At 40.0% G+C, this 72089-nt stretch overlaps 3 protein-coding genes across 4 annotated transcripts; 2 read left to right on the top strand and 1 right to left on the bottom strand.

Moving 5' to 3' along the window:
• Positions 1-29330: 29330 nt before the first annotated feature.
• On the bottom strand, positions 29331-45092 carry SPATA18 (spermatogenesis associated 18). The gene is made up of 11 exons (XM_062574634.1): positions 45006-45092; positions 41628-41733; positions 41401-41516; positions 39768-39886; positions 37697-37792; positions 34676-34810; positions 33767-34004; positions 32757-32915; positions 32022-32197; positions 29983-30106; positions 29331-29630 (listed from the first exon to the last, which is right to left on the bottom strand). The coding sequence occupies exons 1-11, from the start codon at positions 45090-45092 to the stop codon at positions 29541-29543; spliced, it is 1446 nt and encodes a 481-aa protein (XP_062430618.1). The 3' UTR covers positions 29331-29540.
• Positions 45093-47876: 2784 nt separating this feature from the next.
• SGCB (sarcoglycan beta) lies at positions 47877-56637 on the top strand. 2 transcript variants are annotated; one of them, XM_062575550.1, is made up of 7 exons: positions 47903-47926; positions 48920-49343; positions 49935-50144; positions 51045-51230; positions 51342-51533; positions 52814-52945; positions 53795-56637. In XM_062575550.1, exons 2-7 carry the CDS (start codon positions 49317-49319, stop codon positions 53996-53998), a joined length of 951 nt encoding a protein of 316 aa, XP_062431534.1. In that variant the 5' UTR covers positions 47903-47926; positions 48920-49316; the 3' UTR covers positions 53999-56637. The 2 variants fall into 2 exon arrangements, with proteins under 2 accessions (XP_062431535.1, XP_062431534.1); XM_062575551.1 differs by lacking the exon at positions 48920-49343 and having other exon boundaries at positions 47877-47926.
• Positions 56638-57093: 456 nt separating this feature from the next.
• On the top strand, positions 57094-66835 carry LRRC66 (leucine rich repeat containing 66). Its single transcript, XM_062574665.1, has 5 exons — positions 57094-57638; positions 60013-60182; positions 62293-62623; positions 64058-64801; positions 65021-66835. The coding sequence occupies exons 1-5, from the start codon at positions 57140-57142 to the stop codon at positions 66775-66777; spliced, it is 3501 nt and encodes a 1166-aa protein (XP_062430649.1). The 5' UTR covers positions 57094-57139; the 3' UTR covers positions 66778-66835.
• The last annotated feature ends 5254 nt before the right edge of the window (positions 66836-72089 follow it).

Here is a 72089-nt window from a genome sequence, read left to right as displayed (position 1 = left end):
GAGATGAAGTCTCTGCATGTATTAATACAACACAGTACACATTTTTCTATAGCTCAAATGCAAAATTTAAGTTAAAAAAAAAAAAAAAAAAACAGTGAAAGTCTTGAAATAAGCATTGCTATCTTCCTTTTGGCCAGAAGACGAGTTGGCATATGTGATTCAGAAGGAACATGTTTTAGGAAAGGAAACATATGTGCCTAGAAAGAAGAAAAAAGTGTGGACTAAAAACTTCATGATCTCATTTGGATCAGCTTATCTGAGTTACTGCCCTGGAAAGCAGAAAGTCTCTGCTACTGGATGTAAGAAAAAAAAAAGTCTACACATTCAAACAGAATTTGCCAAAAAAATTTGAAAGATTAAATAAAAGTCCTTAAGTTAAAAGTACTCAGATGCTAAGAATTTGTATCCATTGCCTATTTTGGCAATAATTATGTTGTTGACTACAGCTTATCCAAAGACTGCAGAAAACACAGAATATTCCTTTAAATGCTTCTTTTATTAAAAAAAGGGGGGATCTGTTCCTATTTGGATCCTCAAAGAGGCATCTGCCATTGTTTAACAAACATCTACTCAGTTCCTTTTGGGCAGCTAGGAATATTCAAGGTATTTATGTTAGATAATATTTGTCAAAGTTTGTCTTTGAAATATCTTTCCTCTCCACATGCCTATTCATGAGAACTTTGCTTAGATGCAATTTGCTTAAATGCCCTCCATATTTTCTCATGGGACTAAATTCTCTCTAAAATCTCTATTCTCTCTCTCTAGATAGTAGTTTGGTTTTATGCTCCCAGAATCCAATCTCTGTACTAAGATGCCGGAGATCCTGTCCAGATTGCTCCAGAGCATGCAGAGAAAACTCTATAGACTCTAGTCCTAGGGAGCACTAGATGTAAGAATTCCACTCAAATCCAGCAAAGGAAACATCAAAGATGACAGCAGCCCTAGATGTGCACCAGAGGAACGAGGGCCCATCTCATGTGACGGGAACTACATCCTAATTTTTCTGAAGCTGATTTTAACCAAATCAAATACAAATACAAGAATTTCCTCCTCTCAACTTCAGCCATTCTACAGAGAAACTGGCTCTCATATTTTAGTTGTTACGTTTTAGCTATATGCCTTTAACCTGACCCCAATTCATATCACAGCTTGAGTCTTTTCAGGAAGATACTTTACTAACAAGTCTTTTGAAAGAGAGAAAAAAAGGGAAAAAAAAAGGATAAATTCCAGATAGGAAAATGCTTTTTTCTCACTTAATTTCAGGTTGTAAGATTGATGGGGCAGAGATTTTCTTACTGTTTTGAATGCTATGATGACCTTTCAAAATAATCAATTAATTAAACAAGCAATGAAGAGTCATCAGAATAACATACAGTGGGAATTGCTCTTGCTTTGGGAGTCATTATTATATCACAGTGTTTTGGTTAAATATCCTTTTCTCCATACCATATGTGTCATGAGCATGTCAGATATTAGCCACATGAAAATTTTAAATGGTAAAGAACCATCTGGTCAGTATTTCCCATGTGGTGTCATATCGTATAGCCAAAATGAAATCTGAGCCACAGCTTGCTAGAGTTTTTACTTTTACGGGTAAAGATTTCCCCATTTCTTCTCTTTTCTCATCACAAAGGTCATTTCTGTCTTCCTGGTGTCTATTAAGCAAAACTGGGAAATAATTATCACCTATCCAACCAAAGCATTTTCTTCGTATGTTGTAAATGGAGATTCGCTGGGGCTGCCCGCAAGCTGTCATGCCTTTGCTCACAGCAGAGCCTCTTCTGAAGGCTGCAGGGCATTTCTGACCATGCTCCCACCTCCTCAAGCTCTTTCAGCATGGCATATTTCTGTGAAGATGCTCCCTCCTCCCTGCAGCTGCAGACCTATGTCTTGTTTTTAAATGTTCATCCTTCCAGTCAAAGATGAAAATCTACAGATAGAGCCCTCACCAGCAGAAATAATACACATTCCTTCACTTCCTTGCCAGCCAGGCCTAGCAGAGCTGATCTCCGCTGCCAACTTCCAGATCAGGGACTTGATTAAACCGAGGCGCCCTGCCAAATGCATTGGCTATCACGTACAGCCCCAGCAGGACTGCAGGCGCTTGTCACTCCATTCCTGCCTGTTATTACCCTGCGTTCGTGCCTCAAGATCAGCAGCATTTCCTTCATCTCCCCTCTTGCTGTCTGCTTTTGATCACGTCCTTCCCAAGTTTCAAAGACGAGGCCTGTATCTCTTGGCCATAGGGCACACGCCGCTCCGTCCCCTGGGCTGCGCGGCACTTCTGCAGTCCCAGAGTGGCCAAACCCACCAACCTCCACAAACGCTGACAACCCTATCTGCTTCCCTTGGCTTCTCATGGTGGGGACCAGGGTTCAGCCTGGGGCCTCAAGGCTAGTGAGATATTTTTGCGCTACAGCATTCCTGGCAATTCATTTTGGCTCAAGGGCTGCGACAGCGATAAACTGCTGTGTTTCATTTATTCTCCTTATAGTTTGTACTGAGATTTCAAAGGGATTTTGTCCTATCCAAGGAACTGATAGCCCTATTTCTCAGAGACAGTGACCTTTCATGGAACTTCTGCTGCTCAGTGCCACAGAAGATTTAACTGATGAAATCTCTGATAAGTTCTCTTTACTATGTTTTTTTTTCATTCTAAAAGTACAAATAAAAATTACATCTCAGCCCCTCTAACATCCATGAGGCCATGAACAGCATCTTGTGCCTGGAACATGTGAAAATCTGATTTCAAAAGAAGTTACTATTTACACACACATTAGATTGCCGGTAACTGCCTGGCCGAAGAATCGTTTTCAGCTCACACTTCAGCTAAAAATAGAGAACATCTGGAGTGTTTTTCCCTTCCTCTTGCTGTAGATTACTAAGCAGATCAGCTGAGGAGCTAAGCTTCTCCCTACAGCATCCACCAGAGCCCAGACGGACTATATCTCCAAGCCTGCAGAATGACACTGAAGGCTTAAATGGCATATTCTTCTTAATTATGAGAGCTATAGTACTTCTGAAGGCCCAGTGCCACCTAACTTCATCACTCCTTCCTCTTCTGGGACACCTTGTTTTGGCTGGGATAGACTCAGAGCCCTTGGGTGTTAAGTATAGATATAATCCATACAGAATAAGAAGATCAGTCAGTAAACTTCTGAATGTGAAGTTTACTTATCCTTATCAAAAATGTGTCATGTAAATGAGGTCCATGCCCAGAGTTGTGTCTCAATTCATAGCAAGCACTCAAGAAAGGATATGTGCAGCTAATGGAAAACAAATGTCTATTTTGGCAGGGCATGCAGCTAGTGTCAGTTATTTTTTTCCCTTTGCTAAAGAAATAAAGAAATTGTCAAAATGAAACAGCTTGACTGCAATATTATGTTTTTCTCTTAACCATTTGAGTGCTTCTTTGATATATAACATATGCGACAGACCTTATCTTAGTGGTTCATGAAGAGAAACTGCTGAAGAAATCATGTTCTTTTTCATTAAAATATATAATGTCCTCAGGAAGGAAGTTCAGAGTTGAAAACACAGATATGCTTCATAGCTTGATTGTTCTCAGTAAAGATTGTTTTAATTAGAATGTAGCTTCTAGACTTTATTTTGCTGGAGTCTGGCCAAAAACTGAATAAGAGTACCAAGCAATCTTTAAACTGTTTTTTTTTTTAAATAAAACAAAGCCAGGGGAGTGCAGAATTATTAGCTGCAGCCTAATATCTCAAAGCAAATTAATATACAATATAATTACTGTTTATTTCTCAGGAAAGAGCAATATCATCAACGCTAGCATTGAAACTACCAGAAGCAAATTCATCATCAGAATTATGGTCACTGTCTGCTATAAACCATGTCAAACTGGACTTACTGTCTTTAATGCAGAACACAACTAGGAGTCTGACTTTAACTCAGTCCCTGCCCTGCAAAGAAAGGCTGCGAGAGCTGGGCCTCTTCAGCCTGGGGAAGAGAAGACTGAGGGGGGATCTTATCAATGTGTACAAGTACCTGAAGGGAGGGTGTCAAGGGGACGGGGACAAACTCTTTTCCAGTTGTCCCATGTGACAGGACAAGAGGCGATGGGCAGAAACTGAACCACAGGAAGTTTCACCTGATTATGAGGGGGAATTTCTTCACTGTGAGAGTGACGGAGCACTGGACCAGGTTGCCCAGAGAGGCTGTGGAGTCTCCTTCTCTGGAGATAATCAAGGCCTGCCTGGATGCAACCCTGTCTAACATGCTCTAGGTGACCCTGCTTGAGCAGGGGGGGTTGGATTAGATGATTTCCAGAGGTGCCTTCCAACCTTACTGATTCTATCATTCTATGAATGATGTAAATTCAGGGTCATCGGAGCAGCCTGCTGGATGTCAGCTCATGCCACAGCAGAAATCCTGCAGCAGGCAGAGCTCTCATGGAGTTTTGTCATCCTTGGGACGGAAGGATCTGGATCCCCAAAGCCTCTTTTCACTGGGACAGTTTAATTTGCTGATCACCAACTGATCTCAGAAACCGTGCAGTTGTGCAGAGCAAGACTCACTCATGTTTCATGTGTTCTTTCCTTCGGCACCTTCCTGAATCACAGCAAGATGGAAGGTGACTGCATTGATCCTTGGTTTCCTCTGGTGTAGCAGCTATGCTCTTCCACTCTCCTCAGACACTTAACTCAGGATACTGACATAATCATAAAAACCCTCAGTCAGGCAGAGTGATAGATGCTTCTGAGTAACACTGTGTTCACTTATCTTCTTATCTTGACAGTCTTATCATGAAGTTGAAGACCGTTATAGCCTCTAGTCATTAGGACAGAAAGCACTGCTTCTTCTTCTGGAAACAAGTCAACAACAGAGGCCAGTTGAAACCGTGGCAGGGGTTCTCCAGCCAACATAAGGACACAGGAGGGGCTACTCCAAAATTTGGTATGTGGATGTAGGGGCTCAGCCTTAACTGTGTGTTGTATCAGCAAAAGTGGGAGAGACACCATACAGAGAGAGAAGGGGGTGAGCCAGCAACAGGCATAGGCGCAGAACTACTGGTGTATGACCCTGGGAGAAAGCCACAAGAGAGTTTTCCGGGATAGGTGCTTGAAAAAGATGATTTGGGACTGCAGGCAAAGAAATAACTATCTGATGTTGGAGTGCTTCTGTGTTTAAGACAATGAGTTTCTAACTTCAACCATTCTGTGAGTTCTGCCATTTTTTAAAAAATAAGGAAATTTCACCAAAAAAATGGCTCCATCATCAGTTTTACCTGTTAATTAAGCAATCTACATTTTGGCTATTCTTCAGAACAAAAGAAAAGTAGGAACTAATTTCCAAGCAGAGAAACTATGGCTATAGCAGGATCTAGACAGGCTAACAGTGGAATTGTTTGGTAAGAAAAATTAGCCCAAAGGAAGTAATACAAGATCTAAAACAAGAGCCAGAGAAGCAGCAAAAGGTACAAAAGCTATTCTAGAAAGCTCTCCAACTTCATGTTTGAACAGCAGTAAAGTAGGCAAGGGTTTTATAGCTGAGCCTTCCAAACTCATGTAGCCATACGTATCACTGGGGTAACCATCAACTATCTATTGAGGAACTGATTTACCAAGAAATAGAAGAGGCTAGAAGCTTTTGTATCAATATTACAGTTGCTATCACGAGTCTTGCTGGAGTGACTGATTTCTCAGGCAGCCATTCCTCCACAAGGAGAGGTGCTCTGTAGAACAGCAGCTCACAGACAGTAATGACCAAATGAGTCTTCTCCAGAGTTTTTTGTCTGCCCAAAGCCTGGGTCTTTGCTTTATCTTCCCTCTTTGTGCTTCAGCCCAAATGTCTTTGTGCTTCAGACTTGCCTGACCACACTCACTCGCTTTATTTAGCCTTTTCTCTTGTTCCCCCTTGTCACTGTGACCACTACACGTGAGCTGTCTAATACTCAGCCTCATTTCTCAGAGTGCCTTCGTTCTGCCCCTTGAGCTCATACCTCTCTTGCTTTTCTGAGTATTGGTTTCTGTCTTCATCACAAATTCAACCCCAGCCTATCTGCCTGATTTCTCTGCACATATCCTAGGCCTGTTGAGGAGATAAGCCACAGAACAATTGCAGGAGCTAAGTGGCAGTAGCTTCACCAAGAAACTAAAGGTCAAAGAACTCAGTCAAAAGTCACACCTGGGTAATGAATTAGACACTCCAGACAACTTCCCTAGGACAGGAATTTTGCAATCATTTGCACAATCTACAGAGATCCAAAAAGTAGAAATCAGACTGTCTCAGCTCAAATAAGGAAAACATATGTTAGTTTAAGAAGAGCATTTGCTGAGAGGCTTATTTCTCTCAGTTTATTATCCAGCTCAAGAAAATTGCTGGGAAGGCGAATGGAAAGGAGTTTCCATCTTCAAGATCTCAACTCTGAAAGACACTAAAAAAGAACAAAGAGTGTTCCAGGGCAGAAATATGAGTTCCCAGAGTTTAGATTCAATTTGGCTTCCTAGAGTTTAGATCCTATTTGGTTCAGTATAGTGTGGGACAGATTTTAAATGACTGCCTTTAGCATGATTTGAGGAGACTTTTTATTTAGGAATCTATCTTAGATATGATCAGCTGAACAGCATCAATCCAGTCGTGACACAGACTGATACAGAATGAAGAGACTCATTAAGTAATTGCCTCATCCTTTAGCAATTGCTAAGGAGAAAGTAGTCTTACAGGCCATCAAAAAACTGTTCTAAGAGTCTTTGGCCATCACTTGGCTAAGAACAAAGACATCTGAGACCATCTAGCATTGGCTATAGAAAAATATATTAAGTCACTGTGGAAGAACCTCATGCTGTACCACACATGGGTACTAACTTTGGTGCTGTAGTAGACTTGCTTGTTTGTCCATGCTAGGTCTTAAAAGCAAGTAATTACAACCAGATCTAAAAAAACAGGGGAAAGCCTGAGCCAAGCCTACAGCATAGGACCTGAGCCAATACGAAAGCTTGTGGCCATAGCAGCTTGTAGGACACAGTGATTACCTTGGAATAGCTAAAAGACTGTTACTGCATGACTGGCCACTCTAATCATCTTTGTTATATCTAAATGATATCTTGCTGCATGCTTTTAAAAAAATCAGCCCAGGATAACCAATGAGGAGGGAATTTCCACCAATAAAAACAAAACAAGAATGTGCAGAACTGGCCAGATTTACAACCTTGTGGATGTGCAGAGTTTTGTAGTGCTCTGCCGCAACAGAAGGTTCATTTAGAGTTTTACAGGAGTCTAGAAAAGCTACATAGACTCTGGGTAAACAGAGAAAGCATTTGTCTGATCACCGCAATGTGATGAAACATTTTTGGAATTTGAAAAATCTCTCATGACTGCTCCTGTCTTGACTTTCTTGTGTCTCAAAACTTCTAATACTGGACACAGATGCTAAAGTATATGGTTTGGAGGCAGTATTATGAAACACGAATACAAACACCTTAAGAGAATGGTGGACTGCTGCAATAAAATCTAAGACCCTGCAGATAAATTATGCCACCCGTAGGAAGCATCTGAGTATAGGCTGCTGTTTGCATAGCTTGCCTGGGGAAGTCTGATGATCAGGACAGGCTCTCTTTCCCTGAAAAGGTTCTTTAATTTCAGGAGTACAATTTGGGACAATCTGCCACATGTTTGGAAAAGCCAGAGCACTGTGATTTCAGTCACACGCAGAACCTGGCACAAGGAGAAACAGCCAGACTGGTAAGAGCTGAAGGTATTTTTGTCGGAGAAAAGGAACACAAAGGAACAGGTGTGCTTGAGAAGAAATGGTCCTTTCTTCCCTGGACACCATGTGTAAAACTAGAAATTGTTCCTGGGTGCCCCCACCAGAGTGGAGATGTGGAGCTGCTAGGATATACTCAAAACCACTAGAAGCTTCCCAAAGAGAGGTACAATTAGCGGATGATTAGAAAGTCAGTTGGCAAGTACATCTTCTGCAGATAGTATACCTTCTTAGAAGATCAAAAAAGCTTCCTAGTCTCAGCAGCAAAGACAGAACATAGAAGTGAAACACTGGAGAAGATGCTGTAGGCACTGGTGTTGCTGTTGCCATGTGTAGAGCTTTGGTGTTTTCTGGCAGCCATGGGCTACCTTAGAAAATAGCCTCAAATCCAGCAGCTAGGAAACAGACAGTAGCAGAAATTCTCATGAACTAATGTTCTACCTGTCTCAGGATCTTTCATGTACTCTCCCATGATCTGTGTGTATACTTTGCATTTTAATAAGCTTGTACAAACCGAGGGATTCAGAAAAATCACAGACTGCTTTTGCTTTAAATGTTTTGCCTGTGAAGCCTGTGTCCCTCTAACCAAATGGAAGTCATTGGAATTCAAATCTGAACTGTAATTTTCCTCACTAGCATTTCTCAGCAATTTAGCTCTTCCACTAACTCCTCTGCACAGCTATCTTGCACTGAGTTTTCAAACCAGAAGCTTTTCTGGTTCAGCAAAGGCCAAAAGCTGATCACCTGAACGGCTTTTATTTCCCAGGACCAGGTAGAACTTCCCAGGAAACAACAAGAATTTGTGCTCACCATCATCATTTTTCCTAGTCCTCCTGAAATACCTGGCAAGTCACTGCTTCCAGAAGGTGTTTTGTAAACTGCAGGGCTCTGCGCAATGTAACCCCACCAAGAAGTAGGTACCAGCATGAATACAAGGCAAAACTGCATCCAGCTGCCACTGCAGCTGTTGAGCCTTCGCCTCATTGGTACTTCTGTCTACACCAGGTCTCCTGTTCTATTGACAATAGATGAGGTTTTCAGCATCAACACAGCTTTGGTGGTATCACTACCTTTGGGCCTGTGTCTCTGCTTCAGTGTTCAAGTGCTAGATAGGGGAGGGACGTAACTTCTGCTCAGAGAAGAATAGATTTTTTAATAACCTGACTCATCAGGTTTTAACAACTCTGCTCATGTCCAAGATGAGACAGGGGAACGTTTTTCATGGGGAAAAGCAGATGAATAAAAAGGCACACCTCTTCACTTTTATAATTGCAAAGTTTTATGGAAAAGACAATCATTTTTTCATGTTGCTGAAACCAAAAAATCTTTGTTCTTTCACTCCCCTAACCAAAGATTGAACAAAATATATCAAAAGATCTTTCCACATTGTCTTCCGTCTCATGCATCTCCATTTGCCTGTCTGTCCGCAGCCATGTGGAATTCTGCTAATCCACCCTGCTGCATGAAGGTGAAAAGATCATTCATAACAGTGCACTTAAAGCAACCCTCTAAGAACTTTTCCAGAAAAGCATTCACAGTAGTCCTCTGAAAAAAAGGTATGAATAATCTCTTCATGTTAGTATTACATTATTTATGCTTCATTCCAGTTATCTCCTTGTTTCCTGTAGACAACACACTGATTTATTCATGCTGTCTGACAGCCTCCTCAGACTGTGTTCCCAGTAAAAAAACTGAAAGGGAGATTTAGCCGCCTACTCCCCAGATGTGCAGTGGCTCCAGCTCTATGGCATCTATGTAAACATCAGCCATAAACTTCTGACTTTGAGATTAAATATAGTGAGGCAAAATTCCTTTTACCCTATTTTCAGGCGCCTTGCATCAAAATATTTTTTAGGAATCTATGGCATTTTTTGTTACGAAAGCATTTTGCACCTTATTCATCAAGGAAGTATGTCCCTGTAAGCCAGCCACCATCAGGAGAAGTTGGCCCATAGAGACACCCCCACTGGAGGTCAAGGCTGTGACCTTCCTGCCAAGGAATAGCCGAGGAATAGTATGGTTCTTAGATGTGAAGTGTTAAACAGGGCTGCAGATACCTGGCTCTGCTGTGCATTTGCTGTGTGATCTTGTGGTAGACATTTAATTTCACAGAGCCTATATGGGGAGGGTCATCATTATCTCATAAAAGAAAATGCTGTAGGAAGGGTTATCCTGTGATATTAAGTATTGCTAAGTTAAGAATGCTATTAAAGTAAGAGTAATTACTTGAATGTGAGGAAAAAAATATTGTCAATTTGGTGCCTTTCAGCCATTAATGACTGATTAATCCCCTCAGATCAATGATCTGTTTTGAGCACCTTATAGGAGTCAAAGCAATGCTTCCGTTTAATGGTATTTTCTAAAAATGGCCCAGAGGAAGGGCACCAGTGGAGCGTAGCTGCCTTTGGTGAGAAGTGCATCATCTGGAAAGTTCATTTTCACAAGACAGGTTCAGCTCATTATCCTAATGCAAGTTTTTGCTCTACTCACTCAGCAGGTACTAATCTTGTTACTGTATTCAGGCCCTCAACTTGCAGAGGGGCCGGAGCAGGGATGTAAGGACAAAAGCAATCACTGCTTTTATGGGACAGCCAGAGGGTCTGAGTGCTGTTAGAACACTTCATTCAAACTGAACTAGACTTTTTCTTTCTTTGAGCTTACTGCAGAGTTGGTAGGTAGAAACTAAGACTGTCAGACTCTCACCATAACATAATCTTGTTTTCAGCTAAAACCTTGACAAATTTCAATGGCCTGAGCTAATATTCTGCATTGAATATTTTCTTCAGCTAAGAGTTGCCTTTTAACTGTCTTCTCTCCACTCTTAATTTATGGAAAAAAAGAGGAACAGTTTTTCAAAGGAAGATGAGGAAGAAGTATCTGTTTTCCCTTCATGAGAAATTCTGTTTTGTTGAGAGGCCACAGATCTCCATGTCTCCCATGTATCTCCCTCCCACTCAGTTGAGTTATAGGTTATAAGTTGCAGAAAAAGGGGAAACACTGGATTTCCTAATTCTTGAGTGCTTTACTTCTCAAACACAACAATACATTAATGCAGGAAGAAGTTTATGTCATGCGATGGGTATGCCCTGGGGGTGCCTGTACCAGAAATACACTGGAAGAAAAGCATATTTCTGTTTTGCCTTTACCAGACCAGGATCTTGGCAAATGTAAAATCTTGCCTACAGGAAGACAGACCAGCAGATACAGAGCTTGATCTGCTAAACCACTGCCTTTTGCCTAATTCAACAATTCCACTAATATTACATACATCATTTGCTGTGCTTTATCTGATTCAGGGCATAATTCTGTTTTAAGTGCATCACAACTCTGCTTGCATTTTTAATGTCAATAGGCCTTACTGCTCATATTTCTTGCATGCTTAGGTCTCTCCATACTTAGCAACCTGGTGTTTGCTCCTCCTTTTTCTGTCTGACTGCCCCTAAACAACTCCAGAGGAGCTGGAGCAGTTTCTCATTAAAAGCCACTAAAATTGCCCCTTTTCAATAATGAGTTTAATCCTTGGATTATTAATATCTACCAATGAAAGCCAGGAGATTGATGTTATTTCCCTGAATTGGTAATGTTGCTGGAAGAAGAAAGTGCTACATTAACTGACAACAGATAGACCCAACGGCTGCAGGCTTAGCTTGGGTGGTTGGTTTTCCAGTTCATTAACATCTGATTTCAATCACTTCTAAACAAACTTCTGGAGTATTTTGTACAACCAGCTAATGTTACTATAAATATCTTCTGTTTAGCTATGGACAAATTATCTCCCAGCTTAAAACACTAACCAGGGACAAATAATTATCAATAAGGGACAAAATGTTGCTTTGGAGCTCATCCAGCTGAAGTCCACCATGTGGGTTGAGTAAATATACAGTCCAAAAATGGCACAGTCCCATATAGCTTGGGTAGGACGCAGTGGGTATGCTACAGAAAACAGACAGTGCTAGGACTTACGGGCTGATGCTGGGCAAAGCTTCAGCCCAGCTCCATGGGAAACAGCTGTGGCCCCAGGCCTGTCCCCATTAGTGGCCTGAAACCTGCTGCTTGTACCTTTCCCCAAAAAGGTGTCCTGCTGTGAGCAGGGAGCTGAAGCAATCAATGTCTGCAACATCCCTGGAGACCCCTCTATGCTCCCCCTGGCTTCCTCCCTGCTCCTGCAGCCCCAGGCAAAACAGCAGGTTGGACTGTCCCGCTCAGGCATGACTTCCCTGAGATCTTTTCCTACAAGCAGGACTTCTCAAGCTATTTTCATAAAAGATGATTTGGCTGTCAGGGTTTTTACATGTTTAACTTGAGTGAAAGCCCTGTCTTTTGCCTAATAACTTCTGGTAAACATAAGCATCCTTATAAATGCTGATGAGAACTACTGTAAGGAGCCTAGTGCACTTCACATACCAGCCTAGGCAGGGAGAGCCTCACTAATCACATGCCTGACCAAATGGCCTGAATCAGAGTTTTCTTTCCCTGGGGAATCTTGGCTACGCTGCAGAACGTGGCTCCCGACAGAGGAATTCATCATTAAAGAAGCCAACTGTTTGAGCTGCAATCTCAGATGAAATGGAAGCACTTAAATTTCTGTCTTTCCTAAATTCAAAATATATGGTGTCCTGAAAGTGCCGTATCCAAATATAAAGGAGCTGTTGAAACCTCGATTTATGCTATAGCTAAACCCAGCTTTGGAACATCTGCCTGGCAATTGCCACATCATTATGAGCAGATGTTGCATTCAAAAATTTAGACAAAGTAGGAGGAGAAGACATTTTTCTTACTTTCCCTCTCTGCCCCTTTCCCTCAAATATACACATACATATATATAAATATGCACACACATAAATGGTGATCAAGAGCAGTCGCATTTGCCGTAAAAATATGCAGCTATGCCACAACACCTTGGCATAATGAACATTTAAATGTAATATACACATATATAAATCCATTGTGCAAGGGCACTGTGGCGTAGGTTCATACCTTTATCATAGTGCCATTCCCCTAGATTACCCTGACAGTCCTCATAAGTTTCAAAGAATTAGGCCTTCACTATACCCTGCAGCTGAAAAGGTTTGGCAAGCAGAAACTCAGTAGAAGACCTCAGTTTTCCCCTACGTATACTTTCTTTAAAAGAAGGGAAGCGAAGCGAAGTGAAGTGAAGGGAAAGGAAGGGAAGGGAAAACTCTGGCACAGTATCCAGGCTTTTACCCAAAAAAAAAAAAAAAAAAAAAAAAAAAAGCATAGCAATAATGAAACCTAAATCTTACTGTTAAGTGCTTGCAATCAAAACGAAGTAGCATAGTCTGTGTATGTATGACTTTGTGGTTTCTTCCTTTTGAAGAGGTGTGAGTTAAGACAGCCCTCCTAGTAAGACTATGAACAAAGAACATTCCTGAATCTTCTTCTTTTCAAGCAGGAAATTGTCATTACTTGAAACCTGCTGTGCATCATCAGTAAATAGGGTTTTTTCTAATGTTATCATTAATTATCACAGTGTTATCTGAAGAATGCAGTGACTGCCAAGCAGCAAGGAACACATCTGAGATATGTCTAGATAGAACTAGATTCTGAAAAATTCATACCTGGATGCTTTATGCCCAGAAGTAGACCTACTTAATGTTACCATTCACTAGCTAATTCTTTCTGAAAGTCCCAGTTACACAGTTCAATCATTAGGTCATCGTAAGGCTGCGATTCGCAGTGAGACATAGCACCCTAACGGCATTTACATTGCTGCAAGTAATCAGCAGCACGGAAAATGACTGCCAGCATCATCTGCGCAAAAATCTGTGTTTGCATTTGGATATTCTGATTCACATTCAGTAGTATGGGACCAGAAAAGACTACTTATTGTCATAACAAGGAAAAAGTCTACCTCAGACAGGATCTCAAAACCCCTTTCAAAAGACACTCAGCAAATGCTTGTGCATGCTATGCCATTTGTGCTCCATCCCTGGGGCTACACTGTCCTCTGTAGGCTCAGGAGCACTAAGGGTGAGTAACCAAGCAAAGGAATCGCTAAATCCAGTCCATGAGACTGCTGGGTTTAGCAATTTGATTTTGTGAATTATTATGCTTTTTGTCTTTACTAACGTTCCTGCTATGTCCAATCCATGCAAATCTGATTTTTTTCAATGATGTAATCTGTTTTAATATTATTACTGCATGTTCTCCCATGCCACCATTAGCCAAGGGCTTCATGCCACTTCCTCAGTTGTCCACAGAATTTAAACAGTCACCATTAACACAAGTGCCCAGGCAAAGTTAGTTATCTTCCATTGCAAAAGCTATGTAAAGATATATTTGATCATTTTCTCTATGAAAATACGTACTGTGAGCCTTTTTTTTCCTCTCACAAAAAGAAAGGGCAAAAGTCAGTAGGGTCCCGTGTACAGCCAGGTACACATGTAAGTGGAATATCCTCCTGGGCACCCATTTTATGAACATGCCTTCCAGCCAACTTTTTGAAAATGAAACCATTGCTCTGATGAGTGCCACTCTTTTGGGATGCTTCAAAAAAAGTTTTTCTTTGGTTAAAAAGGTTTTTTGTTGTCACTGAGCCAGCATGATCCAAAGTCCAACGTACAGCTGCAAAAATGTTTTACCGCTCTCTCTGCTGCCCAGGGTGTTCAAGTAGGTAGGAGTCACTCGGAGTCAGGCTGTGAATCAGGTCTTGATGAGACCCTTCAAATGTTGATCAAAGTTATGCAAACTGGGCACTCAAATTGTAATTATCATTTTTAGAAGAGCATTTGCTTTTTATTCTGATCCAGTGCAACAACTACCATTAAAACTCCTAAAAGCTTATGCAACAAAAGAACAACATGATTGCCTGTTTAAGTCTTTTTTCCCTACCAAAGCAAAAAGCAGTCCTGTTAAAAAGTCTCACCGAGGTTTCTAATTATTTCATTTTCTATACTGAGAGGGAAAAACACTGAAGTCTGATGTTTTTCAGTCAGCTATTACAATCACTTTGTCTGTTTGTAACAGGAACAAAAAGAAATAGAAATTCCTGTTTCCGAAAGCCACTATGATACCTAGAAAACTGGACAGACTGAAAGAAATGAAAGCCTGAAAAATGATGCAATATAAATGGTCCATCCAAAAAGGCTTTAAAAGTGGTTTGAGAAAATGTCAACACATTCATATTTTTAAAAAGGATGAAAAGCTGAAGTATCTAAAAGCATTTGATTTATACTGCATTGGTGTTCGTGTGCCAAAACTGGATATTACTCATAAAAATAAGAATAAAAGATGCTTGTATACTTTTAAATCAAGATAATGTTTTATCTGTAGTCATTCGCCCTTCCAAATGCATGTTATCATATTGTAGTGCATTGTGCTAAGGGACACGAAGCCTGGAGAATGTATCAAGTGGATAAAACGTGTAGAAAAATAACTTTGGCAATAATGTTCTCCTGGGAGCAGTAAAAAATAATCACATCAGATAAAATACCTGGCACAGGCAGCTGATTTATGCTGGCTTTGTACGAAGTGAAGAGCACAAACAAGCAAAAAACAAAGAAATAGAAACAAATAAAAAAACCTCCCTCCATTAACAGAGCATAAATCAAACTGCAGATCTGAGCAGCCTGAAAGACAGGAGTCCGGGGAAAAAAAGTCCCACTCTAGTCTACGCAGATGAAGCTGATCTTCACCCTCCGTTCAGTGCAAGTCAATACAGAGAACAACCTGTCTTACACCCACCCAAAGCAGCCCACGGAGACCACGCCGGAGACGGCGCAGCTCCACCCATTGCAGCTCTCGGCGGGAGACGTTCTCCTGCATCCCCCCGCCGCTGCTGCCAAAGCCCCACAGCCCAGCCCAGCGTGTCCCGCGTGGCGGCGCTGGACAGGCACCCAGCACAAGGAGATACAGGAGACGACTGCGCTGCCAGAGCCCACGCTGGTTTTGAAAGGGTCGGATAAGACCCGCTCTTCTCTAGGAATAAAGTTTTTGTTCCTATTCATGGGGGGGACTGCAGAGAGGGAGCTCAACGCCCCACGCTGATAGGCACCCTTCGGAGAAACGTGGTGTTTCGAGGAATCTCAGGCCAAGAGTTGGCACATAGGCACACCATTGCACTGTTACCGGAAAAGAAAATGTTACTGAAATTTCTCCTCTAGAGAAATTGCAACAGGTAATTGCAAATAATATGTTTTCTCAAACAAAAGAGCAACAGTCATCAAGCCTAAAATCACTAAGGCGATACAGCAAGTGGTAAACCGGCTTCAGCCTGGAATAGCTGCTCTTTACTGAAAGGCAACTGTCTAAAGGAGTCCGGCGGACCATGCTGCGAAGGTCGTGGTCTGCGCGCTCTGCCTCCCACCTCGCAGCAGCTTCGGTCATGCACAAGTTCAACGCAGGAACTGGTGACGCTGAACTCTGACTCAGCCAGACAAACAGCCACACAGCCCAAAGCCGCCTGAAGTCCCTCCAGCCTTACCCGGCCTAACGCCGCCGCTGGCAGGCGGAGGGAGGCTACGCGACCCCATGGGGCCGGTCGCTGCCGCGCCGCCACAGGCATCCTTGCCTTTCCTCCTTATTTTCGGCAAAACGCCCTCCCGTCTGTAGCACCTCACCGCCTGGTCCAGCCCAAAGGTACCTCGCTGCTTTATCAGTCCAGCAGCTCTTTCCACATTTCACTGGAAAAGGCACACGGCTCGATAAGGAGAAATTTCTTCCAGATGTTGGGGGCTGAGAGCGAACAGATCCTTGCAGGGAGAGGGGCGAAACCCTGCGAAAGGAGCACTGTGGATAATCAGAAAGAGAAGGGAAGACTTCTTCTCGAGGTCACTGTTTAAATCTTTTTAAAGATGTTTTAAGCATCCCGCGGCGTCCCCCACGCTGGCTACCTCCCCCACGATTTGTCTAAATGACGGAGGAACGGGGACACGGTCCTGGGGAACAACGGGCCGTCAAGGCGAACCGCCCTTGGGCCCGGCCGGATGCTGGGGCCAGCGCTGCCCATCCGGGGGGAGCCCGCACGCCCCCAGGCTGCGCCGCAAGCACTCGGGGGGCCGCTCCCACCCTGGGGGGGACACGAACGTGGTGGGCCGAGCGCCCCCGAGGCGGCTCTTCCCGGGCTGCCCTCGGGCGGCGGGCACGGAGCGGACGCAGCCACTGCCGCGCGGTGCGGGCAGGCCCGACGGGCGGCGTGGGGCCGACGGGCGGCGTGGGGCTGAGGGGCAGCGTGGGGCCGAGGGGCGGCGCGGGGCCGAGGGGCGGCGCGGGGCCCACAGCCTGGCTCTCCGCAGCTGCGTGCGGACGCGTGGGGCTGCTTCGCGTGCGAGCGAAGCCTGGGTTTGATTAGGTTGGTAGAGAGCTGTCAGAAAGTCCAGCAAATAAGCCCCTGTAGGTTCACTTGGAAAAGCCCGTAAAATGTCTGCTGCTCATTTAAATTAGGCTCAGAAAGAAACACAAACCTGAAAGCAGCCAGTGTTTATATATTTATTAAGATTTTTTTCTTTTTCCTGGGGGGCAGGGGAGGCTGGGAGAGGAGCTGTTCTGGGAACGAGCCCGGGCAGGGAGAGGCCGGCGGCCCCGGCCCCCCGCCCCGGCCACCCGCCCCGCTCTCCCTCGGCTGCTCCCGGGCACCTTCCCGCAGGTGGGGAAGGAGGCAGCTCTCAAGCTCAGAGCTTCACAACGTGTTCGCAGCTGTGACTTTCAATGTTTGGTCACTGAAAAATGCAGCAGACAGGTACCGAGCACAGGCCCGAAGGGACCTCGCTGTTACTCACACGAGTGCTCGCGCCACGGCCTGGCGTCTCCCCAGCTTTGCATCAGTCCCTCCACTTCCTTCATGCTCTGCTGTCTCCAAGGGACATTTGCTTTTCCAAAAGGTGATCTCATTTTCACAGTTTGGGGAGTCTTAACTCTCTATGGATTACTAATAGCAATAATTCAAGCAAGAAGGTGGTAAAGAACTGGACTTTCCAGGAGGCGAGTGTCAGGTGTTGTCCTAATTTTAATCCAAAACTTCATACCCTACCAGGGTCAGGCTTCTTTTGGCTGAACACAGCTTTGCTAATTTTAGCAACCAGTTAATAGGAACCAAGAATTATCTGTATCTTATCTAGCGCTGCCATTTTATTAATTGTTCCTGAGGGCTGAGGCTTTTCAGACTTTGGTTTTAATTAGAAGGAACAGTTGCCAAAAGCAATTTCTCTCAGGCAACTTTCCCCATTCATTGAAGTCTTCATTTATTTCATATTATGTCAAGGCCAGTTAAAAAAAAAAGGTGGGGGGGCTTACAAGAACGGCCCATCTACTCAGGCGCTGGACGGTCTGTTAGCAGCTGGGGGGGAAGGGCTGTCTTGCGAACATCCCGTCATTGATTGCCTCGGTCGTGTCTCCAAAGAGCTTCATTCGCTAACCGCGCCGTGTGCTTCGGTGGGACTAAAGGGCGCTACCTTTCAGCCTATTCAAAAAAATAAAGGAAAAGCATATGATTATCTGCAGGAATGCTTAAAGGCCCCTTTGCGTCTCATGGGCGATGCAGCGAAGCTGTCTCTCTGTGTAGAGGCGGTCTGCCTTTTGATCATATTCCCTGTAATCCTCCTTCCCTGCAGGAGTACGAAACAGTCCCTGCCTGGAAGATTTTAATCTGCAAGAGGCAACAGGTTGTGCAGTAAGCAAGTGGGGGACAATAATAGGATCCTGTGGGCACCTGGAGACCTAAATTTAGAGGATTTGTTGGTGGCAAGAGCAGCCCCGTACGTGTTGCCTGCTTAGCTGTTATTGGTTGCATAGTTCATACATGAACTGGTGGAATCAAAGCACCTAGCTGGGCAAAAGCCCGTCCGACCAAGGGAGCGCAGCCCTCAAGGCTCTGCGTGGCCTGGGGCTTACAGGGAAACACCACAAATCTGTGAACATTGCAGAAAATACTTTCACGAGGTATTTTGCTTGTGACAGCAAAGTAATGTACACACATTGCGGAGCCAGCTAGGATGTGTCTTGGTGGATTTAAGAGATATGACTGAGAAAAAAGCACTCAAATCACAGAAACCCTCCTGTCAAGAAATGAGTGCCGTGCCATGAGTTATTCAAGAGGCAAGGAGTTAGATTTATTTTAAAATATTTCAAATTGATTTTTAGCTCTTGCTGTAAAGCAATCAGATACATAAATTACATTATTTTCATGTGGAATTTCTAGTATTTTATGCTGTTAACACTGACATGCACATACTTTCTGCCCGTTGAATGGTGCTTCATATTTCAAAAAGTTTATAGTGACAGTCTTAGCAATTATTTCTTCTCCTGGAAATGTGGATGTAATTTTTTTCTAAATAAAATATTTTCCTTTGTAACATCAAGCACCAGGCAGTTATCTCTTACTGCTACTAAACCCTGTAAGGTTGATTGTTAAACTCCATTCAGCCAAGTTAATGCAAGGGGCATCGCCTTGTGGCAGTTGTTACTAATACAAGAGCAAATCAGCATGCGTTAGGGCATCCCTGGCCATCACTGTCATGTTATGTGTGCAAATGGATGTCCTGCACTTGGAGGTGGTTTATTTTAGTTATGTACCAACTAAACGCTGGAAGAAAGAAGTTCAGAAGCTCAGCAGAGATATCTCTGCTGTCCGTGTCAAAGGCAGTTAGAGAGAGAAAAACAAAAAACCCATTAAAAAAGTGTGTCAATGAACTGAAGACTGATCAGTTTGAAATGACTAAGTATAATAAAGCTTATTAATTGGCCATGGATATCGAGCATCAATGTGGTGGAAAAGGTTAGTGTCGTCCTTGAGCAGTACGATCCTATGGGACACTTCCTGCAGAGATGCTGCCATTGTACTGTGAAATTGGGAAACTCATGGTACAAACCTCTTGTTAGACCTGTCCTGAATACTGTGCACCATTTCTAGTCATCTGGGCCCAGTAAAGATGGATTCAAAGACAAATATACTCAGGGCAAGCCAAGCAGGATAATCAAAGGAATTAAGAATTTCTCTTTGGCTTTTTTAGCCTGGAGAAACAAAAACTAACAGAAGAGATGACTGCTCTCCAAAAACACATTAGTAGGGCAACTAGCAGAGGAAGATTTCTGTAGATAAAGAATGACATTGGCAGAAGAACAAAAAGATATAGGTTGGAAGTTAATTTAGGCTGGAAATCAAAAGAAAATTAGAAAGGAGTGAGATTCTGGAACAACATTGCAATAAGAGTTAGAGGATAGCACAAAAGAAACTTGTTCTTAAAACAGTAACTGGTAAGGTTATGAACATGATTATTCAAAGCAGTTGCTATGATGCCAGGGCTCAATAAATAGCGTTGTTCTTTCCAGTTTTACATTGATCGGTCAGCTGATGTGACTGACCCTGCCTTTGATTAGAAAATCAACAGAAGGTGCAGCTAATGGCAGGGAGTAGGTTTCTGATTCAAAACCTTTGCAGAATTTGTTAGGAAAAATATCTTTTTCAATGAGAGGCAAAAGGAAAAATAGACAAAATTTCCAGCTCACTGTCTATCATAACTGAACTGGTATATCTCTAGATATACCAGTTTTGCAAGTTGACATTTTCCTGAGCTAGGTAAGAACTAGAAATAATCAAAAATGAATACATGTACAATGTATTCCATTTTTCAATGGGGTTCTTTTTTCAGGTAAAATTTGTCTGAAAAGATCAGTCAGAATATTACACCTACCAGGTACATACCATTTACTTTAGAGAGCCACACTCATTTTAAAAAGTTGACCCCACAAAAGCCCTAAACCAAAACCAGCTTTGCTGAACAAGGGATTGATAATGATGCTCATTTCATCAGCTGTAAGTCAGGATTTTTCACATTCTTTTTCAGGCAGCAACCTTTAACACATCAAAGAGGAAACCAATTCTCTGACATCTGTTGATATTTCTCCGATTTGTAACATTTATACATTTATTTGCAAACCTCTTTTGGCAACCAGCTTTTAAATTTGCAATTGAAGCTAGGAAAGTGCTTTTTCTGTGTGTGAGGCAATAGTGCCATCTCGTGGGAAACACTCCGCTTTGTGCCTTACAGTGGGCAAACGAGCACTACTAGGAGAAACTGAGAGCTTGGATCATTTCTTCTCACATACCTCTCCTCAAGAAAATATAGATACATGTTTTTTTAAAGCTGTCTCCCTCAAGTTAGCACGTGAATGTTCATCTAAAATGCCCACTAGTATTTGCCGGGTGCTGTGGTATGGTTTTGCAAGGCTTTCGCTCTGCTCCAAGCTGCTCTTCTCCAGACACATGCTGCTGCAGTGCTCTGTTCAGGTATGGATCATGGGAGCCAAGGTCCTGCTGTCCTGCTACGAAGGGCCCCGTGGAGAGCACCTGATCCCAGCTCTGCCTTCTGTCCACGTGCAGAGTGATGCTACTTTACATCACCCAGCAAGACCAGCCTCACTGGGCAAGCATGAGCAATGAGTGCCCAGGGTCCCTGGCACATGTGCTGAATCCTAGGTACAGAAGTGACATGCCAAGGCAACGCACACAGTCATCATACGATTCTGACCTGCTCAAGACCTCATGCCATCACATCTGGCTTTGGAGAACAAAGTCATTTACATATGTACACACACACAAATTGCCAGTCTTATCTCATCCCTGCTTCTCTTCTCCACATTTTCAGTTCTTTTCATCTGATTTTGTGCCTCTTTGTTTGTTCAATGTCTTTTTTCTTCACTCTCTGCAGAGTTAAGAAAATATAAATAGCACTTCACATACTGCTGAAACCCTTTCTCTATTTAAAATGTCTGCTGTCTTACAGAGGGAAAATCACTAGGATTCATTTGTTTCTTTCATTATTCTCTCTGGAACCAGCATTGAAAGAAGTGTGCCAGGAACAAGGTCTTTTTTTCCAGCTAGCGACATGTGTACAGCCCCTTGGTTAAGAAGGGAGCTGATCAACCTGAATCAACTTCTCTTTACACAGAGGTGTTAAACAGAAACCAGGTGCCCATTTCATACTCCTGCCTTTTGTGCAAGGCTTCTCATCCCACTGCCACACCAGTCCAGGGAGACTCATCAAAGATTTTAAGTGCTCCCTGGCCAAAATTACAGCAGGCTATAACCAACTGGGCTCCAGCCAACCAACTTCTTTGTAATCACATTAAGGTAACTCATAGTACTTTTTTTTTTTTTTAAGCTCCCTTAAAAAATGTGGTGTTTTGGAACCATCAAATAGGTATTAACCAGAAACAGGCATTAAATAGGATCCCGTGCTCCTAGAAGCTTCCTTCTGCAGCCTGCATTTACTGGTACCAGCCAAGCTCAAGAATGAATCTGATGCTGGTATTTCTATGCTTTTGTTGGTTCAGCGTTACCAGCGAAGCTAAGTGTCATGAGAAAATGTAAAACAGGAGCTTTGTTTATCATTTGTATGCTCTTGCATATATCCCAGTGTTGTAAAATGAGAAAAAAATGTCACAATCATACATTCTGGCTTCCTCCCCGAGGCTCTAGATTTTTTTGGGATTGTTATACATGAAATATAAGACAAACACCCACTCCCAAGTTTAAACTGATGAACAGTGAGTGATAAACAACCCATCACAATTCTTTGATAAATTGTGCTAGCCTCTTTCCAGTTGTGCCAAGAAAAAAAGACCATTAAGTTCACACAGAAAAGATGTCTACCTTGAGCTTTGGCATGCAATGTTCATTTGCAGTAACAGCAATTGAGATCTGGTTTAGTTTGTTTAAATCTAAATGCACTCTTATTTTACAAAGTGGAATTCAGAGAAGGTCAGGTGCTGTTAGTGTAAGATACAAAGACAGCTTAGTCTTAGTATTTTATTAATTCTCTAAAAAATAACCCATTTTCAACACAATTTTGAGGTACTAGTTTAAAGTATGGTCCAAGAATTCTTGATGTTTATGCAGACTAATTGAAAAGGACAGGTTATTTAGACTGTAGTCAGTCATCCCTGAAATTCCAGTCTAGGGGAGAAAAACATACGGTACTAAGTGGTATTAATCAGTGAAAATGGTTAAATTCAGATTTTCATATGCATTTCATTGATATAATAACTGAAACAGTTATTATAGCCAGTACCTCATTTAAACCACAAACTCTTCAGGTCAAGCAATATACCACACACTGACTGGAAAGTAAAATACAGTTGTATTCATACAAGAAAGGACCGGCACAGCTCTATCTGTATCTGCTTTTAGTTAAATAGATTTCTGCCCGAGTTACAGCTGCACGTAGAAGTAATTAAGTTTCATTTTCTGAGCAAAGGTGTGATGTTCAGGTAAAGTCAAAGGCAGTCATAATGTGCCTTGGGGACAACTTTGCACTGAACCAGCTAATACTTCATATTCCCTCACCTAAGCTACTTGCCTCCCAGCCTGAATACCAATCATTCACTTGTTTGCACTTTGTAAAGTGCTTTTGAAGAATACCCAATTTCTGATTGACACATAAAACCAAGTAAATGTATGTATAAAGCATTGGTAAAAAAAGTCTGTCTACACAGTACTCACTAAATGTAGTATTATGACAAGAGTAAGTCACCTTGAGAATAGTTATAAAGCCCAGCCCTAAAAAACAGAGAGAAATTTGATAAAATAGCCCTTAAATTTTACCTTTGTGCTACATCTGACTATGATAAATCTTTGTTGTGAGCTGCTTACTGTGAAACCCGTATAACTGTAATACATTTTAAAGCTGGTTTAATATTTAGTCATTTTTTACAGTAAATCTTATTATTTTCCAAAACTGCAACATTTTGCCTGATTTTTTCACTCAGAATTATACTTTACCTCACTTTTCAAAGACACCTATCATATAACTAAAAAATACTTGCAACTTTTTTTAAAAGCCCCAAGTATTTTATTAACTAAAATGAGAATCAGTCAGTCATGATGCACAAATTACATGAATGATCATTAGATGAAATGGTTGATGCTTCCAAATAATAAATGCTCATCTTGTCCATGCTGTTTTGTGTGTGCATTTATCACATGGGTTTTCACTGAAGGTCCTGAAGGCAATTTACAAACATAAATAAGTGTTGCATCTGCTGTATGTAATAGATTATATTCCTCTCATGTAAAAGGCAGAATGCTGGCTATTGTGAAAAGAAAGAATTAGCTTAAAATGCTCTCTTACTTGGGCTGAAACTGTTTAAGAAAAGCAATTTCACAGGAAGTGGTACTAACAGTGTTAAACAGCATCTTCATGCTGACAATTTTACTTTCAAACAGCTAATATTTCATCAAGAGCTCTATTACCTGTTTCTGTAAGGCAGGAATGTTGCAAAGCCATGAGAAAATTTAAAAAATACCATCCACTTCTGGTTTATGAATTTTATTTTTGTTCATACTTTTGCCTTTTAGAAGCACAATGACATGTGCTCTAAGTTATTGCTCTGCTTATTGAGTCAACAGTATACCTTCCACATAAGCAACACACATGTCCATCATTAAGATCTTGACATACTCCTTTGCATGTGTTTTAAACTACCAGAAAACCTGTTTCCAACTTTTCAGTCATAAAATGAAATACATACACTTTTGTTTAGTATAACTGATTTGTATGGTGTATGACTAAAAGAAATAGAGCTGTCCTGAAACTTAAAAGTTTAAATCTGAACACAACACACTCATATAGCTGCAAGCCATGACAAAGTTTTCCATTTCTTCAGTGCAAAGCTAGACTATTTAAAGCTACAGTAAGAAAATTGTCTAATTAATCATAAATAGCTTACAAATGTTACAGAAAGCTGAAGAACAATATTTAATTCTGATGGCACTTTTATAGCATAATAAACTTTTGCAGTACATATATGCAGTATGAAAGTAAACTTCAAAGGCACAAATCCCAGGGGATGTATGGATATGTGTTTTCCAGGGAGCACTTCAATAATTTTTTTTTTTGCCTTCCCATTTGCTTTCTCTCAGCTGTAGAGTATTTTTGCATTAACTTACCACAAACGTGTTCATCTCCAGAGCCTCCTGCAACACTAACTCAACAATACAGTTCATGGCTACCCAGAGCAAATGGGAGGGCTCCACCAGCCTCCTTCCCCTAACTTTCTCTTTCCTAGTAATATTTTGGGATAATCTAACATGATAGTTTCTGAATTCAAATATTCATTCTGCAGTAGGAATTTTAGCAGATACCAACAGCAAATTGCTGAGCTAACTGCACATGACAGTCTGTACTTTATAATATTCAGTTGCAAACATTGAAGAAGGAAGACTGAAGATATTTTGATGCCACCTAGTTTCCCAAAAATGGGTAATAAAACATCCACAAGTTTAAACTGACTCAGGGATAACCTTTGGGTTGAGCCACACATAATCAGACTTCAGAGAGATGATGTGCAGATGAAATTCTTCAGCAGTCACAAAAGCCCTTGCAAACGTGTGCTGCCCTACATGAATACTTGGCCCAGTGGTGGTGCTTTTTTACATCATGTGCAGTCTCGCTTCCATCAATGCATCTCTGAAGATTTTAAATTAGTTCAAAACATAGCCTTCTTTTCCCTAGTATGATCACTTTGATCATGAGTAATACTGTCCTACAGTTTTCTTGTATATATAAAACCTGCTGATTTTGTTTTGGTCACTTCTAAGAGTCCACCCTTATGGTACTGACTTTACTTTGTTGTATTGTACTGATTCTACTTTGCTGTATTTAAAAGTGTAGCATTATTCAGGCTTGTGGTTTAGGGCAGGGGAGAGAAACAATTGATCTCACTTAACATATTTAAAAGTCTTACTAAAGTATCAAATCATCAATTTCACATTCATGTTCCATTCACTGAATCCAGCAAGCAGTTACAGGAATCCCTTTTTATAAAACTCTTTTATATTTTACAGTTAATTCCATACAATTGTATAGACTGATCTTTATTGGTTTGTACACTCTACACTGGTGTCATGTAGATGAAAAGAAGCACAGCAGCTACTAACGTCTGACTTGACATTAAAAGCAATCCTCTGTCTGGCCTATGGATTTAATTGGCTATAAATAAGCTGTGCAGGTAACTAGTGTAAAACATTTATATTCCTATAAAAAGACTACAGGCCGCAGAATACAACTGAGTAAAGGGTAAGAATTGTTTAACGAATGAATTAAGACAGTTGAGGACTGTCTCCTTATTTTGCTGAAAATGGTCAGTTCTGAAACATTAATGCAAGAAATTCCACTATTTTCTCACTGCAAAAACAAGTCATTGTCTGACAGTCCACTAGCTTCCTCTTCTGCTTTGAGACTACTAGATAACCTGCTGCTGAACATGGTGAGATGGTCCCCAAGCACAGTTAATCTGTCTTGCACTGCATTTTTAGATTTTGGGGAACACTAGTTCCTAATGGCACTATAGGTGTATGAATCTGGGTCTACCCAGTATCTCATGCTTTTCAAGAAAAACATACTTTCTTGATCTAGTTTTCTTACAGTTGGTATGGAAACTGATTTCACCTCAAGATAATTAAAAAAAAACAGACATGTATTGGTAAATACATGTAGAAGTCAAAATATCTAATAAAAAAATGCATCTCTTCAGCCCTTGGTAATTATGAGATTCTGAGAAAGTCTTCATTTTGCTGCTCAAACTCATACTCAAGACATCTAATTACCCTTGGTTGCAGTACAGGCTGCAGATGCTCAGTTTCTCCAAAATTGTGGTGCTTTGGTCATGAGATCAACATAGATACATGCAAGCTTATCACAAACACAGATCCATAGCTGTGACAAACTATGAGGTTCTCAAGAAAGGAAACAGACTGCTTTGCATTTCCTTAGACTTTCTTAGACAAGAAGAAATCATACCACATACACGCGTGCTCCTTTCATTTGTGTCCCCTTAGTTCATTCATAGTAGCCCTGTGAATGATGCTCCATGTACAGGACCTCATTTTGCTCTGGTGACTAACAGGCCTAAAGCCAACAAAAATACACCTGTTGAACTAGTTTCTCTGTTGTTCCATGGCTCTTGGACTAAAGTCTGCCTGAAATCTGATCCTGATCTTTGTAGAGCCTTGTGCCAAAGCCTTAAACCATACAAGAAGCAAAGAGAAAGAGAATGGATATGTAAATTCATATTCAGCTCAAGATCCCTGGAAAGGGATCACAGATTTTGTTCAAGTAACTTAGTTTTAAGAGGTAATAATTTCAGAACTAATAAAATATGTATTTGTTCATTTTGTTAAAGCAATAGTAATGAAACATCATGTTCCAAGACACAGGAGGCAGAAAGGAATTTTTCCTCTCTCTGATTGTTTATATTCCAGAATTGCAGAGATGAATTTGGGGAAATTTCCACATTCCTTTGAAGCATCACGAATTGACTGGAACGAGACAGTGGACTTGGTGAATTAAAGGTCAGATCCATTGTGACAAATCCCTATGTAAAAGCGCAAGACCTCAAACAGTCACTTGTGTGGCTTGTATTTAAGGCTGGCCCTACAGATGAGGTTCAAAGAGAAAGACAGTGTCAGTTCTCTTAGAATCAGAAATGCTGATATTAAAATCAACTTTTAAAAGTGAAACAAAAAAATATTTAAAATATCAGAAAACCTTTTCAGCTCTTCCATTTTTATATTTACGGTGTGATAAATACCCACAATAAATGATAAGGGCCAGGGTTTTGTGTCTGCATTCACAAGAATTACTAATCTAATAGTCTGGTGTGAAGTCCATTAAAAATGATACTGAATAATTAGGTCACCTTAAGTTAGGCTTAGATATTTCAGGCCTGCAAATAGTCAGTGACACACTTTCAAAACATTTTAAGGTCCAAATTACATATCTTTGTGATATTCATTTCTTGAGTAACAATGAATTTAACAAGGACTGTTACTGCTTTGTTAAAAGCAAACAGCTGGCAGTCCGCTGTCATAAAAGACACGAATAAAGTCCTAAGGTTTGATAAAATACTGGTAATTTATGACTGCTCTGTGTGACCTCTGCATCGTAGTTAGAAAATTCAGATTATTGCAAGGAGATACTTAAATGATTCTGTGTGAGAGTCACACATCCTGAGATTAGTACTGTTTCCTAAAATTGTAAATAAGCACCATTTAATGAAATTGTTTTCAAGTAATAGCTAATCTTAACATCTGTAATGCTCACAGTTTTAGTTATATTAAACATCCTATCAAGATGAGCTGCATCATTTGGTATCTGGGGAAAACATTCTAGATGCAATTGCTCTATCTATAGCTACAACGTTACAGCATGCGTTCCTCAGAGCTCTGTAAACTTTGCCAAATGAGTATGATCCTGTATTACATGCACCTTATTGTTTTAGTTTTTTTTATCAAAAGAGTTGAATTAATTTTTAAAAATTATAAATAAACCTTCTATAATTATAAAAACACACTAAGCAAAAACAACATATAACCCTCCATTTGGAGCGACAAACAACTGCCATTCACATTATTGTGAGATCTGAGGTACTCATGGAAGAGGAGAAGGCACCATTGAAGTTGACTGATCCAGATGTAATGAATCACAAACATCCAGTTAACCTAAAGCCCTATTGGAAAAAAATACACATTTCAGTAAAACTTTTTTTTTCCTGAACTTGTAAATTGATGTAGCTTCAAGATGGGCACACCCTCCTACTGTTTAAAAACCCTACTTCACCCTCACCATCTCTTTAGCTCTCTCTTTGGATTTTGAAAAGTATGGAGCCAGTAGGCATGCAGCTAGCTGGCTCTCCTGTGGGAAAGACAGTAAGTTTTACTTGCCATAGAACTGGTCATGGTATAAAAGCAACCACCAGCAACAGAACATGTGACAGTGGTCTGAATAGGGAAGAGAGCTTCCTTTTCACCATGTGAGAAATCTCAGCCCTTTTCCATACAGAGAAAAGGAAAGGGCTACGCAATTTAAAAACAGAACTTGGACAAGCATGTTAGAGACAAAGACCTTCAGCATGTTATTTCATCTCTGCTCAGTCTCTCAAGGACTTACTGTGAAAACCTTGAGTCATTATGAACTGAGCATGCCCACTTACTTGGGCTTCCGGTCCTTAATGGTGAAGAACTGCGGCTTCGAGTTAACTGCAAGACGAACAGAAATGGGAATTTAGTTTCACTGAAGAACTGCACTCAAAAAAGGCACCATGGGCAAATCAATATTCAGAAAATTTGCACGTTACTGTATCAGTGAAACTCCACTGTTAGAAAGTCAAATTCAAAAAGTTTTGTTCACCTCTTTTACACCCTGTGTTTTACCAAGAGCATCTCACATTTTCAATAATATTCACATTTTAAATTGAGGTTACTTATTTCAAATTAATAATATGAGTAAACAATCAGAAAAATATATCAGAAAAATTGCTGAGAGAATTTAAAATACTGTGTAGCTATATGCAGAACTCTGCTGAGGTTTCACATTTTATCTTACTTGTATCACTTTAGTTCTTCCTCTCCTGCCCACCCCACACTGATTTCCTGTTCCTTTGAGGCAGCGCAGAGTAAACTTAGATTACTAATTCAAGGAGGCAAGGCCCATGTGCTATTTATATGTACTGCAAGATGCCTAAAACACTTCCAGATGGTTCAATTCATTATTTAGAAGAGTATTGAAGCCACAGGGAGTAGGCAGCTATACAGAAAGACAGAGTAGACTTCAAATGGGAAAGTATTGTGAGATCCACAATTAACTGGCACTTCTGTGAGTTTAATGACGATCTGTTTCTCATACAATTTCTCTACTGACAATTACACCATGCAATCTGCCAGGTCAGCTTCACCTCATTCCAAATAAAGCCATCTATTTCCAATATTAAAATATGCAGGTATTTGTAGCAGGTCAGTATTATTAAAGGATTGCCCATGTTCTGAGTTTAAAATTCTAGATGCTGTTTATACTACCGGCTTTCAGCTGGGGCTTACACAATGAGATCGAAGAGGACTCGTGCTACGGCTGCGGCTGTGGCTTCTGCTTCTACTTCTGCTTCTGTGAGACCACTACGAGAGAAAAGATTAGCAAACCTCTTTTGAGAGAGACTATTAAAGACAGACTCTGTAAGCAGCCTTGCTGTGCTGGAGACAAGGCTTGAAGACAAAAAGGGTTGACTTTCTGCCTAATAAAGGCTCTGCCAACAATCACACATCTTTACTGCATGATGAAGACAGGAAGGCAAATGGGACTATACATCTGTGTAAAACTAAATGCAGGATAAGGATCTGAAATCTGATGTTTGATATGCACAACTCCAGCCAGGCTGGGAGCAATCACGAATGTATCATTTTAAATTTGTAAATAGAAAGTTTAAATCTGATGACTTCGCTTAACACGTTCCTTAACAAAAGTACCTACCAGAGCTCCTCTTTTTGTAACTGCCTCTCCCTTCACAATTACAACATCATTTTCAATCAGAGCAGGCCACACATGATAGGCCACCAAGGGAGCTGTGAAATCAGAGTCAAAGCTACGACGGTACCTGTTCAAAGACATGACATGTCCACAAGTAAATGCCAAAAGATAAACACAATGCTTCAAGTCACCAAGGCTGCCAAAAGCAGAATATTAGTTACAGCTCACATACAGCTTTCTTGACAATATTTCCATATCACTAAAATAAGTTTTCTTTAAGAATACATATCAAAGGAACACATTGTTAAGACAAACTCTTAGCACAGCATACTGTCCACTTATACTCAGAGACACCTTGATATAACCATCTCACGCTTCAGATGACTACTAGGCTATGATCCTGTATAGCCTACATACAAGTCAGGATCCTTGGGTCTACTGAGACCAAAACTCCTTATCAGTGTTTTAGCAATCAGTCTTCCTATCTTCATGAAATATCTTGCCAAAACAAGATCACTATAAAGGATATTACAGAAACATTCAATTTTGACTATGAAGTTGCATCCTGGTATCTTATGACCCATGAGACAGTTGTATTAGCAAGCTTCTGAGATACAGGTAATAAAATAGTGACTTTTAAGCTGAGAAAAAAATATTCTAAAGAACTTTATTAATATAGCAGATATATATTACCTTCCTAAGTCTGCAAAATTGGCTGAATATTACATGTCTGGTTTTACAGATACCTGGTATTCAAAATAAATACCAAATAACTGATATAAAAAAAATGTATAGATTATAAAACAATCTTGTAAACAAATAGCCATATAACTCTGCATGGAGGAAGACAGAAGATGCAGTAACGTTTGGTCAGCCCTTTTATAGAATGGTGCCCCATATAGTCAACAGCCATTTAAATTTCTACAGATTTTGCTCCATATTCCTGTAGCACATATAGCACACATATTTATACCACACGTATACATATCTATGAAACATATAAACATATATTTCCCACGGCAATACGTACATACATTTTTTGAAGGTCACACACATCAAGTAGACCAAGTATCCTAAGGTCATACTGCAGCATTTCTGCCTTTTTAATTCAGCCAATAGCTTTGGATGTCAAATAGCTAACTGTCCAGTACTAGGACAGGACCATTAACTAGTCATGTATGACTCTGCACTCTCCTGTTGAAGGACTACTTCTGCCTTTCTATTTCTCTCCTTGCTGTCTCAAGCTCTTCCTTCATCTGGTTCATTTTATTTTAAATTATTATTATAAACCTCTTTATTGCTGTGGCTTTTCCTACTTTTGAGAGCAAGTTTCTTTGGAGCTATCACTCCCATTAGCTTTCCTGAAGATTTGTGAAGTACCCTGCAGTTCTCTACCAGCTCACACAGCAGCCAGCCCTGAGCCTAGAAAAATAGAACTATGCTATGGTGTGCATTTTTTCTTATTAAAAAAAAATCCATTTCTAAGAGGCATTCTGCATTTTGCTCAACTCCAAATCAGAAGAGACAGTGGTGTATTAAGATCCATATGTCGTACGGCAGTCACAGCCTGAAGGTCAGAGCACACATGTTGAGGATCCTAATATCAGGCACCAACTGCCAGATCTCCATAAACATGACTTCTATCAAATGGGCAAGAACACAGTAACAAAGATGAAGGCATTTTATAAACACTGGAGGCAGAGAGACTAAGCAGAGAAAGGAAAAACGATGTTATTTTACCTATTAAAGGATAAATTAAATATGTAGAAGAGCCTGATTTATACAGAAAATTGCTCCCCTGCTGATTAAAAAAAAAAAAAAAAAAGCTACTAACACTGGACTACATCCTGGCAATTATACAGTATCATAAACCTTAAAGACATACTGAATTCATTACAGACCAGGAATTTTTGCCCTACATTAAAGTTTACCATCAATCTTAAACCTTTACAGTAATTAGGAAAGAAGTGGGCTATGCAACTTGATGGATTTTTTCCATCTCTGATTTTTTACAATAAGAGTCCACAGAAAGGAATTCTTACTTGGTCTCATTGAAAAGTTCTCCATCTGTACCAAAAGCAATATCAAGAGGAGGAATCAGCGTCTGCATTGAAAACGCCACACGGCACAACTCTCGAATCAAACTGCTGATCACAATGAAATCAATTTCTGGTGGGAATGAAATCTTTGGGTTGATGTTCATGGAACGAATTACTTCCTGAAAATAAATACAATATGTGAGAAATTTGAGCTTACTAACACTTTTACTCATGGGCAAGTATTGAAATTCCTCCAAATTATGCCTCTCAGCTTTCTACATTTAAAAAAATCATTATAATAAAAGGCTTCCAGAAACATTGTAGTTAGGCTATTTCAGAAAATATTAGCTCCAGAGGGAACATGGTGTTATGTTCAGAAGTGAAGCATCAGCCATGTCACTGGCATCACTCTTAGGAGGAGAATGCAATTTTTCAGTAGAGTACAGATTTAAGAAAAATAATACAATTTAGCATAAATTTTTTTGCTTAACTATAGTTAGCCTGTATCTTGCCAACAGAGTCAGAGCAGAGAGACACATCATTGTCACAGACAAATAAAACACAATAACTAGGCCATACTGCAATATTATTTTGGAAAACAACTGCCACAGGACAAAAACCCATGTCATAAACTTCTCTTCCCGCTTCAAGTCACAGAGAATTTCTAGTTCATACACTCTGAATTCATTAGATGTTGAAATAGATCAACACATCACTCCCCCACAGCCCTTGACTTACATTGACGCTGGCTTGAACATCATACAGATCCTCATGGCGAACTATATAATCCAGGACAGTGTCTTCAAGTGACTCAGGCCCTGAGTGACCTAGAGACAGAGTTTTTCTTACACGCATTTTGAAATGCCTGTAGGCCATCTTTGCTGCATGAAAAGATTCCTGCAAATAAAAAAAAAATCAGTTAAATCCAGAAGACTGAGATTAGATTTCTATCAAAGATCTGAAAGGATGAATGTAACTCCTTGTAATTGTTGTAAGGAAGAAGACAGAATACTGCTGTAGAATAGAAAGTTAAAAATAGACAGGATTTCTCAGATTAAGCCAAGTGTGATTTATTTTAAGACAGAATTAAAATGCTTCCCACCTGACCTTCTGTTTTTCTGTAAGATACCATCACACACGCAGAGAAGCAACAGAACCACATTCAAAGACACCAAGGAAAGAGTTTAATAATGAGTATTTTATGTCACAGCCTAACTTATCTGACAGTAGTACCTCTTTTCTGTTGGCAAGAAAATTGTACTTAGAGGATGTAAATTGACTGACAATTGTGGAAATGCTGTGACTGGGATCACATACACTAAGAGATATGCTGCCTCTCTGACACAGGTACGTACTACATCAATTTTACAGGAAAAATTAAGCACAGAAAAATGAACACAATTTTTGCAGACTGAGCTTATGGTAAATGTGAGGTATCTAGGTATTTTCAAGGTACCCAAGAAAACTGGAAAACATATCTACAGGTAATGGTGAAGCATGATATTGAAAGACTTTTACGACTTTTACCTTTCTAAAATACAATCTTTCCAAAAGCATTTAAGTGAAGCAGTGTTGTCTAGTGCAGAAACCATCTACCTTTTAAGGCCATTCAAAATCTTCCTATGTGCCCCTGTTAGCACCAGTACTGCAGATTAGTGACCTTGTTCTAGTGTTTGGACAAGAGTATCATGCTTCAGAAAAAAATGTGAAAAGGACATTAAACTGAGAGTCTAGTCTAATTTTCATACCACAGCTGCAATGTATATTATCCTCTGCACCATCTCCATATCGCTGATGTATGTCCTCAGAAGGGTCTCTGCATCCAAGCGTTCTTGAGCATAAATGTCACCGAAGCGAGCCACCAGGTAGGCATGACGCGAAGCATTTGTAAGCCTGGCTCGGCCAGGTGAGCAGCTCCTCAGGGGAAGTGGACTAGGTGACCTACTCTGACTGTGTCGTGGGGAAGGAGAGCGGCTCCGTGCAAGTCTACAAGAGACATGCAAAGAAGCATGAAGTCACTTTGCTATCCTCAGATGCCTTGGCCTGTTGCACAGAGTTTTGTGCCAACTTTATTATCACCAGAGTTGGCTGAGATATTGAGTCAATCTAATTAAAGAAGTAAAGTTGCAGCCACAATAGTGGTTAGCTTATTATGAAAGCATTTGTGTCATTACATTTTATGGACTAAATGCTGAAGCATAAAATTAAAATAATTTGTGCAGCTAAGCACTGTGTTTCAGTGAAGCATACTTTTAACTAGTAAAACTTTAGAGATTTGTTCCTCCTCCAGTACCAGTGCAGAGTTTTAAAGTCAAACAAATCAGAATGTAAAAACAAGTTCTGCCCTGTAACAGTACAATGTTCAAAGGGAGCTTATAAACAAAAACTAACCATCTGGTTTTATTCTGTATTGTTGCTCTCTGTGTATTTTGTAAAGCTGTTCTCTTTGCTATTTTGCCAGAAACTCAACATAACAGCCTAACATGGTGACATGAACACATTTGGGCACTATATTAAAGAGTTTATGTTCCTTAATAAATAACAAAGTGCAAATGCTTAGTTTTGTTTACCCTTCAACTTAAAATGAGGAGGGAGTTCACGCTGCCTAACTTCAGTTATTTCTTCGATTCAGTAACTTCTCTGATTTACACCCCTACCTGCTTTGCAGAACAGATTTTTGAGCATCCAGGATAGAAATCTCATCCCTCAGTATTTGAATCTGTTGCTCATAGTCATTCAGACGATTTAAATTCCTCAGAGCATTCTCCTCCTGAGCATGGGAAGCCTTCAGACTTAACCACACAGAATAAAGTTAGTCACAAGGTGTCTTTCTACCAATGCAAACCATCTATCAAGTTAATCCTTATCACCAAAAAAAAGCAACAGAAGAAATATTGAGCAAGTCAGACTCCTTATGCTGAAATGTAGGGAAATCTTTCATTATTCATCCGAAATTCTATAGTAATTCACAAACTTAAGAAAATTTACCATTAAAAATGCATATTTTTTTCCTTCTAATAAAAATAAGAGGAAAAAACAATTTTGAGACAGAAACACTTACAAATTACTGTCTGATTAAATGTCTTACACCAAACAGTTCCTTAGGAGAAAATACAACAGCTTTCAGAATGAGCATCAACTACCTGCTTAATGCTGCTTGGAAAAATAACCCAACTACTATCTCCAGTTAAAAATAATTTGCTAGGAATAAAGCCCCTCACAGTTCCCCCATTCCTCAGACTAGACCTGACTTGTTCAGTCAGATTACACTGAAATTCAAGGCAAGCACAACTCCACCTACATCATTCTCACCAGATGCCTATTTAATCTATTCTTAAGAGCCTCCTGTGACAGAGACACTCGAGTCTCCTCACATAACTGATTCAAGCTACCACACTGGCTGGCATTAATGCAATCATGTTTATCAAAATGTCTTTCTGCCAATCTGTGTATGAGGTCCTCCTTACTGAAGTCCAAGAAAAAAAAAAGTTCTCATGACATAACTTTCTTCAAAGTGAGTTGTCCAGCTTTGCTTAGTTTGACCACTTTTAGGAAGAGTCTAAACACTCTAGAAGTAAACTTCCATTTATAAGAGTACTAATAAGATGAATCGTTTCTTTAGGCGACTTATAAGAATATGTTTTTTTTTCTGTATTTAGTACACTATTTTTCATCATTTTCCTCTTAAAAATTTCCCATTACTGTTTAAATGTTGATCAGTGTTCATTAAAATATTCTATATTGATGTACAACCCAGAGGGGGCACTCCATAATTCTGCAGCAAATAGCTAAATCCTCTTACAATGAATACCTTAATATAATGAAAACTTGTGCTGCTTATGGGAGTTAATTATACTGAGGCTAGACTACTTTAGCTCTAGCAGCCCAGGAGACTGAGATGGCTTGCAAAACATTGGTTGAAGTGTGCAAGACAGACTATAGACATGAGGAACATCATCAGCTATTCTAAAAATCTCAGGAACCAAGCTGACAGACAAAAATGCAAAGGATATTCCTGGCAAATTGTTCTTTAGGTAAAAATATCCCGCCTGAAGTGTGACAAAGATCAGTCCTGACCTCAACTTCTCTATTTTTAGAAGGGCTCTGGTTTCAACAGGTAGGAAAAGACAAGGCAAATCTGATCCTACTCAGCTAAAAGGCTTCAATCTTAGGTAAAAAGATTCACAGAACAGGAACAATAGCACCTTCGCTTCAATCAAAAGTAAAAGACTCAAATAGAAGGTACAAAGGTATCATGCCAACTAAACTGAGGGTGAACATGAAACATATGTATGTGGGGGTTACAGAATTCCTGCATTCATGGGAAGACAGGAATGTTTTCTTCTTTGTCTTTAGTACACATATGGTAGCATAAATTTCTGCACCACTTGCCTGAGACCTATGTATGGGAAACATGAGAGGCTATTCCCAACTAACTGTTCTTAACTGGAAGACAAAAGTCAGGTTATTTATATAAGAACCAAGGAGTTGCATGAGGTACTTTTCACCCAACAAATTGAAGGAGCCCATCTTACATAGACATGCATTTATGATCTAGGAATCCATCTAAAAAGCTAAAGTTCAAAGTGATCAGTACTATCCTAGAAGCGACAATAAACATCCAACAAGTGATATTTAACTTGGTAGAGGTAGCTGAAGCTCTACTGGCTTGTGCAGGTTTTGTTTGCTCATTTTTATCAGGAGTAGTCCATCCACTTAACTGCCCTGAAAGAAAACAAACTCATGGACAGTCACAGCCTTTCCTATAGTGTAAGTAGGAAAGTTCGGTGTCCTTCATTTTCAAGAAGCACAGCAGCTTTATTTAACTAAAAAGCTGCATTTTAAAAAAATAAAATAAAAAAACAAGCCTGACTATATTTCTTTTGTTGAAACGTCAGTTATCACAAGAATCTACATGCTATTGGAAGGAATTCTGGCTACCTTCATACTCTTTTTCTGACAAAATAATAAAAAGACGACCTGGGCTACATTTTGTAACAGTGAAGAATTAGTACTGCCTCTTGAATATTTCTAGGTCCATTCACAAAGAATTATTTTTAAGGACCGTTGTATTGAAATGGAAAGGAAGGTCCCTCAGCTGCACTATTATACTGATCCAGATTAACTTCTCAGATGAGATCAATACACTTAGAAGCTCAAAAGAACATTTGCAAAGAGACATCAACATTACCAATAATCATGACCACTTCTCTACAGACAGGTAAAAGGATTTGACAAAACTAGCATAAAACAAACAGCTTCATAAAGAACTTCATCTTAGAGTGTTTGAACTGTCTTTTATTCAACAGCAGCTACTTTCAAGAGCATCATAGCAAATTACAAACAAAATGGTTTCCAGCTATATTCAGAATATGTTTCTCTCTTATTTAACATCATCTACAGGACTTAAATGCTCTCAAGTTGCTAATTTCGGATTACTCATCCTCTACCATAAAAGAAAAAAAAAGATACTACAGGTTCAGCCAGGATAGGGGTTCTTCTCACCTTGAATCTATTTATGTTAGAAACAAAGCTACAAGGATGTTAGAGTTGCACCTATTTTTTTTTATAGCATGGGACATTTACAAATAAACAGAATCCCCCTCAGGGAAATGACAGACTGTGCTGCTGCATGTTCACTTATTGCCACAAAAACCCCAAGATTAGATTTTTCTTACGCTGCTTTTAGCTGAACAATTTCATCTTCTGCTGCTAAAAGAGTAGTGGCAGATTTTGCCTTCGTGTCTTCAAGAGCCAACTGGGTTTCAGTCAGACTGCAAGAAAAATTAATAACCTTCATTACAAAGATACATATGCCACCACAGAATTGAATACAACAAGCTGACCTGTTTCAGCAGACCATCTCCTTGATGATTTAACATGAAAACAATCACAGTGGGCTTTGTGCAGGCTATCAGCACACAAATAGTTTACAAAAGTCATATCTGACTAAGGAGTAACAAAATTATTTTCCTATAATCCAGTATTTCCATTATTCTTCATGAAGGCTCAGTTCCAGTTTCTCCGTGTGTTTCAACCATTTATGGCAGTCAGATTGACTTCACTCCCCATAAATTGGGTATCACCTTGGAACACTAATTCTCTTTCTTCTATACCTGCACATCTGCCTGTCAATAACTGCATGACCATATCCCTATACTTCATCATCTTGAAGGATTATTTCTGAAATTTTCACACTTGAAATACCTCTTCCCAACTCTCTTCTTTCCAGAATCCTATGTTTGTAAATGACAACCAGCTCCCTGCCCTCTCTGGCCTGACTGCACAAAGAAACGCAGTCCACACCAGAACAGTGTAAACTCTTTTCCACTGATTTTCCACTACTTAATAGGAACTAATCCCAAACTGTCTTTTCTTATACTGCAACTTGTCACACACTCACTCCAATCTTTAATAGCAACTAAGTTTCCTTGTACTTCTTATCTTGACCATCCAACATTCAACCTTTCTCCAGCTCATCAAATCATCTTCTTCAATCCACACAGGTGCAGAGGATGAAATGTCTGACCCTTAAACCAACCTTCATATATATCTGACTCTTCACCACAGTCCTTTGCTTATTAGAGCTTCCAGGCTGAAATTAATTTTCCAAAATTACCTAGTTCTGGTAAAACACTTGAAACACAAAGAACAAACATCTCTCCTACTAAATGCTCTCAACTGTCCAGTCCTTCTCTGTCCCGTATTGTCACTTTCAATATGTAATGTATACAGAGAGATTGCAAGATCTTTTGTGCTTTTATTTGCTTTCCAAGGGCGTGCATTGATCTTTAACTCAGAGTTGACTGGGAGACTTCTTGGACAGTCAAAAGTTCGAATGGCTGTATTCATCCAAGATGAGATATAATTGATACTCATAGGAAAGCAGGAGACTCTTACAAAAATAGGAAGCAGGATGAAATTTTCTTTCTATTGAAACTATTTGCTCATATCTTGCTAATACAGCCTGAGAACTTAATGTTTTCCTGGAATCACTTATTAAAAACAATGATTTATATTACTTTTTGTATTGACTAAAAGACTGTGAACATTCGTTGTTGTCATAGTAACAGAATGGATCAGAAAATGTCTATCACTTGGAGCTACCTCTGATATGTCCTTGAAAGTGGCAGTAACTGCACTGATTTGTTTCTGAAGCTGTTAAGTCATTCTGGGACTACAACGTTCCACAAAAGATGTTTATACAATTTTACGAAAACTGTGCTAGTCATATATTTGAAAACGTCTTTCTTCCTCCATCTTGCCACCACAGGTTTCAATATTCTCAGATGTTCACATACTAATTACATAGCACAGCTAATTATACTGCTATAGGTCCTTCAATAAAGGCTAGTCCAGAGCTACTCAACTGATTTTTATCAAGGTTTGCTCAGCATGCAAGTCTATCAGCTGCAGTTCCAATGGATGGTGATGCACTGTACAAAACCCTCTTGCCTGCTATACTGACATGTTTTTACAGTTCTGCAAGGCAAAACCTAGAGTCAACTTGTGAATGCAGGTATGACTGTATCTTTTGTACCCAACTCGGGACACAGCTGGCTTGGGATATGCAGATCAGCATTTTCAAAATTTAGACAATCCAGAATCTAAATATACTCTGAGGGTCTGATTTTATGCCAGAAATGAAAAATTTTACAAATCTCTATTTGTACTCAGACTGAAGGGAAAAAATATATCTTGTTATTGAAAAGGGAAAAAAAAAACAAGAATCACAGTTAGCTCTCCTACTCTTGTTTCACATGGCTGAGCTGTAGACGAGTAGAAGTCAGTTCTTTTTGCAGCTCTTGTAGTTCAAGAGTTTGACTGTTGGCAAACTTTCTCAGCTGCCTCTCTTTCTCCACTGAATCCTACAACAAAACATAAAATCACACTGCTTGGATGCTCTACCTTACAGAATCCTTCAACAGTGTAGTATAGTATTATAGACACAGGTATTTCTAAACATTTCGGTAAAGAATGTTTCTAAAGTAGCTGGAAACAAAAGCAACTGTATACCTTCTAAATATACTAGCAATACTTTCTAGGCACAAAAATAGCAAAGAAATTCAATTCCATTAGGAAAAATATTAATTTCACATACACTTCATGATAGAGAATATAGAAGGTCTGTTATGTGTATTTACCATCCGTGTATCAGCCTGACAAAGTGTTCTTACAGATGTGTTATATAGTTGTTTTTTAATCAAGTCTTCTGACTGACTATGCCACCAATTAAGTAAAGCTGCTGTGAATTCATGCATGCAAAATTACAAGAAAAGTTATTAGAATCGATCAAGAAACTGTTGTAATTCAAGAAGGCACACTACTACACAGGCAACTATAACAACCCATGGACTTGCCTGGTACTACCATAAATAAATGGGCAGTGGGTTTTCCTTTAAATTTTGAATATCATCTGCAATGACAAATCCATGATTGGTGTACAGATTGTCATTTAATAACATTATAATTTTACATTTATTTTTTGTCAGAAAACTTAAAGCAAGTAATCTTACTCCTGCAGCACACTGGAATCTGAACCCCATTGGATATCACTTTTCATTTATCTTTACTGCAATTGTGAACAGTTTTGATAAAGGAGGTTTACAAATGAGAAGTCAGAGAGCAGGGAAACCTTACTGCCAGATCACAAGATCTTCAGCATTTTCAGCCAGTCTGCATTAGGTAACACATTCTCTTTCAAAAAACACAAGCATAGAGCCACAGTGGATCTGTCTTTCCTGCCAAACTGTTATTATTACAATTCTCACAGTAAATATCACCCAGAGGGGAAAAAAAAAAAAGTACATATTAACTCCAAACTTTAGGTCAGGAATGTGGTGACTGGCATGAGCAGAACTTTTCTTCTTCTGGACATTATTATAATGCTCAGATACTAAGCAAACATTATTCTTCAAAAAAGAAAAAGAGCTTACAGTTAAAAGCATGGAGTTTGATATATACCTTCAGCTTATAAATGTATTTTCACACAGTGCTGGGTTTTTATGAATAGAGGTATGGTACAAATACTTCTACGATATCTTTGTCAATCAAAGATAGTAAACCAGCATAATTCTTTATCTAGGTAAGGAAAGCCATCCAAGAACATAGCTTCTCTTACAAAGCAGATTACTCCATACTGTCATTCATTTTTGCAACACAGCAGAAGCTCTATAAAGTCAATAACCTCTTTAATTTCTCTTTCAAGGGAATGGAAACCGAAAGGGAGAAATAATATAGCTGTCTCCATGAGCAGCCAAGGACATAATTATAATTTATTATGCAATATCAAGGAGGGAAGTTACTAACAGAAAGTAATAAGCCTGTCCTGCAGATATAAATCTGTACCACTTATTCTCTTAAAATACATTTTCCTACATACCTGACTGAGAGAGAGATTAGTTTCAAAGGGCTTTCCTGAAGTCGTACTGGAAAAACAAGTCCCTAGCCATGGCAGAAGACGAGATTTTATAGTTTCCACACCTGCATAATGTCCACCTAAGAAAACACGTATATTAAGAATTTGTGAGAACACCTAAAGTAAGAGCCAGTGTTTAAAAAGACAACAAGTGTGAAATGTGTGAGTAAGACAACAAAGCACTGATCTACCTTCTCGAGCTGTTTCACTGAGGATTGTGAAGAGCTGCCCTTGAATCGCGGAGTTCATTTCTATTATTTCGCAACATCGGTTCAGATTCTGATCACAGGAATTAATCTGTAAATTAGAAGTATTAAAACATCTGCCTGCTCGTTTTTACTTAAAATGAGTCCTGTTATGATCATAACATAAAAGGCTTTCTTCTAAATACATCTTCAAACATCTTGTTACTGCCTCCTTTACCATAGCTAGAATATTTATCTTCAAAAGGTTCATGTTGTTAACAAAGAGACTAGACATAAGGACTCTATCACCCACTTAAGTCATGGAGAACAAAACTTACTCCTTTCTCCATTCATAAAGAGGATATCACCACAAGAATGACTCAAAGAAGGATCATAAAAATGTCCTTAGCACCAAATATTTAATACAGTAAGATAAGGGATTGTTGGATGAAAAATCATATATTAGTACAAAATAGGATTTTACATATTAGCTGAAATAAAACATTTAAAGTTATTATCTTGCTTTGTCAATAGCCACATGAAACTTCCATGCAATTTTAGCTGATTTTTAAGAGTTACCAAATGAAACAAACACTACTGAAGAGCAGGCAAAATCCCTCATTATGCCTAGGAAACAACAGAAGAGCAAAATTACATCACTTTCAGCAAATACAACTCTGAAAATGATTAATGGAATTAAAATCTGTCCAGGATGCTACTGCACCTGCCATGAAAACACATCCTTTGTACCTGCTTCTTCAGTCTTTACCTATAACCTGCATATCATCTTCAACATCTCCTTGTAGGTCTTCAGGCTTCAATGATTCCATATGGCTTTTACAGGCTATCAAAGCAGCTAAAAATTCTTATCCATGCCTCAGTAACCTTGCATTTTGATTACTGCAACATGCTTTTCTCTGGCCTCAAGGAGAACCATCTCACCCTGCTAACGTCCATCAGAAAGAGCATTTTTCCAGCACATTACACTGCTGCAACACCCCACGGTGTTCCCATCTGTCAGGTCATCCTTCTCTATAATAGCAGATTGAACCTGATCGTCTTCATTTCCCAAGACCTCAAAGACTATCCTTACTTCATTTGTTATGCAGAGCTCAGCTGTCATTCTTGATCATCCCCTGATGTCTACCTTCACCATCCATTTGCAAAATTTTCAAGTGAGTCGCTTTGTTCTTTCTCTGCTTTGTCCTGCACTCTTTATCAGCTGCCTTCAAACTCCTTCTTAAAATTCTGCCTTGCCATGAATCCTACAGAAAGTTTGACTGTCTGTTAAGACACTACAGCTTCTAGATACAATGAAGAAAAAAAAAAAAAAAAAAAAAAAAGACTTCTCTTGAAAAAGCTGCATCTCTACTCAGCATCATTACTCCTCTCTACAGCACATGGCAGAGGCTACAGGTTTATGACCAAAACAACTAGCAGTGTCCTGAAGTGATACATACCTAAACTGCCAGGGTTGCAAATTCCATGTTAGGGGACACAGGAGTGAACACCTTGTGAATGAAGTTTCTAAGCAGAAGCTTTCAATATGATTTTCAAATATCAGTTCTCTTCATCCTTTATCTTTCCTTCATCTTTCCTTTAATTTTACCCCTTCTCTCTGCTTCCCCTGTTCTATCTCCTCAACCTGTTCTCTCTCCCTCCTCACAAAGCCACTATGCTGCAATCATCTTGTAATCCTCTGTGCATTCTGCTACATCCATCTCCAGCCTTTTCCTTTTCCCTACCTGAAATTCTCTGCTTGTAACTACTTCCCTTTTTCTGAAGGCTTTCTATAACTGTGCTCTCTTGCAGTAGTTTTTCTTGTCTATAACAGGTTTCTTTCAGAGAAGGACTGAAAAGCTAGATAAGAGTGAGAGGAATGTGAGAATAGTATTAACTTCCTTTTCCTCATACTGTATTCTCCAGGCCATACACTATTTTTTCTGAATGTGCCTCACCTTCATCTTTCCATCTACTGTTATTTTTCCTGAGGCATCCCACCATCTATCCAAAAAATACTATTTTTTCTTCCTCTCTAATTCTCAGTTATTACAGCTCACCTACCACTTAGCTTCCCATCTTTACCTTCAGTGAACCTTGTCATAGGAAAAAAAAAAGCTGACATTGTGAATGCTGACCAGCAGCAGATAATTGGGTGTATGTCTGTGTGTGAATGTCCAAAATTGAGCTTTTGAACTCTCAATCAGAAGTCTCCTACTTGCTAGCTACAACCAGTAGCTAGTAAGTATGGGCTGGTTGTAAATTTTGAACTATGCAGAAGCAGCATGTCCCGAGTCCTGAAATTTATAAAGAGGCATGAGACAGAAACAACCAATTAGGAAGGCTAATCACATATTGTACTTCTGTGCATAGGCTATTTAGATTGGGAAAACCAGAAACTTGTGGTTCCAGAAAGAGCTGGTGCCAAAAAGAATGTTTCTGAAAAGAACCAGCAGTCTCAGAAAGAAGAAAGTGAAAATTCTGGCTGGAGGAAAGATTCTGGAAGTGGAGGAAGGTCCTGAAGATCAGCAAAATGTATGGAGACGAATGGTGGGAAATGCCCAGGGACGTCGGCAGGTAACATCCAAGACTGGTAATGCAAACAGGTGCACAGCGGGAACACGCAGGACTTCCTGCCCATCTCCCCAGATCGGAGGGTCCCTGCCCAGAGCAGTGACCGACCGGCCAGGAAGTTGAGACCAAGTGAAGGTGACACGTGGGAGAGAGGAAGGGAGGTTCCTAAATAAACCCCAGTACCCACATCCACTGTGGTCGCCCTACACCTGCCTTCCACATCCACGGACAGGGCATGATTTTGTTCCTATGTCCTGCAGCATGCTCCATTTTCTCGCTCAATAGCGGAAAGACCCTGTGCCTAGGGCAGCAAACAGGCAGAGACGTGGCGAAGGGGCTCGGCAGCCCGCAGACCCCTGCTCCATCCCTCTTCAGCCTGTCCTCGCACCCGTTGGCAGCGGGGGCGGCATGTTAATGTTCAGCTACTTTTCAGCATCAAAAGCTGCGGCCTGACCAACGTTTCCACATACTTGAAGCTAAAAAACAGAGCAAATAAACCAAAGCCGAAGCGGCCGTTGCGCCACACACACTCCCCCGCCCCGCCGGCGGCGCGGTGCCGGCGCGGTGGCGCCCAGGCGCCCGCAGGCCCCGGCCGTTGGCGTCCGTTGCTCCGCCCGTCACCGCGGCAACCGCAGCGCGGCCCGGGCGCCATGGCAACCGGCGGCGGCGGCTCCCGCCCGCCGCCCTCGGCGCGGGCCCCGCTCGCCCGGCGCGGGCGGCAGCGCGAGGCGGCGCCGCGCCGCGCAGCCCCCGGCGACGGCGGCGCGCGTCCCCCCGCGGCGGCGGCCCGGGGCCGGGGCGCAGCCCCACCTCGTAGTCCTGGTACCAGCTCTCCAGCTTCTCCTGCAGCACGCGGCCGCTCTCGGTGCTGACCAGCCTCCGCAAGCCGTCGGCCATGGCTCGCTGGCGGCTCGCCCAAGGCGGGGGCCGGCGTTGGGGCGGGCTGCATGGGTCCCCGCGTCCCCCCGGGGCCGTGCGCCGGCGGCGCGGGGGGAGGAGGGGAGCTGGTGCCGCCGGCCGGGGCTCAGCGCTCTGCGCTCGCCGCCGCGGTTCCGCCGCCTTTATAGCGGCGATTGTGAAACGCACTGACGTGGGCCGGGCCCGGCGCTGCGGCGGGCGCCGGGGCGACGCGGGCAGGGCGCGCCTCGGTTGTGGCAACGCGGCGGGCGCCCCCGCGGGCAGCGCCGGCCGCCCCGCGGCGGCGGCAGCGCGGCGGCGGCGGCGGCAGCGCAGCGGCGGCGGCAGCGCAGCGGCGCTCCGCCCGCGGGGCCGCCCGCCGCGGCCGCCAGGCGGCGCCGCGGCGCCCCTAGGCGCGGGGAGGAGGCGGCTGCACAGAGCACGCGTTGCGTAACCGCCGCCGAACTGCGCTTGCCAAATGCCAGTCTTTAAAATGGGGGGGGGGGGAAAGAGCAGTTTGGGTTAAATAACATTAAATCAAATACTTACTTGTGATCTGCGGGTAGGAACACAGGCCTATTCATGTGTACACGTACACTGACAGGTATCAATTAAACCAAAATATAGCCTTTGCTGATTTATTTCAGCAACAAAATTGATCTCTGAGGGTTATACTGCAGCTCTCGGGGAAAATAATGAGGACATTCACACCCTGGCATCAAAAAGTATTATCCTCGTAAAAACAGCGTGGGCCTGCAGATGCAGCGTCACCTCCCCCAAGGAGTGCTTTCACCAAAGCAGCAGGGTAGCGAGCGTCATAGGAAAAACAAAACACTAACACTTGTAGGGTACCATTACAGTCAGAGCTACGTCACAGGACCAAGTTCTGCTCCTACAGGTGCCAGAAATGGAGTGGGACCGGCAGCACAGAGCCTCCACTGGCTCCAAAGCCAGATGATGTCTTCAGTGCTTGCTGTCGTACTTGTCTTCGGCAAGTACATTAACCCAGGCCTGCGTTTGCTGCTGTTCATAGAAGCATAAAATCAGTAAGGTTGGAAGGGACCTCTGCAGATCATCTAGTCCAACCCCCCTGCTCAGCAGGGTCACCTAGAGCATGTTAGACAGGGTTGCATCCAGGCAGGCCTTGAAGATCTCCAGAGAAGGAGACTCCACAGCCTCTCTGGGCAATCTGGTCCACTGCTCCGTTACTCTCGCAGGGAAGAAATTCCCCCTCACGGTCAGGTGGAACTTCCTGTGCTTCAATTTCTGCCCGTTGCCTCTTGTTCTGTCACACGGGACAACTGAAAAGAGTTTGTCCCCGTCCCCTTGACACCCTCCCTTCAGGTACTTGTACACATTGATAAGATCCACCCCCTCAGTCTTCTCTTCCCCAGGCTGAAGAGGCCCAGTTCTCGCAGCTGTTCCTCAGAGGGCAGGTGCTCCAGCCCTCTGATCATCTTTGTAGCCCTACGCTGGACTCTCTCCAGTAGCTCCATGTCTCTCTTGTACTGGGGAGCCCAGAACTGGACACAGGACTCGAGATGAGACCTCCCCAGGGCTGAGTAGAGGGGCAGGATCACCTCCCTCGACCTGCTGGCAACACTCTTCCTAATGCACCCCAGGAGACCCTTGGCCTTCCTGGCCACAAGGGCACATTGCTGGCTCATGGTCAATCTGTCATCCACCAGCACTCCCAGGTCTTTCTCTGCAGAGCTGCTCTCCACAGGGTCAGCCCCCAGCCTTGTACTGGTGCATAGGGTTATTTTTTTCCTAGGTGCAGGACTCTGCACTTGCCCTTGTTGAACCTCAGGAGGTTCCTCTCTGCCCAACTCCCCACCCTGTCCAGGTCTCTCTGAATGGCAGCACAGCCCTCAGGTGTGTCAGCCACTCCTCCCAGCTTGGTATCATCAGCAAACCAGCTGAGGAGGCACTCTGTCCCCTCATCCAGGTCATTGATGAAGAAGTTGAACAGGATGGGACCCAGTACTGAGCCCTGGGGGATGCCACTCGCCACAGGCCTCCAGTTAGGCTCCACGCCACATGACGACCCTCTGAGCTCTGCCTTTTCTGCTGCGAACAGAAAGCCAGGAAGCAGGGACTGCGAGAGGCCGGTGCCGCAGCCAAGTGTGCGGCGCTTCGGTTTCACCCCCTGAAAACTCGGAAGCTAGCACAAACCCTCCACGCCGGACTCATGCCGACGCCGGGGACGCCGCGGGCCCGGCGCCCTGCGGGAGGCTGCGCCAGGGGGCTGCAGCCCACCGAGAGGGCGCGGAAGCGCCGCAGAACAGCGGAAGCTCATTGGCTGGCTCGTTCTGACGTCACGCCGCGTCCTTTGAGGTAATCGCGGAAGGCGCAGTGTAAGCGCTGCCCCTGACGTCACCGGCCGGGCCTGCACGTGGCGCCTGGCTGGGGCGCGGTGTGCGGGGGAGGGCGTGCCGGGGAGCACGCGAGGCTGGTTTGGGGTTACGGTATTGCGGGATTTAGGTAACATCCCCATTACGCTTTAACACAGGGGCTCGTTTTCAGTACGAACTGCCCAGAGAAGAGTTTTCTGGCAGTCGGTAACCGAGGTTTGAACACGGACGCGGCCTCAGCACGTAGCGCTGTTCGTCGATCTTCCCAGCCGCCACCCGCCCCCGAGGCCTGGCGGAGGAGCCTCGAGGCGCGGCGCTCGCCGGCGGCGGGCGCACTCCCGCCGGCACCTCCGCGCGCCGGGGAAAGCCGCGGCTCGGCGGGGCGCGGGGCCCGCCCGCCGCGCCGCCAGGGGGCGCTCGGCGCGGCCGCCGCCGCGGCACGGGGGGCGGAGGAAGATGGCGGCGGCCGGCCCCGAGCAGGTCTGTCCCCGCGGGGAGGCAGGCGGCGGGGCCGGCCCGCCGCGGCGGGGAGCGGCGGGGGAGGAGGAGGAGGAGGCGGCGCGGCGGCGGCGGCTCGGCGGCGCCGGGCTCGTCACGGGCTGCGCCGCGCGGCTCCGCCGGCGTGAGGCGGACTCGGTGCGGCGGGCGGGCCCCGCGGGGAGGCCGGGCCGGGCCGGGCCGGGCCGTGGGGCGGCGGGCGGCGCGCCTCGCACCGCGCGGCGGCCGCAGGAGAAGCGTTGGCCGTCTCCAGAGCCGGGAGGTGCTTCGTGGAGTGTGGCGGCGCCTCCGCGGCGCGCCGCAGCTGCCCTGCGTGAGCGGATCGGGGCGGCCCAGCGGTGGCTCGGCGAGCCGCCAGCCAGCGCGCTTCGTATAAATAGACATCGCGCGTGAGGCATCCTGCGGGGTAGCTCAGTGACAGCGTATAGCAAACAGGAGCTAAGCTCAAGTTCAGCTCCAGGCCTGCGTCCGAGTTCCCACACTTCGGAGAGCGGCAGAGGAGCGCCCGCTCCGCCCACACGAGGTTTGCTGCCGCTGGAAAAGAGGAGGGAGCTGTGCAAGGGCTGGGCTTTCCGCTCTTGCCCTCCTCCTAGGGAGCGGTTATAAACCGAGAGCGTGCGTGCGCGCTGCCTGCGGACCTAGCGGGTAGGTTCCTGAGGGAGGCTCGCCCAGCTGCGTCCCCGGTGCCCCGGGAGAAACCCCACAGCTCGGCGCGGGCGTCACAGCAGTACTACTCGGTCTAGCAGTAGCCGTGCCGCCGACGTTCCCTCAGCGCTGGTACCGTCTTCTCTTGCCCTGCCTTACCGGGTGAAAAACTGAATTTTGTCTCGCTATCAAATTCTTTCAAGAACACAGGGTCTTTGGGACAAAAAAAAAAAATACTATTCTGTTGTGCAAGATTTCCACCTTTCTTTTTCACAGAGTCCTAACCTCTTTTCTCAGACTGTTTCCCTGCCTAATTCTGAGTTTTTATAGGTAACAGTGGCTTCCAGAATGTCACCAAGGAAGCCTCTTTCTGGACATCAGCTCCTTTTACAATAATAAGGAAAGCAGAAGACATTTTTACCCTTTACATTAGCATATACACACACACACACAGAGTATAGCAAGCTTAAGGTGCAGCTTCAGTATTCACTCAGATGAGCAAATCTAACACCATCAAAAAGATCAATCCCTTACTTGAAGAACTGGGTCCTAAAATAGCAAATGACTACATTCAAGAAAGGTGGAACAAAATTTTGTTCAAAGTTATGAAAATGCATCTAATTTATCTCTCCATGACTATCTGTGAGAGTTTCCTCCGCATGTGAACTTGTCAAATTGATAGGATATACTTTGCAATCTAATCACTGCAAGACAGTAAAGTAAAGCTATGCTGGCCAGCTTCCCTCCATGGCAGGTTTGAGGCCTTATAATATTTTTCCTTTTCTTAATGCTGCATGCAAGTAATAAAAGTTAACTTTAAACTGCATGCTATCAAAGTAACTTAATAGCTCATACTCCTCACTCACCACACTCCTGAAATTTTTGGATGAACTCACTGCACTAGTGTAGAGAGAATGAAAATCTTGTGTAGTGGTAATTGACCTGCAGGATTGTGTCCTGTATCACCTCCCCGGAGGTAAAAACTTGAAGTTCTTTTACAGCTGAATCCCTTTTCTTTAACTGCAGTAGTCTCACTAATAATTCATAGCTGATGTCGTAAAAATGACACATAAAACATTTATAAATTGTCTGAAAATACCTGGATTCTAATATTAGTAATAGTCTTAGCATTGATTGCACATAGATTGCATTTATGCATGTTGAATAAATAGATAGTATTGAGTGGCAGATTGAAATATAGTATAAAATATAATATCTTGTATGTTCCATAAATGAGTTCACATTCTTGACTTTTTTTTTCTTTCTGCATAAATATATATATATATATATATGGTTTTGGTGAATTATATGCCTTGTAACAGCTAATCCATGTTTTGAATTACAGCAAAGTTCTAATGGCCCTGTGAAGAAGTCTATGCGTGAGAAGGCTGTAGAACGCAGGAATGTTAATAAGGAGCACAACAGTAACTTTAAAGCGGGATACATTCCAATTGATGAAGACCGTCTCCATAAGACAGGCTTACGTGGCAGGAAAGGCAACTTGGCCATTTGTGTGATCGTTCTTCTTTTCATTTTGGCTGTCATCAATTTGATTGTGAGTATATTTAATAGGCTGTAAGCAATATTGGGATGTATTTCATTTTGATTGTTTATTAGAGAGAGAAAATTTACTCCACTGTGGCTGCAAAGCACTTAAAATGTACTATAGATTTCTCATTTTTCTTCTCTCCCTTTTGCTCTTTCATTATCAAGATTAGACAGGAAAATGGTTACCAGTTTAGACATCGCTGTTTCAGTATCATGGTCCCAGCATGGAACCTGCCTGTTATCCAATACAAGAGTAGGAACTATGAAAGTCTCTAACTATTCTCAAAACTTTACAGCAAGTGTGTGAAGTGTTATTTGTGCAGTACAAATGCATTCAGGATAATTGGTCAGGCAGGAACACTGTACATACAATAACTGAACTACATGATTGTTAAAAATTAATCAGCTACTGTACTTTAAACCTCTCCTCTTGCTTATTACTAGTATTCACTAAATCACCTTTTTATTGCTTGAACACTTAGTTTTTCATAACTAGACATCCACATCAGAAGATACTTCCTTGTAGTTCAAGGGTAAGTATATACTGAGTTGCAATATTTTGTTCTGCAGAACTGTTTAGCTCATGATACCATGGTTACCCTTAAGCAGGAAAAAGATTTAAATGTGGGCATGGTTTAATTTCAAATGTATGTATGTATGTGTATATGTGTATATACAAATTGTCATTTCAGATGAGTGTAAAAAGTAATGCAAAATGCATTTTAAAATCAAGTGTATGCTGATGTTTCTAGTAGAAAATAAACATACTAAAGTAAATTTACCCATACAACTCATTTAAACACTAGCATTAATAATTATTTCAAACATAAAATCTGTTAGTACAGTATTCTGCACAGGAAGACCTGAATGATCAAGTTAGCTTTAAAAACACCTGTTTATCTTTCAGATTACACTTGTTATCTGGGCTGTAATTCGAATTGGTCCCAATGGCTGTGACAGTATGGAGTTCCATGAGAGTGGCTTACTGAGGTTTAAGCAAGTGTCTGACATGGGCGTTATACATCCATTATATAAAAGCACTGTAGGAGGCAGACGTAATGAAGATTTGGTGATTACTGGAAATAATCAGCCTGTAAGTTATGTCATGAACTGAAACTTTATGAGCCACACTATGGAATGATGCTCACATTATGAATAAACATTACCTTTGAAACATCATTAACCTAAGACTTTGTTTCTGAAGATTGTATTTCAGCAAGGAACAACAAAGCTTAGTGTGGACAAGGACAAAACTTCTATTACCAGTGACATTGGCATGGAATTTGTTGATCCACGGACACAGAACACCTTGTTCAGCACAGACTATGAAACTCATGAGTTTCACCTGCCAAATGGAGTTAAAATCTTGAATGTACAAAAGGCTTCTACAGAGAGGGTATGCCCTTTTTTCTTTTCTCTTTTTTTTTTAAACTATCACTCACTCTTTGCAAAAGTTACAGAATTTCCTTTATTGCAGAATAATTAAATAAATTCTGCATTGTAATCTGATCTTTCAAGCTGGTTTAGAAATTTGATTAATATAGCTAAAAATGCAGCTTTTAAAACCTAAGTCACCTTTAAAAGTACAGTATAAATTAGAACTGGTATTATTAAATGAGTGTAACATCTAGAATATCATATTATCTCCATTATCAGGATTAGAAAGCCTATATGTGTTTTTTTTTTAGGCATTTATGTGTCCATGCACAGATAACTGTTTCAAAAAATAGAGTATATCTAAAAAGCTTTCTGTTCCTAATTACTTACAAACATAACTACCAGAATTTCAGGTATCATTTTCTTTTCATCAGTGATAAATTTTATTACAATCAGATTTTTAGACGTCTGATTGAAAATGTAGAGGACAGTAATAACATTATAGAAGTTCTATTAGCTTAAGGCTTCCAGGTTAAATATGTTCTTATAAAAAGACTAAAAAGACTAAATATTTTAATTTATTTAATGCATATTATTTGTATATTTATGCAATATATGCATATTTAATGCATAATAAATATTTGTTTGATGCATTTTAATGCATGCATTAAAGATATTGATCTTAGACTAAGATCATCACTCATAATAAAAGCTTACAGACAGAATACAATCATAGTTCTACTGTATAATATTAGTAGTGTCAGTGGATTTACAGGGGGTCAAGTGTATCTTGGGGAAGCAGTGACCAATTCTATTAAGGACAAACAAAAAAGAGAACTTAGCTTGTTATTTTTTATGTTTCCTCTGCAGGCTAACAGTTAACTAGTATGCTTCAGAGTCAAAAATAACAACTATAACTTTAAATAGAAGACCAAATTAAATGAATACAGAAAAACAAGTTTACATGATCACTGTTTACAGGAATGTTGTATTTGCTACCAGTGTTATATATCCCATATTACTCTTCCATGTAAATTGTTTATATTTTTATTGCAATCAAATGTTATGCAAGCAATAAGCTATTTTACATATTTCCATACTTAGGTAATCCTTGTTTCTATATGTAAGCACAGAAAGTAGCAAATAGGTGGAGGTTTTACGGGCATAGTGGGAGGACGGTGCAAAATACACTGATACTTTTTATTAAATTATTTAACAATATTTTTAAGTTGCTCAAACCCAGCTGGCACTTTTTTTTTGTTGTTCTGTAATATTCTTTTTGGTTTTTTATGTTTTTAGATTACCAGCAATGCAACGAGTGATCTAAACATAAAGGTTGATGGACGTGCTATTGTCCGTGGAAATGAAGGAGTTTTCATTACAGGCAAGACCATTGAGTTTCGCATGGGAGGTAACATGGAACTTAAAGCAGTAAGTATTTCAGATCAGCATTTAAGGAGCTTAGTTTCAAATACAGGCAGAGAGTAAACTCTTGTAGTTTTGTATGGATTCAAATTTTATATTGAATAGTCATGCATAAAAGTTTAGTTGCAGTTGGTGTATTTGGTAGGACTTTAAAAAGGTGAATTATTACCTTGCTTTTAACGAATGTTTCGACAGTTGTCAGGTGACAATAATTTATTCCTGTAAGATGCTACAAACCCATAAAGCAATTAAAGCTAAACTATGGGCCTCTGCACTGAAATAGACACCAAAGGAAATACATATCCCCTTCTGGAAGCTTTATTGCAAACAGCCACTTTTGACAGAGGAGCAGAGCGTACAGTCAGGAGCAGTACCTTCATGAGCTGTCACAGCAAGATTCACCAGCATTTATTTAAGCTTTTTTTGAGGTTAAGACTGTAGAGGACATAAAATGAGGAAAAATGTTAAAGGGGAAGGGAGGAAATAAAGATATATGCATCTGGGAATATAAGTGCAAATCTTGATTTCCATTTCATGTATGGATTTTTAGATTTACTGTGTTGGCTAATAGGTCAATAAAGTGAAGAACTATGTGTCAGCCTACTACTGTCTCTCTCAAAAGCAACCTATCACTGGAATAGCAAAGTACTTTCCTGGTTATAATTGAGGAATTGGTGGACATTACTCACATTTAATTTAAAAATGAAAATTTCCCTATACATTTTTTAAAATGTTACTGAGTTCTACAGCCATCCTAATAATGTGATTTATTGATTAAACTTGTTCTTTTCAAAAACAGGCTGCTGTAGTTACATAAAAAGTTGTACTTTTAATTTTTTTCCTCTCTCTCAATAGGAAAACAGCATTATCCTAAATGGAACAGTGATGGTCAGCCCGTCGCGATTGCCAAGTTCTTCTTATGGGGAACAGTTTAATAATGGTAACTGGCTGCGTTTCAAGCTCTGCATGTGCGCAGATGGAACACTGTTCAAGGTTCAAGTGACAGGATATAACATGGGGTGTCAGACTTCTGTCAATCCATGTGGAGCCACACACTAAACACAAAGCACTACCAGGAGAGTTCTCTTCTGTGTTTACATTTGTTTGTATGAAGCAATTGCATGCCTTCAAGCATTACTGTTTTTACAGCAGTTTATATTAACACTGATTATATAGTATTTTTAAACACAGGTTTTGTTCAGCAGTATTGTTTCATCATCATATTTGTCCTTATAATGGCTCTAATTTAGTAAGGTGCTGTAACATGTTTCAATTTACATGCATACTGAAGTACCTTCCTGAATTGGGACTAATACAATATATTTAAAGGTAACGTGATCGTGGAAATGATATGGACTGCCTTCAGTTGTCCCTAAAGTAGGTTTTTGTCCTGCCTCCCAAGACCTTGAAGATTGCCAAGAATAAAACTGCAGTTTGAAGCACTTCAGCAGGAATGTCAATGTGCTGTTCGAAGCAGATTGGTCTAATATAAGTGGCAAACTTCTGTTTCTTCTACTCACTCTCTTGCCAAATGTTGATATCAATGATAATATCATATTGATGATATAAAGATTTCTCTCCAAATAAGTGGTCTGCCATATGTGTACTAAAAGACAGGCAATGGCAGATACACTTTTAAATACTGCATTACTTCTGCCACATAGTCTCATGGAGTTAAAAAAAGAAAGATTAATATCAATAATATTTGCAAAGTAATGTAGAGTATGGAAATGTAATTTTTAATTTTGAAATATTCTAGCTGGTAATAATAGAAATTATAATTACTGAAGTGTTTCTTGAGCTCCAGTATATCTGTGCAGTTTAGGTAGTATACATTTGCTTGATTTATGTGAAGTATTTATAAAATGTGTTTATATTAAAAGTACATTTTTTAATATTTACTGAAAATTTGCTCACTGTCCAAAAGAATAGTATTTTCCTGGGTGCTTTAATGTGAACAATATATTAATTTATTACTTAACACCTGGTAATCTGAAGCATGGCATGGCTATAAGAAGCAGTGTTTGAGATTAGATCTCTTTTTTCCATGAATATCAGTACTAATGCATTACTGAGAACCTCAGAATTAAATTCTGAATTTACCAAATTGTAAGTAAGTCTGCAATTCTAAATGTGATGGTATTGGATCCCACGACAGTATGGTAAACACATGTCTATCTGAACATGTCAACAGTGAAACTTTATGTATAATGAACTGAGACCTTACAGAAACTGTTATAGCCTTATAGATACTTTGGAGAGAGAAGGTGTTTTGTACTAAAAGACCAGCTCATTTTAAGATTCTCCCCTTCTTCGCATTTGTTTTTTAAAATATTTTTTATGCAGTAGCATCAAGTAACCTTAATGGAGACCACAAAGGTGACTTGATAAGCACTTGACAAGTTTTTCCAGATAAGCACACACTATGCTTCCTGAAAGTTGTACAAATGTTACATATTAACTTCAGAATTGAATTTTTCATTTGTTACGGGAAGACAAATAACAATCTAGTTTTGTTTTATAGCTCGCAAAGCACAGAGAAATCCACAAAGGACAAGTCAGTCCCTGCTGCAAAGAACTTCCAATCTGAGGTTTTGATTCCTGCCTTTGACTAGAAGTCAGTAGGCTCTAAATGGGTGGAAGTGATTTTAGAGAGGGGAATGGGCAGGTCAGAGGGGTCACATAAGGAAAATATGTCAGTAAAATTGCATAAAGGCACAGCAGAAGTTTTGATTCTCAGTTTCAGGTCAGGGTTATTTTGAACAAAAATGGAATAAAATACAAGAAAAGTCACTTAATTGCTCACAGTAGAGATTATGGAAAAATGCTAACATTTTGCACACTACATTTATAGTTTTACTACAGTTAGTATTTATTAATTGTGTCAGAGATTTTGCTGAAAGCATGCATGCATACATCTTTTTGCTGCTCTAAATGGTGCCCTAATTGGTATTTGTTACAATTAAGTGGAAGAAACAAACCATGACAGTGTTAGAACTTTTGTTCTCTTACTAATAGTAGTATCAGCAGAACCCTCAAAGCTGAAATAGATCTTGGTAAATAACAAATACTGCCTTGATAAATAGACTACATATAAAGAACACACTATAGCTCTTGGCTGGTTAACACTGTTATTTCTATGTGGTAATACTAGATTCTTTACCTGTAACTATCAGAATTCTTTTTAAAATACTACATGCTGAAAAAATTGTCACAAAGCTGCTTTTAAATTATGATTTGGATAATTGTTTTTTGAAGTGTAGATTTTCAGTCAAAACTGAGAAAACACGATTTTACAGATAGCAATGAATATAAATTATCAATTTGTTGGCCATTATTTATGTATTGTTAATGTATTTTGTTGCTTTCACTACAGAGTTTGAGAAATGTTGGTGCTTTACATACCTTGTGGTGTGCATTTTTTGTGGTTTATCTTTTAATTGCCTAACATACGTTTTTCTATACTTGTTAAAAATACTGTGTGAAATTTATTTCAATCTTGCGGATGCACTTGAGAGTCTAGATGTATTTAAAGACCAGACTACATGCCTTTAAAAAATACAGCACTGGGTACTTTAAAACAACTTGTATGTGAAGAATTATCTGCATCTGTAAAGGTGGTGGATGTTTCAGTAAGTAAAAGACAATTTGATTTCTCACCTTTGTTTTGAAATGGAACAATAAATTCTAAGACACAACTGTGGTTTAGAAGTGTTACTTGCAAGAATGTAGTCTCATTAAAATACATTGTTGTGCTATTGACAATGAAGCTAGTTATTAACTGAAAGTATGAAAAACCATTCCACATCTGTTTGTCATACATTATAACTGGTGGACTTTGCTCAGTGATAATAGCGTATGATACCAGAAGTTAGTTCAAAAGTCTCCACTCTTTTTAGTTCTTGAGTTCCTGAGAAGCTGTGTTTCTCGAGTTAAGGACAGGAAAAGTAAGAAAAGGTCTGGATTGTTTTGGAAGAGGTGGAAGGTGGGGGAAGGGCTACCAATTTCTTTCTTTTCTTTCAAAAATGCTTTTTGGAAAAAACCTAAGACTCCAAAACTGTATGTTTAAGGTAGAACACTGGCAATGGTTTGTGTGGTTGGTTTTTTGTTTGCTTTTTTAATCTTAAAAGTATTTCTGCTTTCTATTTGATTGTAGTTATGCTGAACTTACGATAATTTTACATTTTACACATAGATATTATGGATAGCCTTCACTTGAGCGTCATAGCTGTGCTCCTTTCCTGTAACCTTTCTGGATCGATGGAAACCAAGTCGCACCAGATTCTTTCTGATATTTCTCATCATCATTCAGAATGTCGGCGGGATGGGAAGTTCTTAGTGAATTGTTCATTTACTGGAATATCTGCTATTCCAGAAGATGTATCACAAACAGTGATAACAGCTGATTTAAGTTACAACAACATTAAAACATTCCTGTGCACCAATGGCAGAAATGAAGAATGGATGCTGAAACACCTGAATCTCAGTAACAACCTGATTTCTGAACTCTCCTTTACTACTTTTAGAAATTTATCAGCCTTAGAAACTCTAAACCTCAATGGTAATGCTCTCTACACCCTCACACTGGAAATACCTAGAGCTGCACACATGTCTGAAGAGTATAGAGAAGCCTATCATCTCTTGCCTGCTTTGAAAGTATTATCAGTTGAAAGAAACAATCTTAATACAATTCCTAGAGGTAAGTATTTCAAAACCTTTAAGTACATCACCCAAGAGAGAAGATGTATGAAATAATACCTAAAATTAACTTACTGACTTTAGAATACAACCATCTAATTTAGTTATGTTTAAGGTGAGGGAAAGTTCCACCTGAGTGCAAATACAGAGACCAGAGCAAATGGGTTCTTTGGGCTTGGGTTTGTCTATACAGTCTTTGTAATTACAATGCCTTAGTGCCAGTCAAATGTTACCAAATTTATCCTCTGAGAGGCAAAGGAGTATTTTTTTCCTTGTTTTATAGAAAGGGAAGTAAAAATGTTTGGAATTAAAACATCAGCCTCCAAGTCCCTATTGTGAGCCTTAACATCAAGAAAATGACGGATAAGGGATTTCATACTACTTTTCAGAAGAAAGTCAATACTCTGTTAAATACTGAAATGGGAGCAAGTTTATAAGTCAGGAAAACATTTTGTTCAATTCAGAAAAATTACTGTATTCACTGCCATCTCTTCGTTAACACTTTCAAGAGAGAACACCCAAAGTGACAAATTCTACTAATGACAGTGAATTAAGTCTTCAGTAAACTTCTAGAAAGTATTTGCTAGTCACTGAAGTATGCTAAGCATACCCTTTACAACAGCCTGTGCCCTCAGAAACAGACAATTCACTTTGTTCAAAAAGTGCTTAAATAAAGCAAAAGCAACTCAACCCTACATATTCATTTGTTAAATTTTACTGATCTCTGATACCATCATATTCTTTAGGCTTGAACTTCAAAAATACTGGGGGAGGGAAATGGCATATCTCATAATGTCATCAAAGAGAATAATCCTGAAATTGCACAGGATTTAGGTCTATCATTCCCCTCTTTTGATACCAGATTCTCTGGCATGCAGTAAACGTTTGCTTCATTATTTTGCTAAGTGTATATGTAAGTATCTAAAAAGTTTCCTTGGGGAAAGTATAGAAATAGCTTATACTATAAAATACATTGATGAGATTTTGATTGTTTTGCTATAAATAACAATGTACTATTATTATAGGATGCCATACTGGGTTAGAAAGACTACACTTTAAGAGATTCCAATAACTTCTAGATGTTAAAAATCAAATTGCTACACATCATGCTATGATACACCTAAATTGTATTTAAATCCCATATTCATTTAAATGTGTGTTCAGAACTTTATTTTCATTCCCCCAAATACTTCATTGACCTTCTGTTTATTAAGCTCTGGTATGGGAGACGTTGTAAGAAGCTCAAGCTTAAATTCTGAAGTAGTTTGACTATAAAGAAACCCTTCTCTCGACGTTCAAGATAGATAGGGCCACAGTCAGTGCCATAGTAGTGTACACTTTTGGCACAAACGTAGCTTCAAGCAGGCAAGCTGCAAATCTTCATAAATATGCAAGGAAGAAATGATGGAACTGCCAGAACTTCTGAATGCCTTTCATAGTACCTTCCTCTAGATGTACAGGAGGAGCAAATTATTCTGTCAGCCTTTTGCAATAAGCTCGGAGATAGTTACTCAGCAAAGAGGAGGAGCAAGCTGGCATTCAAGATTTCCTGTAAACTTGATGACACCAAGTGCAAAATTTTTAAGCAGAATTAGTAGCTTCTAAATAATGCCCTATGATCAAAAAAAATCACCCACAAGTGACATCTGTTACAAAACTGTGCTGATGCTGAACATGCAGGTGCAGCCTTCCATTCAGAATTTGCAGGTTGGAGTTATAAAGGCTCCTTGCAGAGTGTCTCAGAAAAATGAGGCATCCTTAGTTTTTAAAACAGCCACATACACAAGACAGATGCTATCATAACTAGGAAACGCTGGTGAATAAGCTGATATGCTTAATACCAGGCATGCAGCCATAATCAACACAAACTAAGTTTTAGTTTTCAGTCAGCTTTACATCCTATGACTACGGGTCAAATAATTCTATATATGAAAAATGTACATTAACTTGAAGATAGCAATGAATAGGAGACATTTTGTTACTTTTTGCATCTCTCCCTTTCATTTACTATCAACATACTATGATTCAAAAAACAGGGTATATTCTGCCCTTTTTCACACTCCTCCCTTCCCATCTCTAATTCTCCAGAGAGATGTGCTCAAAGTACAGAGATCATGGCCATGTTACTGCTTTTATGGATGTCTGAATTCAAAAAAAAAGAAAATCACTGATTTGTAAATATATTAAGGTGCCTGCTGTTGATGCCATACAACTTCTGAAATGGGTAACACCATTGAATAGAAAAGACGTGATAAATCAAAGCCTGCAGTAGCTAGCTGCAACAGACAGTAATGTTGTCACAAGGAGTTTTAAAAAGCTGCTGGACACGTTTAGAAAAACAAGAATAAGAAAAACAAAAATGTTTTACGTTTTAGGACTAGGAATGCTGCAGTCTTTACAAACCGTTCATTTGTCATCCAATGACATATTACAAATTGATCTGAATGATTTTCAAAACTGCTCACAACTGAAGAATATCTACTTACAAGACAACAAGGTCACTAAAATTCATCCAGACGCCTTCAAGGATCTCCACAAATTACAGGTTAGAAACAGCTGTAATACTGGTTTGTGTGTTTTGTATTAATTCTTGTTCATGATACTAATGTTTAACTATTCAGAAAAGATTATATTAGTCTTTATTATATTAGCATACAATTATAAAAATTAAAGCTAGTGCTGAAAATAACCATTTTTTGTGTATTTAATATATAGACATACACACTCTTAACTATACAAAATACATCCTTAAAATAAAAAAAATTATCAATGGCATGAACTTCAATTCACAGCTGGAGGACAGAACAATATGTGATTTATTTTTCTTGTAAATATTTTAAAGCAGTCTGATTTTTAAAGGCATCCTTTTAGCATCATCTCTCTGATTCACAACACTGATTTATGTTCATTTAAACTTACTGGAGCACATCTGTGACATGAAAAGCTTGTAAACAGATTTTACAAACAGATTATATAAACAGATTTATTTAAAAAGCAAGGAAAGCTTTAAATGGCAAAAGTCAGACTATGGCCAGATATCAACAGCTATGAAGTAGCAAGCACGCTATACCATATACACTGATATGCTGTGCTTTAGGCCAATGTGTTGGAGCAAGGTAGGACCTAGTCAATTTTAAATTTGGATTATTCATCTGTGGGGGGAAAGGAGAAGGAGAAAAAAAAAAATCAATCGTTATTGGCTATGGATCCATTACAGGACAGAACTTAATTTTTAATCAATAACTTTACCTTGTGCAGGATAACTATTTTAGCAAAGGTCCCAACATTCATTCATTTATCCATCCATCTTAATGGCCCAACAACTCATTTTCTACAATTTAATACATGCACATCAGTTTTACTTTTCCTTCTGGGTTTTGTGAACAGATGCATCTACCCTGCAAACTGCTTTCTGGCAAGACAGATACACTCCAAAAGGTGTTGCTGGTGCTACAGCAGCCAAACTATTATTGTTACTCAACCACCTCCATATCCCTACACTACACTGTGCAGTACAGACTTGTTAATATCTTCTATACAGAAAGAAAAATAGGATACATACAGAAATAGGTGAAGGCCGGTACAAAAGTTATCTAGGATAGTCTATTAGTTTTCTGCGAGTTGAAAGAGGGACTCGAGCAGAAAAGAAATATAGAAATACATTTAAGTACTCTTAACCAAGTACACACCAGATTTTAGCTACCCATCTCTCACACTTACTCCAAGCATAAATTGGTATTTAGTTGACTCAGTGTATGTACATGTATATATAAATACGTATACACACATACATGTATCATTTCATTTTGCCACAAAGTATTAAAGCATTATCTACCTCTGATGCCTACTAAAGGGAATAAGATACTACTGAGATAGATTGTTCTGATTTTACAATTTTTTTAAAAATTATTTTTGTGTGCACAGAAAAGCATTATCACTTCCCTACGCCACACAGATTAAATCAAAATCTCAGTGGTCTTCTAACAGTAAGACTTCGAAAAAGAAAGTGCCATCAAGACAGTATTATAGATAATTTCCTATCTGCAGGGAGGTTCACAAAGGGAAAGGACCATACTTCTGTGGCATTCTCCTTTCCCACACATGTGCACATCCTTTTAATCCTCCATTCCTTCTGCATATGCGCACACATCCCTCTTCCATTCCCTGCAAGAAACCCAAAACCCTAAAATGATACCATATATCCTTACCAATCAACTTCAGCACAGTTGAGTTGAGAAAAAATTCCAGAGGAGTTTCAGAGGAGATATGGCTGTAGAGGCCGCTTCTAAGGAGACCACAGAGCCATGACAAAGCATATGGTGTTTTCATGACAGAAAGCCTTTTGCATCATTTCTGCACCCAAGGGCAAAATTTAATAGACAGTCATGATGAGAACCATGTGATAGTCCCAGTCATACAGATAAGAGTATTCTACAATGAAAGAGAGCTAAATATAATTCAATCCTTTTTTTCATCTAAATCAAAAAGCTTAGAATAATATACTTGAAATTCTAAAGTTATATTGTTCCCATTTCTTTAGAAATGCTTGCTATACTAAAAAGTTATTGTTGACAATACACCAGTTCAGATTCTATTCCAAGACTTGATAAACTGATTCTGAATGAATTAATTTTGAATGAATTATTTCCAAATAGGTTGTGGATCTCCGTGGAAATGCTCTGACCACCCTTCCACCACAGGTATTAATCAATTCGAACATATTTCAACTTGGAGTGGATTCATCAACTAATCCCTGGATACGTAGCTGCAGACTAAATGCTTTCAAACATTTAATTCATATTCTTTTTGACTCAATGAGGAAAAAGTGGAATATTTCATGCAATAAATTTGCTAACAATTTACGGAAACCTCTCCTGCCTCTTTCAAGTTTCCATTTACACTGCAGTGACAGTGTTTCATTTAAAACAACTGTAATCCCAAAAGGAAAGACATCTGTGCTGAACTGTGACTTGGATAACAAAATAGGTACGTAAAACAGACTGTTCATACACTGCTAAAATCCGAACGCATGCAGAATGATAAATTTGTTCAAAAAAGAACTGAGAAACAATCTAACAGGCAAATTATTTGCTTAGAAAGTATGTCAGTTAGAATACTGGAAAGTCAGTTTTCCCCAAAACATCTTAATCTCCTATCTTGCATCCAACTAGTAAATGATACTAACATATAAATATACACAACGAAGTTTAAATAAGTATGTTATAAATCAATTAATGCTTGGACACAAGAGACAACTAGGCTTTATTTCTTACTATTGTGATTAATAGCTATGGGGTAGTCATATTGGGACACACAGAAAGATGAGAAGGGATGCAATAGTGTTTCTAGTGCTTAGTTATAGCAAAACGAGATGAAAAACTATTTGCATGTGAAAGAGAAAGGAGCTATATTTCTCCTACAGAAGTACAGCCACTGAAGACTGCAGCACAGTTCACTCAGCAAACAAATTCGGCATATGCAATTAATAGGGAGTACTTGAAGTGCCAATGACAAGTTCTACAAAGCTAAGGTTTTCTCCATGCGAAAGAAAAACAAAAACAGAACTTAAAGGAGGTGCATTTATCTTGTGCCATAAGCCAAAGCAGTTTCACTCCAACAGACTAAGAGCACTCAGAGGTGATAAGCCTTTCCATTTGGAGTGCTTTATCCCCAAACGAAAGTACCTGGGGTTGATCAAATACGCCACCTGCTTTATCTATTTTCAAGGAAAGTCATGGAGAAAAATGTGATCATGGGATTAAAAACAACACATTAGATTGTACCAAAAATGAACTGTAAACCCAAGCAGATCCAAAAGCAAACACGTACACACAATCTTGAAATGTACTCCCCAAAGCCAACAAGCAGCTATTCCCTGCAGTAGCTGAAGTCTGGAATAATCAATAGGTAGATACAAATAGCCTTGGTTTTCAAACATTTTTGTTCCAGTCAAAGCAGTAACCACATGAAAAAAAAATCACAGTTGCCGAAACACTGATAGTTAACTACGGATTAAATTTTTACCTAATAGCTCCATGTAGCCACCATGCTGAAAAAGAGGTGGCTCTGAGTACAGATCTTGCATGAAGTAGATTAGCATGTATTCCCAATATGACCCAGAACATCTTTATGTAATTCCAGTGATTCCCCCTCCTACCCATGCTAATTTTCTTATAAATATTGGTAGTAAGACACTATGTGCTGCATTTTAAGTGTGGAGAAGAACAAAGTGATTTAATAGACATTTGGCCCAGTATTTAATGATTATAGATGGATAAAAAGAAAACATGGATCATAAGAATAAAATGTTACATCTTAATCAGAGATGGTCATAGAATATCTATAGAAATAAACTGACCCTTCAATCCTAGCATTTTCTACTTTTAAGGCAAATTTAATTCATGTTTTCTTTTATTTCAGGTAATGAGGTCTCTTGGTGGACACCTACCGGCAGAATTTCAAAAGATATTAGTCTTCCTCACATGACACTGGATAAAATGAATAATTTAGTAATACACAATGCTGACAGAACTGTTGAAGGATTTTATATGTGTACTTTTAATACAATAAGGAAGAAATTTCTCATCTACAATATAGAGGTAAAGGAAAAGCTTTCAACTTCTTTGGCTAGAAAAACCCGGGATACTAATACCGTTTTTAGACAAGGAAAAACTGAGCAAGACTTTGCATTGGCTGTCTGCCTCTCCGTGTTCATTACATTTGTTTGTGCTTTTTGTCTGGGTGCTTTTGCCAGACCCTACCTTGTGACCTTGTGGAGACTCATGCGCAGAAACAAGAATTCAACTTCAGAACACATTTATTCTAATCAAGCTTTTTCAAATGAAACTCTGGGCAGAGAGTGTTCTGCAAGCATACCTACAAATACACAGAATAATTTGTCCATCTGTAATGAAAATCCTTTTAAAAACACATGTATTTTTCCTACAGAAACTTCTAGGTTGTATGAAAATGTCATTTATAGTAATGTATGTGCACCAAATACTGAGGAAAAGTACCAGAAGCAAATCAGTAATGAGATCAAACCTAAGCAAGAATCAGTGTTTTCAAATAGCAAAGCAACTAATATCGCCGAGATTTATACAGAGGTTGATCAGACTGGACAATCTTCTGTAAGGATGGACTGCAAAAACAGCAATGAAATAACACCAAGAAAACTAACAAATAATGACATTTCATTACATGAAGATTTAAATTACGCAAATAATGAAGACTCAGGGAAGAGCAATTTCCCTCCCACACCCAGCAGACTGAATGCTGATTCTTACTCAATTCACACTGAATCTTCAGGTTTAGATTTACCTTACACAGGAGAGAGTGGCTTTCCATTTTCTGGAATACAGATGCATACAAACGTGCAAAACTCTGGGAACAGTAAGATAACTAACAAATCTGATCTGCTGCAGTCTGAGATTACAGAGGCTACACCAGATTCTCCTGAACGGAAAGACATGATCTCACATAACGAATCCCACAAACCCTTAAGAGCTACACTATTTGTGCCCAGAACACAAAACTGTGATGAAGAGCTTGGTGTAAACAGTAAAATAAATAAAATCAGTGATGCAGATTTTATTTTACCAAATAGCTGCCAGAAAGATATAAATAATGAGAATTTAAACACCTACTTAACAAAAGAAAATTCTCTTACGGAATACTATAAACCAGAAGGTACTAATGAAAAAGATTATTTAGCAGATGTATTTGGTGATAGCTCTTCAGATGAAGGGACTTCATTTACATTGAGCGACTGTAGTTCTTTAGCAGATTTTGAACTGGGACAACCTAGCGACAATCCCCAAGGCTGTCAATCGTCACTAGAAAAAGCAGATACAAACAATGGAACTGGTAAGTTCTCAGCAGTGCCAGAGCCTCCAAGCCTTGATGCTGAACTTCAGCATACTGGAAAAGATGAAAACATGACCAATGCCTATTTTGAAACCACTGTTAATTATGCATCAGATACTACCATGTCTGAAACAGAACTACCTTACACTAACACATGTGGTGATGATCGTGTAACTGTGTCAGATTCTGACACAACCACTTTTACAAGTCAAGAAGTTCCTGAAACGTTTAAGTGTTTTACCAATACAGAGTCAACAATTCAAAACTCTATTTCCAACCCCCTCTGCAAGCAAAATACAAAATTTAATGATAAGAAGTTGGCTTCATCAAAACATTCTCCCACATATGCATCACATACAGAGAACACTCCTTCCAAAGAGGCAGACTTGCAGCTCTATTATTTTTCCACTCAACCCCAGCATTTTCAGAGATTCAGTCCCACTGAACAAAAAGAAAACGCAGAGATCAGTGCAGAAGAGCACACAGAGAGGAGTTCCTCTGAAGAGAACAGCAGCGAAGGGGATATTACATTAAGAAGAAACACAAATACATCTGCGTACAATCACTTTACATTTGCTCCCATCGATTTTAGTTTGAATCAAATCATTGGAGAAACGTCACTACCGTGTTCCAACATAGCCATCAATGAATCATCTCTTCAGTCTCGGCCTCAAAGCACAACTGAAAGATGTGCAATGGTTATTTCTGAGAAAGACGACTCATTACCACAGGGGAAGCAAGTAAAAATGCCTAAGATTTGTGCAGAGAAAATGCAAAAAGGCTTTAATAAAAGAGAATTTGATGAGGATACAGAAACGCAAGATAGCATCAATTGTAGCCTGCCCGAAGAAATGCAGTCTTGCAATGTTAGGGCAAATTTGCATCCTCTTAACTGTTCTGGGAAAACAGAGTCAGTCTTCAACATAGAAGATTATTCCCAGCTGGATCAGATTGAAGAAAATGCATATTGCTCACGACTCACACACAGCTTCTTTAATGAAAGCACACAATACAGTTTATGGTCATTCCCACAAAAGACTATAGGAAATACAATCTCCAGAAAGACCAGTTCCAGCGAGACAGAGGATTACACTACTTTGACAGAATTGGAAAGTAATTCTACAACAGCTGTCTATCTCCAAAATTCAGGTGAAAAACTTGATCAAAAAAATACAACCAATTTAGCTCAGGGTCACTTTTTTGTTAAGAAGAAAAGAGCATTTGATGGATTTGCTAATGTTTTGCAAAGCAGGAGAACAAACTGCAATAAATGAGGTATAAAAATGTAAAACCACAACACTTGGGACTCCCACAGAGATGATGTCATACAGGAGGTGAAAAAATGACTCTGTCTTAAAAATGAAGTTCTCTGGCTCCTGGTAACTCCTAAACACTGATTTTATTTCCCCTCACCCCCTCAGTACAATAATCTGCCTTTAGCTTCAGAAGAACAAGTTATGGAACTAGGCTAAACAATCAGGTGAATGTAGCTGCATGCTATGCTCTAAAGTCTGGTTTCATCTAATTTAGAAACACATAGGTACCATAAAGCCAAAGGGTAATTCAGGCCTACACAAACATCTGTGTACATGTAAGCCAGAAACCATGGGTTTGTATTTAGAATAGTACTTGGAAAAAATAAAAAAACAAAACACAAAGATACTCAAAATGAGTAAACTACCTGCAATTGTAATAAATCTTGCAGTAATTTTTAATTTTTATATATTTACTTTCTTGTCAGTGCTGATGTTATTATTTGCCTTGGAAATTGTCTCTGATATACACCATTTTATTTTTGTCTAAAATAAATGCAACGCTGCTATATTCTTATTACATTATCACTATCATCTTGTTTTTCTTATGGGATTCACTCCTATACAGTCAAATAGTATGTATGACTTCTGCATTTTGAGCCATATTTGTGGATTAGAAGCTTCTGAATTCCCACTATCTTGTGAAGACAGGTAAACATGAGTCTGTAACAGTTTTAAAGGCAGAGTGTGACAGAGCAGGAAAGAATAAGAAAGATATTACAAGTGCTATAATTCTCCAGACCTCCTACCTCCTTGGATCCCAAAGTCAATCACAAAAGTGGAAAAGGAAAGCTGGCTTCACTGGTACTAGTCCCTTTTTGAAGGAAGTTAAAAAAATTAAAACACACTGATTGTAATTGAACTACATCAGTTTCTCTCTAGACCCATTTGCAAACCCCATTCTTTTTTATGGAGCAGAGAACAATACTGTAAAATCCACCCTGAGCTTTAGCACAAAGAACAGGGAGGAGAGACTGCTGCACCTAACAGATGGCTGAAAACAGAATAACCTGAAGTTATCAAACACTCACTTTCCACTCAAAAAGAGCCTGGTACAACAGCAAGCAGGCTGCAGTCTCCCAGCAGATGGAACAGCAATCTTGTGGAAACAGTTCTGCTTCGTGCTAACAAAGTGTGTCTCTCATCCTCAGAGAAATCTGTTATCTACTGGACAATATAAGTGGTCTAAAGTGCAAAATAAGTCTGAGCAGTATTCAGTTGCAGTATTCTTAGAAGTCTCTGGGATTTAAGGCATCGAACCCATTACAGAAAGCAGGACCAGTATGTACAGTAAGAGGGGCAAAGTAGGTACATGCATGTAATAACAGAGAAAAAAGGCTGCCAACAGTTTTTTCCATGCCCTTGGTAATAATGTTAGTTTGGGAGTTTTGCGCAGACCAAAGCAATATGTAAACTTGCTCAGATCAATGCCTCCTACTACTGTCACCTATTTCCTTCCTTCTCTGCTTTTGCTTCTCCTATGAATGCTACTTCAGAGCTGATGCAACCTAGCAGCTCTCCTCAGATACGGCCCAAGTTAGAGCACGCCAATAAACGAAAAAGGTCCATTATCAAACCCTGCTTATACACCAGAAGTATAAAAAGTAATATATGAAAAAGAATTCTTTCCTCTATCTTCTTTTTGCTGTAGCAATCTCGAGCTTTACTAGGGACAACTGCAAACAAAGAGCAACTTCAAACCAACTGAATTTTCAACATTGATCTTTTTCATTCCTTACCTTCTTGACAGCTTTAATCATTCTGTCCATGCAGGTTGAGGATTAACCAGTAATTGTAATCTAGTAATCTTTAAATGTTTTAAGTGTACTATATAAGAAAGAAAAATTTCAGACTTAACAAAAAAGACATTTGTAACAGTTCAGGTATACAGAACTATTTACAGTATTTTAAAAACAATGACCGAGGCAGGCAGGTTTGAAATAAGCACACTCCTATGTACAAATCAGCAGCTCCAGATTATGTGCATCGTTACGATAAGAGGGCTGCTAATCAAAATACTGAGACTATTTCTGAAGCATCACTGAACCCCGAAGCATCAGGCGGGGGAGAGGGGGAGGTGACAACAACACAAAAAGCATTTCAATTTGGCAAAAGAAGAAGAAAAAAAAACTTTAATAGAAAGGACACATTTTACCTCTACCAGAAGAGAAGCAGGTCTAATGGCTCTGTACATTTTTGAAAGTATTTTTAAAGAGAAAGCAGAGAAAGAACAGAAGGATGCTGACAGAACCTAATAGTTTGTTAGTGTGTCGTAAGATTTGGAACTAAAAAAGCATGGCAATAAAATTACAACACAGAAACCAGTGCCGATATTTCTATCTTTTGATAAATATTTTCTTTAGCCCCCTCAGGTTTTTTTTAAAAGTAATTTGACATAACTAACATGGCAATTATTGTCAGTTATGTATTTCCAAAGGCAGGTAGTCACCTATGTTTTTTAATATATATGTGTGTGTGTACATACACACATGCACACATCCACACATGTACATTTATACATAAAATATATACTTTTAATAAATCTGGCTGATTTTCTCAGATTTTCTAACATAACTCAGAAGTAAATTACACAGCAGTTTCAGGTAAGAGCTACATGGATTTCATTTAGGTCACTATGGTATTTACAAATACTGAACTCAGTAATGTCTGTAACTCAATTACAAGCAATGAATCTGTTATCTGCACAGATCAGCTCACTTTCCCATTAGTCCTTGGAAGATATGTGTTCTTTTTTCTCCAGCACTCAGTGATACCTGAACCGATAACTAAGACATAAACCAGTACCAGTGCTTCTAACAACTTCCTTCTTTAGAAGTCCTTAGCTCAAGAAACAAGAATGAAATCATCTTCTGATGAAACTGATAATTTGTCATCAAATTATTCAAGAATATAAAGGTTTGGTTTTGATTTCTGTTTTTGAAACACAAATTTTATACTAGTAACCCTCTACTCAGTCTGTATGAAGAATTTTGGACAAGAACTAGAAGACAGAACACTCAAATCTGCAAAATCCTAGTATTCCCAGAAACGTTAAATTAAGAAGACAAAAACTCTAAAATAAAAAGGTCTTTCCCCAACACAAATCTGCATCTGTAAATGGTGCACTCTCCCATTTTAACTTCTCTCTCCTAATCCCCACATAGCCTCAATATCTATACAATATCTTAGCTTCTACTGAATACTAAGGCTGCTACTCCGTAATTCAAGAACAACCACTTTGTAATACAAAACCCACCACACTATTAGAGGCAGTCTAGAAGCAGAGAACTGGGCACAAGTTTCAGACTGATTCCTCAGAAGCACAGCTACATAACCACTAAGAGTGGAAAATGGAACGGCATTTCCCTGCCACCACCACCATTCCCAGCATCCATAATCAGTAAAATTCAGTAAAACTCACTGTACACAGAAATTAATTGCAGCCAAAGCAACTTTAAAAAGTCAATACATCAAAACAACACACTTACTCTTTATGGTACGCATGAGTTTTCAGACACTGCTTTGGCAGACCTCTCCAAGTTAACCTTTTGGCTACACCAGCTGCTAAGTTAAGAAATCTCAATACGTAAGTTAACTCCGCAGATGATGGGAAAAACAACATATTTGAGTAGCTGTGTCAACTAACATACAGCAGTGTTTTCTCATTTGCTTCTGCTACAGTTCAGTATACTTTTAAAATAACAATATTGGAAAATCATTTTCTCACTTTTTTCTGACTACCGTAACGCTGCAGCGAAGATATGTACAATACCTAACTTCTGAGATGCAGTCAGTTTTAGAAGCCTTTTATGTCTAAAAGTTATACGAAAAATTGTACGTTTTTCTTATCATATCCACAGAGACAGCAATTTGCTCCTTCAATATGGCTATGGCTTCTTTTTAATCATGTGACAAAGTATCTCACTCTACTGTCAGAATACTATTGATGTTCTGTCTGAAACTTCCTTCCACATATATTGCACTTTTGCCACTGATCACTCCAAATATTGCTATATGTTCACTCAAACCCAAATAACCAGTTTCTTCTTCGCATTTGCTCCTCACATCATTAGCAGTTGTTCTGAGAAGTAATACAAAACCTTTTATATTTTCTGCCACTCCCAACAGTCCCCACACAGTGTGCTTTAAAGACTCTGGACCTCTCTATAATCATCTTAGTTCTCCAAGTCCTGCAGTACCCAATAGCTACACAGTCCCCCCACTCACTGAATCCTTTCAGATTCTATCCATAGTCATTTTTCTTTCCTACTTCAGCTGATACCAATCAGCTGCATTTTGTTTGTACTGAAAACTACTCGTTTAGCTCGTTCAGTTATAGAGAATTTTCAAAAATTCCTACACCATTCAAAAAAGTTGCAGTCGTACTAGAACAAACAAACGGTAGAGAAACACACACAATATAGTAGTTATACTTGCAGAGAGGTACAACTGCATCTGCTCTGGAGAAGCTGAACTTCAGTTTCATCAGTAACTTCAGGCAGCAAAACTCATGTTCAGATAAGGCTTAAGTTACTATAACAGTTGACAGTAGATAATAAACAGAGTAAGTCTCAGAATAGGCTTCATAAAGTAGGCTAATATGTACTGAATTCTTCAGTGAGGATCACCGGTGTAGCTGATGGGATGTTGGTCATAGTCTTGACACACTCTTCTCACAGGACAACAAAAGGCTAAGCTCAAGGCTGGAAACAACAGTGTGTCCTTGATACCCTGGATTGGTTATGAAAAAAATACTAAAATCTTAGGAGTAGATTGGGAACTTCAGATACAGTAATGAGAGTACAGTAAAGCTCATATTTTCAATCACACATTTATGATATTTTGATAATTATCAGGTTGTTTGTTCTAGGCACAAAGCATTTCAGTCTTTCCAAAGTATGCTGACAACTGGGTTAGTAAATAACCCTTGAATATGAAGTAAAGATATTTACATTTAATCTACAAACAGCTAACATCATAATCCATTTGGGGAGTAATATGAAGGTTCGTACGGTACAGAAGACTGTGATGCACCACCTCTAACACAAGCAATGCCTACATTTTAAGAACTGGTGAAAATAATCTCAGACTTGATTACCATAATGGACTGCTTCTCTGGAACAGGCAGTACATCAGAATGTAACACATTCAGTGGAAAGCCTTAGGACTAGTTGCTCAAATAGTGGAAGGAAAAAAATAAAAATAAAAATAAATAAAGATCAATTGCTTAAACTTCATTACTCTCCTTGCAACGTTTTACATTCATTTTCTAC

This window comes from Rhea pennata, chromosome 4 (assembly GCF_028389875.1).
Source record: "Rhea pennata isolate bPtePen1 chromosome 4, bPtePen1.pri, whole genome shotgun sequence".
Lineage (NCBI taxonomy): Eukaryota > Metazoa > Chordata > Aves > Rheiformes > Rheidae > Rhea > Rhea pennata.
The sequence above is the reverse complement of the archived record's forward strand: the minus strand, read 5'-3'. Positions and strand labels throughout refer to the sequence as shown.

What these genes read in the sequence shown, in the direction of transcription:
- SPATA18 (XM_062574634.1), bottom strand. Translation starts at nt 45,092, where the DNA reads ATGGCCGACGGCTTGCGGAGGCTGGTCAGCACCGAGAGCGGCCGCGTG. An exon ending in CTAATCTCTCTCTCAGTCAG is followed by an intron (nt 39,887 to 41,400) that starts GTATGTAGGAAA and finishes GTTTTGTTGTAG; the next exon opens with GATTCAGTGGAGAAAGAGAG. An exon ending in TAATATACATTGCAGCTGTG is followed by an intron (nt 32,916 to 33,766) that starts GTATGAAAATTA and finishes TTTTATTTGCAG; the next exon opens with GAATCTTTTCATGCAGCAAA.
- SGCB (XM_062575550.1), top strand. Translation starts at nt 49,317, where the DNA reads ATGCTGGCCAGCTTCCCTCCATGGCAG. An exon ending in CCAGCTTCCCTCCATGGCAG is followed by an intron (nt 49,344 to 49,934) that starts GTTTGAGGCCTT and finishes TTTGAATTACAG; the next exon opens with CAAAGTTCTAATGGCCCTGT. An exon ending in AAAAGGCTTCTACAGAGAGG is followed by an intron (nt 51,534 to 52,813) that starts GTATGCCCTTTT and finishes TTATGTTTTTAG; the next exon opens with ATTACCAGCAATGCAACGAG.
- LRRC66 (XM_062574665.1), top strand. Translation starts at nt 57,140, where the DNA reads ATGGATAGCCTTCACTTGAGCGTCATAGCTGTGCTCCTTTCCTGTAAC. An exon ending in AGGATCTCCACAAATTACAG is followed by an intron (nt 60,183 to 62,292) that starts GTTAGAAACAGC and finishes ATTTCCAAATAG; the next exon opens with GTTGTGGATCTCCGTGGAAA. An exon ending in TGACTTGGATAACAAAATAG is followed by an intron (nt 62,624 to 64,057) that starts GTACGTAAAACA and finishes CTTTTATTTCAG; the next exon opens with GTAATGAGGTCTCTTGGTGG.